Raw genomic sequence first — 72089 nt, 5'->3', positions numbered from 1 at the left:
CATCAACTCCATGGCATTTGCAGCCCACCTGTGCGATCATAGGAGATGGACTAAAGGAAGGACTTGAGAAACTACATGATATGATAATTAAAAGAAGAAAAATGTTGCGCCAACAGAAAAAGAAAAGATGAATGGTGACACCTTTTATATCTGTGTGGAGTAGGTTTTCTCTGGTCTGATTTTGACAAATGGAAGTGTCTACAGCCTGGTTTGCCTGCCTGCCCTCCTGGATGCTGTTTGTTTTGTTGAACAATCAGATGCCCAATTCTTTTGCTTTGTGGAAGATGAGTGAATGCTTCTTAAAGTGGTCTCTTCTCCCTACCCCACAAATCTTGGTACTAACATTTTGGGAAGCCAAGCAAGAATAGTAAATTGACAAGAAACCAGTTGTGGAAATTTGAACCTGAAGTTAGTGAAATAAAACTTTTTGAGGAGTGTCTGCCTAATGTTTTGTGCTTGTATCTTTTTGGGAGAAGCCTTTGCCAAGGATATTGCATACAAGGCTTTGTATGCTAAGAGAAAATAAAATGAATGGAAATACTAAGGTAGATTAACATACATACAATTATATTGATCACATTGGTCCAACAAGTAAGGGACAAGGAGGAAGTGTTTTTAAGTTTGACCAAATGAATTTTGACATTTTGTGGAATCATATTGTAATGCTATCTATATCTTAATTCTAGACAATGTTTAAGTTGGTCTTTCTCAAAATAAGGTATTTGGGGCATATTCAAGTGCATGGAATATTTTTCTCAACAAAGCATGTTTTGGTGTATAGTCTTTTCAGAAATAGCTATACATTCTTTCTACACAATCAGGTTTAAAACACTTGGGATTTAGGGCTGTTATTGTTTGTTGGAAGCACTTTGGAAGAACAACATAACTCCTATATAGTAGTACCTTTGGGTATGTAGATTAATCATAAATGCACATGCTGGGATTTATGTATGGATTTATGAAGAAAACAATTCAGTCAAGAGGATGTAACTGCAATATATGGTCTCTAAAGTATTCCAGTTATAAAATACTTGTTTTATTAATATTTGCTGGCTGAACACAGACGTGGTTTCATATAATTGTGTAGTGTTTTGGGAGGAGCAAAGGCTTTATAAACAACACCTGAAGCGCTGTGGAGTGAAAATGTACGAGATAACCCTGTATGTACTCTGAGCTTTAACTTTTTGTTTACAAACTAAACAGTGTTATACAGCCAATCCAGTTCTGATTATAAGATGATAAGAAATGGTACAGTACTACAGATAAGAATTCCAATTACAGAAAATGTAGGGGAAAGTAGCAAAGCTATGTTTCGTGAAAATTCACTTGGTGCTGTTTAACACTGGAATTTTTAAAAACCCTTAGGAGGAAAAACCATCTAATTCTTATCTATAGGCAAAGACTTACTTCCAGAGATCATATATTAGCAAATAAAATGTCTGTCTGTAAAGCAAATAGCTATTCTGAAGATAACCAAAAGAAATGCACTTTGGTAGCCAGGTTTTGTTTTTGTTTTTGTTTCTTTTAATGGCACCGCTGAGTTTTTGGAAACTTGATTCTTGTTACACACAAAATGAAGTAGCTTCCTGTGGAGCTTTCATATGTTAAATATACCTGCACTAGTGACAGTCACTTAGAATGTTTATATTTATAGAAATGTGGATAATAATTATCAATAAACTACTTGAGGCACTAGGAGAACAGTGTTTGAGTTTTAATGTATTTCCACTTTGGCTGAAGCTTTTAATTAGGTGAGTGATGATAACTTTGACAGCTGGGTTACATAGTTGTATAGTAGTATGGTTCTGTTTAAGTGTGACAGACACCAAAGACTGTTTTCTTGGAGAGTTTATATTTGCCCTTCACTATATGAAATCATGGTCTATAGTCCAAACATTACTAGATTCATGGTGGATTAATAAACCTTGCTGAAAAATAAATCTGTGAATCAATTTAGATTGTCAGCCCTCCTGTAATCTTTACATACTTGCTGTATAAAATAGTACTGTTTTAATTATTGAAAGTTGAAGTGTCTTGACCTTTATTTTTTAGCTTGAGAATTGGGGGAGCAAATCCATGTTATCTAGAGCATTTCATATTTAGTGAAGAACAACAAAAAACGAAATGGCATGAACACTGTACTAGCTTTTATTTATAAAATAGGCTTTCAACTACAAAACTCACAAGATTTTCCAGTTTGCTAAATGCAGATTTCCAATCCCCTATTCTAACTTGAAATACCGGTAGTAGGATAATGAGTCTCAAAGTAAACCCTGAAGAGTTTAGACAGTACTTTTGTATCTAGTTTTATTAAGGTACACTTTTTCTAAAGTATATTTCTAAGGTATTTTCTTACAGTTGAAGTTAATTTGGTTTAATGCCAAATATTAATCAAGGACAACTCTAATTTCAAATTACTATCAAAGAACAAACTTTAAAAAAGTTTTGATATTTAGAGACTTAAATGGATTATAAACATTTAGGAGAAAGTGTTGTATACTTCAGCAAGCATAGGTTCACTAAGAATTAATCATGGAAAAATGAATAATCATCGAAAATAAAAAAAGTAACTAGTACAAATATATGTAGGTAGAAAGATATGGATGTAGAAAGGTAATAGTCTGAGAAGAATAATGGTTTCTGAACAGAGGGAAAGCATAGACTTGGAATATTTTTGTTTATACAAGGCTCGGGATGCTTAAAGAGTGTTGGGTTAGTTGCTCATGTTGACTTGGAAAGAGGTTTTTTGTAGAGTGTTTCAAGGTTCTATTTAATACAACAATTTCATCAGTAATATAAACAATGGTTTCATCAGTGATAATGAAGACACAAAACATGTTTCTTTAAACTTTCCATGATGTAACACTTGACATTTAGCTAACACAACTTGTAATCTTGAATACAATCATTTGAGGTTGGAATTTTACATTTAAGGTTTGAATTTATCAGAACATTCTGTAAATGGATTGTGGGATGCTTGTGTAACATTGTGAGTATGCTTAGTGCCACTGACTCACACATCTAAAAATAGTTAAAAATAGTAAATTTTGTATTTTAACACAATAAAAACTTTAGCAAAATATTAAAAAATGTATGCTTAGTTAACAAAGAATCAACTAAGAGTAGAGTGGGGGCAAACTGATATAGAGACCATATTTAAATACAAATTTTATGGAAGACTGAGGTGTTTAACGCTCAATATGAGCCAGGATAGCATGCTAAGTAATCATAAACTTGACATGAAAACATATGACAATCAGAGATAATCTCAAGCCACAGCTGAAGTATGTGTCACTCTGCATACAAGTTAGAAATGTAGGAATACCTATAAGGGAGGCTAGTTTTAGGAAGATTTTATGTGTACTAGCTAAAAACAAAGAGTTTTGGAGTCCAGTTAGTTTTCAAATTCTGACTCTCCTGCTATTAACACTTGTGACCTCTTGGCAAGTTCTTGAAACTTAAGATGTGAATGCCATGCCCTCCTGGGAAACGAAAACTGTCACATAGAATTTGGAGAGGATTGAATGAAGTAATGTAAACTATTTAGCACATCACCAAGCATTTGATAGGAACTCAAATAGTAGTCATTATTATTAACCACATGAACATGTGTTGAGAGACAGTGTGGCATAGTTGATAATCGCCATGCGAGTTAAGATTTGAACCCTTAATCTGCCACTTACTAGTTTTATCTTGGACAATTTATTTAAATACTGTCAGCCTTAGTTTCTTCACTTTCAGTTTTGAATCATGTTTTTAATGTCTTCTGCTTATGTTTTGCTGGAGTTGAGATTATAATCCATATTAGGCACTGGGTTATAAACATGTTGAGTAGAAAAGTGTGGGTTATTAGTCACAATAAACCCTTTTTTTACTGGGCCCTCTCTTTCCTGGCTCTGCAATAAGGAGGAAGTGAAAGCAAGTGCCAAAACAGAAGTGTTACCTGAGCATCGGCCCTCATCCCTTCCTTTCCTAATGGAAGACTAACTCAGGAAATGGAGCTCATATACACATTGCATTAGTAGTTCTAAATGATCGGTTGGAACTGGTATTGGTTAACACAATGGTTCACAAAGTGTGGTCTATGGATCAGAAGCATCAGCATTACCAAGGAACTTGCTAGAAATGCAAATTCTCAGGCTGTACTCCAGACCTACAAATATGGAAGTTTGGGACTACCCTCACAAGCCTTCTAGTGGTTCTGATATTCATTAAAGTTAACCATTGAGTTAACAGAAAATCCAGTCATTTATCATACTAAAAAATAAAAATAATTGAACTAAGATAAATCATTTCAATACTATAAAATTCAGGCCTTTTTGAAAAGTGCTTTTTCAAAAGCACGGTTCTCTCTACAGTATGCATCCAGTAAAACCTTGCTGAATGAATTTTCCTTGACAATAGCAGAAACTATCTTCTAAGTGTCATATCTTATAAATTAATTTCTATACATACATATACACAAAAGAGAGCTTTGCTTGTGAATTATGTTAAGTATTGTAATGTGTAGTATTCTAAAATTGGGTGGTTGAAGAGAGATTGAAGTTGATTCGTTTCAGTGATACTCTAGCTTTAAATAAAAATCTTAGCCTTTTATTATGACAAATTTCAGACTTTCATAAAAGTAGAATAGCATAATGAACACCGAAGTCTCTCTTCTAGTTTCAGTTATTATCTAATCAAAGCCAATCCCATTTCCTATATTCTCGTACGTTTTCTTCTCTTCCACCTTTCCTGTCCCCGAACCCTTATATTATTTTGAAGTGAGTTATAAAAATCACATTTTATTTATAGATATTTCGGTCTGTGTCTGTAAGAGATAAGCAGTTTTAAAAAACAATCTCAATGTCATCACATGTATGAAAAGAAATCAATACTTCAAAATAATCTAATATCCATTCAGTGTTTAGATTTCCCCAATTACTTTTAAGTTTTTTAGAATCAAGATTAACCAATAACAATCCACACATTGTGATTGATATGTGTGGTTGACATATGTCTCCATAGGTTTCCCTTTTCCTCTGCATCCCATCTTCTCCCCAATCTCTCTGCCTTCCTCTCCTTCCTGTGCCTTTCCCCACCTTCCCCAAGCCTTCTCTCTCTCTGCTACTGAATTTGTTTTTGTACAGTTTCCCACACTCTGGGTCTTGTTGAATACATTTCCCTTGTGGTGCTTCACATGTTTCTTTGTACTCTCAAATTTATTTTTTTTCCCAAGGCTACTTCAGAGGTGGTAATGTCCTATAGTTCTATCCATCAGTACTAGATCTGGTTGTCTCTCTCTTTTGGATGTTACCAGCCATTGATGGTCATTGTCTTAATTAATGACATCTAATAAAACTGTCTGTGGTGATGGAAACATGCTATATCTACACTGTCCAATTTTGTAGCCATTAGCCATGTGTAGTTATTGAGCCATCAAATGTGGCTGGTGTGACTAAGGAATGGATGTGGCTACTGCATTGGACAGGGCTAACTAGATTCATTAATTCATTAAGAGCTGTAAAGTGGTGACATTTTATATTCTATTGTCTTCATTTGTAAGCTAGGGTTTTTCTATAATAAGAAACCCTCACCAATGATTTGGTTATTCTGAGTTTCAGTTCTTAAGGAAAGGCAAGATAAATGCTTCTCTTAATTTGTAAACTCTCAGAATGAGTTGATTCCTTAGAATCCTCCAAAGGTGACCAGTGAGGTTTGAGTGTCATTATAACCTTATACATTTAAACATAGTTGACATATTTCTATTCTTTGCAGTTTCTTATCCCCATTTATGCTCAAATTGTCCCATCTTTAGAGAACGAGGTCCTTTTAACATCACCCTGGTAATCTTTGATAGTTTCTTTGCTTTCTGGCTTGACAATAAATTCCTGCCTTACCTTGCATTTCTTTCCCAGACCTGTAGTTTTTCTAGGAGCCCAGGTTCCTTGTGATGGAAAATTATATGTGGAGTCCACACTTGTAGAGTACTGGATTTTTCATTATTTCTAGGCCCTTTCAGTGGATAAAACTAGGATTTTTTTTAAAAGATACATGATTAGTATACACTTGGTATTTCCAATTCAAAGCTTAAAATCTATCAGAATGGTAGTTTTTTTTTTTTTTACATAACCTTAGTGATGTTACTATTACCTCTTTTCACCTATGCCAAAAATCCTAATTGTCAACCACACACACTTAACTCTTTCACTTTATTCTACTCTAATCCTAATCTCACTCCAATGTCAAAATGGTGCACTACACACCACAGTATGATTACTGTAAATTGTTTAACAATAGTTGCAGTTTCTTTTCTCTTTAATTTATACCTCACTAGGATATACAAAGTTCCTGTGTGTGTGTGTGTGTGTGTGTGTTTTAATGTGTGATTATGCACTGACTAGTATGTGTTTAGGAACATTAATTCCATAAATCTTTTACTTTATGGAAATGTTGAGTGGTTTATTTAATACATGCAATTCTTCCAATATATTTAAAATATTCAACTTGGAATTAAAAACATTTACACACCATAATTTAAGTCTTACTTTTATAAACTGAGCAGCATGAATATTTTCCACAGTCAAGGAGAATTTTTTTCACTTTTAATTTGAGACCCAAACTAGTGGTAGAATTGTTTCATGAAAATTTAAGTTCATGTAGTTTGCATTGGGAGACATCTGATATAAAACAGGCTCTGATTGAAAAAGTACTCTTGCCTTCCTGTTGCAGATCTGTGTAATGTCCACAAAAATAGGAATAGTCATTTGTTTTCTTGCTTTTTCAAGTGATTAGAAACCATGGGCATCCAGTGAACCAATGTATTTTTTTTTATTAAAGTCTCATTGATATGCAATCTTATGATGGTTTCACATACACAACACAGTGGTTCAACATTCACCAATATAATCAAGACCTCACTACCTCCATTACGGTCACTGTCTATCAACATAGTAAGATGTTATAGAGTCATTAATTGTCTTCTCCATGCTTTACTACCATCCCAGTGACTTACCTATATTGTGATTGCAAATTATAGTGCCCCTTAATCCCCTTCTCCCTCCCCAACCCCTCCCCTTTGGTAACCACTAGTCCTTTCTCAGTGTCTGCAAATCTACTGCTTTTTCGTTCCTTCTGTTTTTCTTTGTTTTTATACTTGACAAATGAGTGAAATAGTTTGGTATTTGCTTTTTCTGCCTGACTTATTTCACTGAGTGTAATACCCTCTAGATCCATCCATGTTGCAAATGGGAGGATTTTTTAAATGGCTGAATAGTATTTCATTGTGTATATGTACCACATCTTCTTTATATATTCATCTGTTGATGGACATTTAGGTCGCTTCCATATCTTGGCTATTGTAAATAGTGCAATGATAAACATAGGGGTACATATGTCTTTTTGAATCAGGGATCTTGTTTTCTTTGGGTAAATTCCTAGAAGTGGAATTATTGGGTTAAGTGGTATTTTGTAGTTTTAGTTTTTTGAGTAACTTCCATATTGCTTTCCACAATGGTTGAACCAATTTACATTCCCACCAGCAGTGTAGGAGGGTTCCCCTTTCTCCACGTCCTCACCAGCATTTGTTGTTTCTTGTCTTTTGGACCATGGCCATTCTAACTGGTGTGAGGTGATAGCTCATTGTGGTTTTAACTTGCATTTCCCTGTTGATTAGCCATGTGGAGCATCTTTTCATGTGTCTTGAACAAATGTATTTTTTAAATATTAAAACAAGAAGGGATCATAAATAGAACTGGCTTAGTGAAAATTTAACTGGCTGTCTTAGATCCCTTTTCTTTTATATAGTGAGATTTTTTTTTCATTGGATTAATCTTAATCAAAATAAGCAAACTCAGAACATGGTCTGATTCAGGGATGCTCAGATCAGACAGCATAGGGGAAGTCTGAGAGAGCCCAGGAGAAAGGCAATATGGAATAGGCACTTGTCCTTCCAGGGGCTTTGTATACAATCTTATGCTAAGAGGTGCAAGTTGTCCTAGAACTTTATAGGTAGTCCTGCTCATCTCACATAAGATAGAGACCAATTAGAGTTAGAGTTAAAGTACTAGCTGGTGCCTACAGTGTTGCTTTTCTGTACTCATTTTGGGAATTTCCCTGGTCATGAGCATAACCAATAATTTTTTGGACTAACAGGTGATAAAGAAAAATCAAAGGTATATAACAGTAGCAATGCCTGAAGGAAATGGGTGTTGCCAAATGGCCTAGACTAAACCACTGTAATATTTGATTAATCAAATATTAAAACACTTTAAATCTTGCAATTTGGTATACAAAGATGGTCCTTGTTTGATCAATCTGTCAACAACTCACCATCCTAAAAACTGAGTTTGTTTTAAATTTTATACAGGAAGTTTAAATCATGGTCTTGATATATATTAGCCATGTGACTTATTGCAAGTTACTTAAGCTCTCTGAGCTGCAGCCCCATCACCTTGAAATGGTGGTGCTACCTCTCTTACAGGGTTATGTTGTGAAAGGTTTATAAGTCACCTGGCATGGATTCTAACATATATATCACATATTCACTCGGGTAGCATTTGAATGACTACCTCATGCTACCAGGTATTTGGGAAACATCAGTAAGCAAAACAGAGATTGGTAGTGTTTCTATTTCCCACTAGGGAGGTCCACCAGGAAAGGAAATTTATCCATTGTTATCCTTAGCTCTTAAAACATACATGGTGTGTGCACATGCTAAACATGCACATGGCACATAACAAAAAAAATTATGATGCTTAATTTTTATGGGGGAATCAGAAAAAAGTTAGTTTTGGCCTAGCAAAAAGTTAGACAAAAACAAAATAAATATAAAATGTGAAATGTGCTATGAAGGAAACAAAGGGTGGAGTTGTGGAAAACATAGTGATGACTTAACTTTCAACAAAATCTTTGGAGAAAATTTTTCCCATCTATCTAAAGAGTTATGGGAAGACTATAATGGAAAGCATTTCAGGCAAAGGGAACATTGTATGCAAAGACTCTGACATGGAAAATTATTTAATGGAATTGAGTACTGATAGTGAACTAGTATGGTCACAACTAGTGAGAAAAGGAGAGAATCGCAGAATGTGACGTTAAAAGATCAGGTAAAACATTTATCCAGTCTGACAGTTTTGTCTTCAATGATAATATTTAGTTTACTTTTATTTAGTCTTCATATATTTAATTACAAAACAATGCTGCTTGTGTTTAAATCTACCATATTATTTTTCCATTTGACCATTTCTGTTTCTTTTTAATGTCCCTTTTTCCTTATTTATTTATTAATTATATTGTTTTCTCCTCTATTGTTATAAATTCTTCTATTATTCTTTTTGTTGTTAACGTAATTACAACATACATCCTAGATTTATTGAAGCTAATATAAATTAATACTTTTGCTGCTTCCACTTTTTGCGTAATACAAAAACATAAGATACACTCAAGTGCATTTATCAACCTCGTGATATGTTATTATTGCATATTTTAGTTCACATTAAAGATCATTCAAAACATGATTACTCACTCATTTACTGCATATTTATCTTTTCTGCTTTCTACTTTTTCCTGAATCTCTTAAGGTATATGGGATCAGTGTCCCTCTGCTCGAAGAACTTCTTTTAGTTTTTTTCTCTAGTGTGATCTGCTGGCAACAAATCCTTCCACTTAGTACCCCAAAATACTTACTTTGCTTTTACATTTAAAGGATATTTTCACTGTGTATAGAATTGTAGCTTGCCGTGTTTTCTTGTTTTTTATTTTTATTTTATATTTTTAGCACTTGAGAGCATGTCATTCTCTTGTCTTCTTCCATTGCTGATGAGAGGTCAGCTGTTAGTATAATTTTTGTTCTTATGAGGGTGGCATGTCTTTTATTCTCTGGTTGCTTGTAAGATTTTTCTTTGTTTTTACTTCTTCCCATTTGACTTATGTTTAGGGGTGGTTTTCTTTGTATCTCTTTTGCTTGGGATTTGTAGCACTTCATTAGTTTATGCCTATCAGATAATACCAACCTCTGGTTATCTGTGGGTCCGTGTGTCTTTAATCAAATTTTGCTCTATTGTAATTGTGGTCTTCTTCTGACTAGCTACCATACACTTTAAATAAAATTTAGTGGTATTTGAGGTAGAATAAGATGTCATCATTCTCCAGTAAGAATTTACTTGTGTTTCTGGCAGCTAGCAAGGGTTAGGTTAGACCATCTCTCTGGGCTTCCTTTTTCTTTTGGGTCTTTTCCCCCAAATCCTCAAAGTCTTTGTAGCTCTCAAAGCTACAAAATCCTTTCAAATAGATTTTAAAATAAAGATTGCTTAGTGTTCCTGTTGTGCATTAGTTGGAAAGTTGGTCTGAAAGGGAATACAAAAAAATAAATTTTAGCCTAGAGCAGTAGCAAAGTATTAGAGTTTTAAGGATTGATATAACTTATTTCCCTTTTAGGATGTTGTCTCTTCCCTGAAAAATGTTGCCTTTCATCTCCATTTCCATTGTTGTCATCTTGGTCTAAACTCTATTGAGTTACTAGTGTGGATTATTGGTTTTATCTCAGTTTCTTTGTCCCAGAAGGCTGTCTAATGTCAGTGTTAAATTCTTTTTCCAAGATCGTGTTTATTTTATGTCTATATTTGTAACTTAAACATACCTATACTTAAGTAAATAGTTTTATTAGTCACATTTTATAGAAGAGCAAATCACCTTGAGATGGTTCAGGAACTTGCTCAGTTAGATGGAGCTACATGTTGTATCTAGGCTTCTTGAATTTCAGAAGGTAGATCCATTATTTTATGTTATGCAGATATATTCTATTCAGACTATATTCAGTATAAATGTAGGAGGATTTATATTCTGTTGCTTCTACAGGCAAAACTTAGTCAAAACCTAAATAATAAAATATTAAAATTTTTGTGGTTCTTGCTCATTGATTTCAAAATTGCTTGCATTGAACTGTTTTCAAAGATGTTGAGAGATGTTTTATTCCAGAAATGCTCAACACTGGCCTGTATGATTATTTATAATGCTTTAGAATATCGATCTTTTGTATTTATACATAACAGATTCAACATTATTTCATAAATACATACACACATGTATGAGAAGCTTAAAAGAGAATATAAGATTATATTTAGTGCTTTGTAATTCCTTATTATCCAATAAAAATTGTTTTAAAGAATCAGAAAAATTTGCTTCTTGGACTACTTCTATCTTTAATTTGATGTTTTTCAGGTACTATGGTATTCTCATTTTGGTGTGTTTTTAGATACACTGAGTGCTTAAATCACTTATTTCACCATATACTGGGATGCATGTTTGCTTACAAGCCAGGGATAGATCAGGGGGTATAGATAGGAAGAGCCTCTGTATTTTTAAAATGATTGCTATTGATGTTCTGCTCATTAATCTCTGCTGTAGTGCCTGCCATTTATAATTATTAAAGTTTCAGTTCTATCTCAAATACACCCTAAATTCTTGATATCATTTGAATCTAGCTAACTTATTTTGAACAGTTATTGGATTCTCTATTAATCTGAAATGCTATAATTTGAGATCTGATAGGGTAGAAAAACATAGGCTGAAATAGCGGTGGTGATGATTTGTAAAGCTCTCTAAGAGAGAGGTATGATATTGTTAAGAGCCTGGTTTCAAATGATGGTTTTACCATTCATCAGCTGTGAAAATTTATAGGTTTTCATATAGTTTGCATAATCTCTCTGGCCCACAATATTATCAACTCTAAAATGGGATAGTAATAATGTGCCCTATGGAGTTGTTTTGAGGATTACAAGAATCATTACATGTTAAGTATTTAGAATCTTTCCCCACCCTTAATAAGCATTAAATTTATTATAATTATTGTTTATTATTAGTTTACCAATAAAATGTTCTCTGAAGTGTCCCAGATATAATAGGGTATAGAAAAATCTCTGCAATTCTTGACACTCTGTTAATTCATGTAATTTACAGAGATTCTTCAGCAGTTGAATGAATTATGGCCCTCTCCAATAGGATTTTGTCTATATCTGCACCAATTCTATTTTTGGCAATCTATGGTCTGTATAATAATAAGCAAGTGTTTATTTAAAACTTAGTGTTGGAAGAGGGAAGAGTAGATTTATACATAAATAAACATGAGAGAATTAAGGAGATTTTTCGAGAAGCAGCAATAAAATGTTGCCTCCTAGCTGCACTGGCGTGTCCAGGGAGCTCTGGTTTGAAGGAGGCTCAGGAGCCGGTCACAGGTTCCCCCAGGTTCGTCCTTTACGGGGTTCCTCTGACACTGTTTATGACTGAAAGTCAGGTGGGCAGAGGGCTTTCACTGTCTCCTGGGAAGTCACCAATATTCCTAAGTAATAAGTGTTTCCACTTCAATTACACAGCCTTGCTGAAATGTTGATGGCCTGGGGTTTCAAGGAGAGTGTAGTACTAAACTGGCCATGACCACAAACAGGATGTCATTGTCATTCCATCCGAACTACAGAGCAGTGACTTGGTAATGTGTGAACACCTGAATTTCCACCTCCTTTAACCTGAAATAAAAGGGAAAGGAATAGCCTGAGTCTAGTTTTGTCTTCGTGAGATTAGACCCGTGGCTCTCTGTCTCTTTATGAGCCTTATATTTGGATATGTGCCTATGTATATGCAAGTTCTTGTATTTTAGAACAGCTTCTTGAGGAACCTTACTTTTGCTACATAATGTTCAGCAATGCGAGTCCTAGATGAGTGTTAAGTGCTAATAATAACAGTATTAGTAATTCACAGGTGAAATATTTGGCGAGTCACTACTTACTGTGTGTTCACTGCTTAAACTTGATTATGCAAATGTATTATTTCTTATATGAACTTGACTATTAGGATGTATTATTTCTTATATGAACTTGACTATTAGGATTTTCAAGCACTGGAGTCATAGTCAAGGAACAGCACTTAAATTTTTTTTTTCACTTTTAATTTTGGAAAAATTTAAAAATAGGGGAAAAGTTGCAATAATAGCACAAAAGTTTTTGGTATATCCTTCTACTGTAGACTTCATCCAAGAGTGGCCAGTTGTCTCAATAATGTCCTTTGTGTCAAGGATCAATTGTGGTACCTGGGTGTCTCATTTATTTGGTAACAGTCCCTCTTCCTTTCCTTGGTGTTATTGGCTTTGCCATTTTTGAAGATTACAGGCAATTTCTGGAGACTGCCCCTCAATCTGGGCTTGATGTTTTCTGAAAATTATACCCAGGTCACACACATTTGTGAACACAATCTCACAGAAGTGATACTTTGCTCTTTTCCTTGCATCACGTGGCACATGGTGATGTTAACTTTGATTGCTTAAATAAGGTGATGTCTCTGAGGTTTGTCTACTATAAAAGCACGATGTTTCTTGCATTTTGGAACTGGTAATGATTTTCTGAGGAGAAATTTTGAAACTGTAAAATCCTGTCCCTCAGCCCACATTCACTGATTAGTTTTAACATCAATTGCTGTTTCTTGCTGATTTATTATTATTTTGGTTGAGAAATGTTGGTTTTCCAATTCCTTCATTCTTTCTACATTATTTATTATTAAGCTATAAGGAAGAAATTGCTTTTCTCCCATTTTTTATTTATCTACACCTTAAGGACTCATGAATTTCATTTCATTCAATGAGCTTTAATTCATTATTATCATTATTTTGATGCTCAATTTGTGGCAGATTTGACCAGTAAGAGCCCTTTCAAGCTGGCTTCCGTGTCCTTTTGACATGTACCCACCATTCTTTGAGCACTTCCTTACCATCTAGCATAGTCGTAGTACCCAAGTTCAGCTTGTTCTTTCCTTGTACCAACCCTCGGATGAGCCATTTTGCCAAGAAGCCCTGTTTCTTATAGTACAGTAACATCTAGAAACTAAGCTCTGGGTGCAAGATGTGCTTGCTGCTGACATACTACTGCTTCTAGACGTCTCTAGTGGGAAAATAAAATTTATACCACCTCTACTTCTTTCTTTCTCTATGTGGTGTGGCTGTGTGTATATGTATGTATATTTGGAGTAAAATATATGTGTGTGTGTATATATATATACACACACACACACGTGTATTTGCATACATACACATATATGTACACATATAATTATTATTTATTTATTTATAACTGTGAGGGCACACCAATACCTCCAATTGTAATTCCCTATCACTATATAATTCATTATATAGATCTTCCTTGACTTACAATGGAGCTACATCCCAATAAACCCAACATAAATTGCAAATAAAGGCTATATATGACAAACCCACAGGTAACATCATACTCAGTGGTGAAAAGCTGGAAGCTTTTCCTTTAAGATCAGGAACAAGACAACTAAGTCCACTCTCACCACTTTTATTCAACAAATTACTGCAGGTCTTAGCTATGGCAATCAGACAATACAAAGAAATAAAAGGCATCCAGATTGGTAAGGAAGAAATTAAACTGTCACTATTTGCAGATGACATGATATTATACATAGAAAACCACAAAGACCCTGCCTAAAAACTATTAGAACTAATAACTAGATGCAGCAAAGTTGCAGGATTCAAAATTAATACACAGAAATCTATTGCATTTCTATATACTAACAACAAACTACCAGAAAGAGAAATCAGGAAAACAATTCCATTTACAATTGCATCAAAAAGAATAAAATGAAATACCTAGGAATAAACCTAACCAAGGAGGTGAAAGACTTTCACTCTAAAAACTATAAGACATTCATGACAGAAATTAAAGAAGACACCAATAAATGGAAATATATCCCATGCTCATGGATAGGAAGAATTAATATTGTCAAAATGGCCATCCTGCCCAGAGCAATTTACACATTCAATACAATCCCTATCAAAATACCAGAAGTATTCTTCAATGAACTAGAACAAATAGCTCTAAAATTCATATGGAACCACAAAAGACCCTGAATAGCCAAAACAATTCTGAGAAAGAAGAACAAAGCTAGGGGTATTATATTTCCTGACTTCAAGCTATTCTACAGAGCTACAGTAATCAAAACAATTTGGTACTGGCACAAGAACAGACCCATAGATCAATGAAACAGAAGAAAGAGCCCATATATAAACCCATGTATATATGGTAAATTAATATATGATAGAGGAGCCATGGATATACAAAGAGGTAAGGAGAGCCTTCAACAATGTGTTGGCACAACTGGACAGCTACATGTAAGAGAATGAAACTAGATTACTAACTCCATATACAAAAGTAAAGTCAAAATGTATCAAAGATCTAAATGTAAGACATGAAACCATAAAACTCTTAGAATAAACATAGGCAAAAATATCTTGAACATAAGCATGAGCAATTTTTTTCCTGAACATATCTCCTCAGGCAAAGGAAACAAAATAAAAATGAACAAGTGAATTACATCAAACTAAAAAGCTCCTGTACAGCAAAGGACACCATCAACAGAACAAAAATGCAACCTAAAATATTGGAGAATATATTTATAAACAATTTATCTGATAAGAGGTTAACACCTAAAATACACATAAAGAACTCACATGCCCCAATACCAAAAAAAAAACAACCCAATTAAAAAATGGGTGGAGGACCTGAACAGACATTTCTCCATAGCAGGAATTCAGATGGCCAACAGGCACATGAAAAGATGCTCCAATCACTAATCATCAGGGAAATGTAAATCAAAACCACAAAGAAATATCACCTCATGCTAGTTAGAATGGCCACTATCCAAAAGACAAGAAATAACAAGTTTTGGCAAGAATGTGGAGAAAAGGGAACCTCCTACACTGTTGGTGGGAATGTATATTGGTACAGCCACTGTGGAAAGCAGTATGGAGGTTCCTCAAAACACTAAAAATGGAAATACCATATGACCCAGTAATTCCACTTCTAGGAATTTATCCAAAGAAAACAAAAATCTTTGATGAGAAGGTACATGCACTCCTATGTTTATTGCCACATTATTTACAATAGCCAAAATAAGAAGCAACCAAAGTGTCTATCAATAGATGGCTGGATAAAGAAGATGTGGTATATAAACAATGAAATATTACTGAGCCATGAAAAAGAAAACAAATCCTGCCATTAGCAGCAACATGGATGGACCTAGAGGATATTATGCTAAGTGAAATAAGCCAGGCAGAGAAAGACAAAACTGTACGATTTCACTTATTGTGGAATATAAAACAAAACAAAATGAACAAAATAGTAGTAGACTCATAGACACTGAGAAGTGATTGGTGGTTATCATACAGGAGGGTTAGGGTGACTGGGTGAGGAGGGTGAAAGGGATAAAAGGGCACAAAAATTCTCAATTATAATATAAGTTGGTCACAGGGATGGTAGTACAGCATGGAGAACATTGACAATGATTCTGTAACATATTCATACATTGACATAGAAACTGCACTAGTGGGGGTGAGGACTTAATAATATGGGTAACTGTTGAAAGACAATAATATGGGTAACTGGCTGTATGCATAAAACCAATATAAGATTGAATATCAACTATACTTCAATTAAAAAAAAAGGAAAATAACCTGTCAAAAATGCATTTAATACACCTAACTTACTGAACATCATAGCCTAGCCTGGAATACCTTAAACGTGCTCAGAACACTTACATTAACCTGCAATTGGGCAAAATCTTCTAACAAAACCTTTCATAGTAAAGTATTGAATATCTCATGCAATTTATTGAATCCTTTACTTAATGTGAAAAACAGAAAGGTTTTATGGGTGCAGAAATGTCTGTAAGCATATCAGTTGTTTACCCTCATGATTGTGGGGCTGGTTGGGAACAGCCCAGCATCATGAGAATCATACCACATATCGCTGGACCAGAAAAAGATCAAAATTCAAAATTTGAACTATGGTTTCTACTGAATGTGTATTGCTTTTATACCATGGTAAATTTGAAAATCATAAGTGAACTATCATAAGCTGAGCCTCATCTATAGCTTCCTCCCTTTCCATTTGTACTTTCCTCAGACATTAAGAAATCTGGCTTCCATTGTCTCAATATATTATTTGCTGAATCCACCTTTATGTAGCCAGTCTTGCTGGCCTGCCTTCCTGCCCTCTTGAGCCTGCCTAACATACTTCGTACTGACTAGTAAATAAAGGACAGACAAAAGCATAAAGGGAAGGAGGAGGGAGAGAAGGAAAAAGAAAGAAAGGAGAGAGGGGAGGAAGGAAAGGAATAACACATCTAAAATTTTAAATTTCAATGTTGATTGTTTTTCTGAAGATCTTTGTGTGTATAGGATTGTAGAAGTAAAGTTCTAGTAATGAAGGTTATACATTTTTTTTCAGATCTTGAATATGTATTGTATTATTTTGTGTTAATATATTTATGCACAGCACTTAATGTAACAGGTATTAGGCATACATGGTCTACAAAGAACTCAGAATTTGATAAAGCAAGCAGACATTAACAATCCCTATGATGGTATGAAAAAGTTGATGGAAGAGGAATACAGAAGGTACCAGGAGCAGAGAGAAGAGACCAGTATATTTTGATGGAGGCAGCTGAATGATTTTCTTCTCCATTAAGAGTAAGAATTGACATGCTAAAAGGTTAATTTCTAGTTGGCCTTCTGAATTCTTTTTCTTAATCTCTTTCTTCTGTTATGGTCATTCCAGAGAAGGTGAGAGATGGTTGGACAGGACAAAGCCTCTCTCTGTGGTCAGTTAGGATAATTACTGAGCAGAATGAAACTCAACAGTTCCTTAAAGGTCTGGTTTCCTGTTCTCCCAGCCCTGAGGATGAGGATCTTCGGCATATCTTGAATATAACATTTGACTGCAATGGATCAGAATCTTATAATATTTAATGCCTTATAATTGTTTGAATACTGCATGTTTTTCAGTGATTTAAAAACCGCTATTATAAAATTATATAATCAAATAATGCTAATATTCTGGAATAGTTGTGCAAATCAGTTGCATCATAGTTAATGTGTCAATTATGTATAGTTACTGGACTTTATAGGCAAATCACTTCAATTTTTATTATCTTAGAGGGCTTTTCTATTGTATAAAGTGTCTTTAAACTATGCTAAGCCTCTCAACAATGTGGAAATCTGGGTTGTTATATCACTCTCTAATTAAAAGTTACTGCTCCATGGCTTCCAAGGAAGGAAGTTAAGGCATTGGGAGAAATTGGTCCAATTTTATGTGGTGCAAGTAAAATAAATAAATCCAGTTGAGTGAATCTCAAACTGTTTTCTGCCCCAAGTCATCTGAGAGATAAATATACTCCCTGTTTTAATCACTGAGCCTTAGATTCTAGCTCAGAAAGCCATTGTGCCTTCTCAGTTCTGGACTTCAAAGACTTGAGATACTAGATTTTCAAATAAAGTAAATTTATGGTGAAAAAATATTCTTTGAAATAAAAAATGCAATGGTAAAGTAGTAAGAAATCCATTAAAGCTACTTTTCTCCTTGCATTACATAAATTGACAACTCTTTAAGTATTATATATTATATAAAGTGTATTATATCCCCTATATTCTACATTTTACAGTACAAAGATATTCCTTAAACTAAGTACAACTGCAATTATCTGTCTATATCTGATACGGAGCATGGATACTAGGTCATATCTTGACAAAGATATCAGGCCTCTTGAAAGGTGGTTGAAACTCAAGGGTGGAGTCTGCATGAAAGTCCCATTATGACTATTTGGACACTGCACAGTGACACTTTCCTTATAACTTGTAAGCTCACAGAGTTCATAAGCAATTCATACAGACTCAAAGTATCAGAGTAGTCACATAAAAAACTGCATCTTGGGGCCACTGAGGTCTCAGTTTTCATCTCATCTCTATATATCTAGAAACTGCCACAGTTATCATCAGGGTTCATCTTGGTGTAGGTACAATTAATTTTCGTTACCTATTTTGGATTAGGATAATTTTAAAACCAGAAAGTGAAAAATTCTGGGGCAATCACCTTTTTCATCCTATTAGAGCTTTCTTCCTATCCCCTTTGGTTTCACTCATGACTGATAAAAAACACAAATGCCATGTGAGTAGATAAGAATTTTTGAACATTGTTTTTCAAAGCCATCAAAGGAAGATTCTCTGCTGAGATTTCCTTTCTTAGAAGAATATTTTCACAATTGAATATTTCACAATATTTTCTTAGTCAGATAGAATATTTTCACAATTGTTTTATCAAGCATTATTCAGCAAGTTATAATAGTAACTTGGTATAGGTAATAGGTATTATTTTGTGTTTAGTGATAGAAAATTAAGACTGACAATAACAAGTGATTTTAAATAATGATTAAATTCCAGCTAAGTTAGTCTTTTGACAAACATTTACTGAAAGTATTGAGAAAACAGCAGCAGTAATGATAGCAATAATAAAATATAGCAGGATAGATTTGACCTTTAGTGCCCATGACTTTTGTGCAATGTGTGTAAATCCATCGAAACCACAGGAAGAACATCATGTAAGGTGGTTTAAGAAGAACTTTGTCCCGAAATTTACCAGCTAATGATACTCTATAATGATCTGGTAAATCATTGAATTCTATTGCTTTAAAAATATTTGGGAGTGTACACAGACCCAAGAATGGACTAGCAGTTACCAAAAGGAAAGGGGTTGGGGAGGGTAGGTGGGAAGGAAGGTAATTAAGGGATATTATGATTAGCACACATAATATAGGGGGACACAGGAAAGGAAGTATAGCACAGAGAAGACAAGTAGTGACTCTATAGCATCTTACTATGCTGATGTACAGTGAGTGTAATGGGGTATGTGGTGGGGACTTGATAATGTCGGGTAATGTAGTAATCACAATGTTGCTCATGTAAAACCTGAGGATAAGATTGTATATCAATGATAACTTAATAAAATAAATAAATAAATAGTAAAAAGTATTTGGGAGTGTATAGCTAAAAATAATAAAAATTTGATAGAGAACTTGGAGCTGGTACCTTTTCTTTTAAACTCTTTGAAACACTATAACCTCCCCACTTCTGTGCAATGCCCACAGTTCTTTCAGCCAATGAAATGAAGTGCCCACAATAGACTTCTGTTTTGAAATCCAGCAGTTTCATAAGCCTATTGAAATTATGTTCATCATTACTAAACTCTACTGGTATAAATATTACATAACAAATAAAATGATGAGTTTGGTAAATCTACTCATTTAATCTTTGGTAACACAAAGATCACAAAACAATATATTCTACAGTCCTTTCTGCCAACAAATCTAAAGTAAATGTATCTTTAAATTAGAATATCTGCAATCATATAAATGTCATAGATGTTTAAAAACATAAAATTTGGGGGAATAAAAGTTACATGAGATGTACCAACTTACAATGGCAATAATATGACTGCTAAACTGAAATATGAAAGTCTGGCTAATGATTTGTTGAGAATAAGTTTGTAAAATGTTTTCAAGGAACAAAAGCATGTAAAGATGGATTAAAAGCATTTATTTTTAGTATTGTTTCAATTTAATTATAAAACAATAACAAGCCACTTTTAGTACCTTCCCCCTGAGATATTATTTACACATGGGCACATTTAAGGATGTTCCTAGCACAGAGACTCTCAAACCTTCTTAGTACATGACACTTTTAGTGTCTTAGTAATGTTTTCATGGTGACCCTAGAACAAAATAAATATCTAGTAGCTCCATTGATAAAGCAGTTAGAGCCAAATTTAATAGTAAGGTTGTAGTAGTAGTTGGGTTTGTCTAGCAACATTGCTGTGCTTCCCTCAACATTGAAAAATATTCCATGACATTCCTGTGTATTTACAGCAGCCAGTGTGGTTTGGGAACCATAAACCTAGTTGCATTAATAGCAAAATCCTGTTAATGATTTAAATACTCAGTAACTGGAAAGTGTTTAAATAATAGTGCATAAATAGGATGGAATACTATGTAGTAGTTAAAAAGAATGAAATAGATCTGTGTATACCATTTTACAAAGGTCTCCATTACATGTCATTGAGTGAAACTTGGAAATTTGTAGAGGAATAGCTATGATACCATTTAAAATGCATGCATATATATGGAAAACAAAACCATATATATTTTTATATATACACACACACACAGAATGTGTGTATATATATATATATATATATATATATATATTTTTTGTATGTACATCCATTTTGTGTGTTGTGGGCAGCACACACATTTTGTGCTGGTTCCTGAAACTCATTGCTCTCCTTAGGGTGTTCCCACCCCATGCTGGTGGCTGCTTTGAAGTCTGAAGTGGATAGCCCAAGTGGAATCTGAAGTGGTTTCCCCCTCAATAATCATTTCTCTTTTTCTGAAATTGCTGTCTGGCTCTGCATATTCCATTTCCTCCTGTCTCCTACTTTTTAAAAGAATTAAGACAATTTTAAAAAGAAGTTACATTGTAAAGCCAGTCAATTTAAAGTTTTGGCCTGTAGGAGTTTCTTGATGATAGAAGGAAATCAATTAAGACCTCAAAACCTTACCAAGGAAAGCTCCATCCCTAATTGTCATCCTGCTCTCAGGTTCACACAGTTCTCTCCAAGTACCCCCTCCTTCTAACCTTCCCTGTGAGCATCTCTTAATAAGTTACACAGGAAGCTCCAAACCCTGCCGAATCCCTAGCCTGATACACTATGGAATCTAACCTCCTCCACCGTCTGAAGTCCTATTCTTTCTTAGTACATTTCCTTTTTACTAGGTGCTTTGTACAAGGTGGGAAGGCTTCCTTAGGTCAATTCTGACCATCACAATTTCTCAGTGCTGTAATTTGCACCCATTATGCTTTAGGTTTCTGCTTTAGGGCTTGTGCTATAGCTTATTTCTGGCGTGCTGTCAACACCACATTCTCACAGAGGCCTTTCCCAACCTCCCAATTTAAGAAGTCTCTCCCAGCCATCAGGTAGGGTTGCCAGATAAAACACAGGAAACTGAGTTAAATTTAAATTTCAGAAAAGCAATGCATAATTTTTTTGTAAACGTATATCCCCAAAATTGCATGGGACATATTTTACTAAAAAAAATTATTCACTGCTTATCTGAAATTCAAATTTAACTTGGTCTCCTGTATTTTTACTTGCTAAGCCTAGCAGCTCTACTTCTAGTCATTTTCTAGTATAACACTCTGTTGTAATTTTCTCCATACACTTATGACCATGTGATATTATCTTGTTTCTTTGGTTGATTGTGTGTTTAATGCCTATCTTCCCCCACAGGAATGTAGGATCCATGAGAGCAGGAATCTTGTCTAGCTTAGTCCCCACTGTAGTCCAAGAACCTACGAACTGACTAATGTATAGTGGGTATTCAGTATATATATATACTCTCTGCAGGGTATATATATCTTCTGAAGACAAATGTTATTTCTCAGGGGTAGTACATTTTAAATGGAAATATTCCCTACCTGCCTTGTATTTTGCAAGGAAACTCACCTTTCATGGAGGTGTATTGTCACATAAATATAGACAGTGCAGTTTGCCCTTTACTGCTCCTGGTTGTGCCCTTCAGAACTTCTACACTAAGAAAGGAGTCGTGTAATCCAGTTGCAGAAAGAAAAGCTTTGAAAAGGCCCTTCAAAACAAACAAAAACCCCAACCCTAATACATTTAGTAATCTTGATGAAGGGAGGTCATGTATTTTACCAATTATATATGTTTTAACCATTTGCCCATTAAAGCTTTAAATGAAAGCTTTAACCATTACAACTTCAATGAAAACATTCATGAATGTATCAAATTTAATTCATAGGATACTGTCAACACATTAGGTTAACTTTAAATGGTTTTTGGCAAAAATCTCATAACAAAGCTTATCTTAACTATACATATTTTAAAACTTTATGTAAATGTAACATTACATGTAATTCATGATTTTTTTAAAAAAAATTAATTTGTTTTTAATCAGCATTCTGGTAGTTTAGGGAAAGACATATTAATAGTGTTTCTTGTTCATCCTAGTAAATGATTTTTTTTCTGAATACATGTTTCCTTGGAATGTAGGTTCCAAAGAACATTAATTTCACTGATACAATGTACAGTTCTATGTGGTCTTTTTCACAGAAAGTTCCCATATCTTTGGGTGAAATTGGCAAAGTGGTCTTGAGGAAAATGATCTGTGTAAAATTAAGAGTTGAGTGATTATGAGGGGAATCTAATCAATATGGACTGATTTTGTATAATTCAGACCTCTTTCTTAATTCCAAATATAGAGATCAGAGAGAGAATTTTAAATTATATAAGTTCTAAAATGCACTATTTATACAAGGTCTAAATTGTCAGTGGTAGTGGTGTATGTATGTAGAACCTAAAAAAGATATGTGATGGAAATCTTTGATAATTTTAACTTCTCCACTTATTTGTACACAACAAATGTGTGACATATCAATGTTTTGTTTTCAAAATGCAAATCTCTCTTGGACATTGGTAATCAAAACTACTATCATGACATTCAGAAGTACCCCCAGTATTAACTGGATGTTTGCTTCTGTAGCCTCTTTGAGAGAAGCTGCTAAAGGTGGTTCAACATAGAGGGCCTCTCATGCTCAGCTAGGTTTTGCTTGAATGAAAAAAAGGAAAAAGTAGAAGGCCTGTGAGAGTTTGTAAAGAGCAAGCAGTGGTCTCTACCAGTGTTCTCAGTGGGAGTATCTCTGCTTTGTGTGTGTGTGTGTGTACGCGCGCGCGTGCGCGCACGCGCATGCCCACTAGCTGATGAGACCCCTTCCTGTTGAACTGGGATGGAACTAAGTGCAGAGGGTGTAGCTTTGGAGGGCTCTGAAATCCAATACCCAGCTTCCTTTCCCACCACTTTCCGGTGAGTCAGTCCACTGCAGGGTGCTCTGGAAGCCTTTGTGTTTAGATTATTTTACTCTCTACGAAAGCCACACCCTTGTACTACACAAACAGAACACTTTGTCCTTCCAGGCCGTCCCTATTTGACCACAGCTCTGGGATTTCAAAGCTGCCTCACAACGGATTGCCTATTGTGATGTAAAGTGGTAGGCCGGTGAGTGTCTGGTATTCTGGTGCAGATTCTTACAACTGTGAGCTCAGGGGCTCACATGCCCGGGGAGGCTTTGAACTGTAACTGCTATATCACTTAAAACAGGCTCAAACATTCATTTTTACACACACACAAAAGAAAAAATACAGTGCCAGTGAGAAGGAAGTGGAATAATACATTTTGATTTAGAAAAATCCATACTTCATTTTTCAACAACATGTGTTCATGTATAGCAAATACCCATATATGTATGTGAAGATTGTAAATGACCCATTGGGCTACATAGGTAGTTGGAGGGAAGAAGGGGTGTAGGAAAGAAGTGGCAAGAGGGCTGAACTTGGAGACTGAGCTACAACTGGCAACCTAAATCTCCTGCTTCCCAGTACTGGAACAGTCATCTTCATGAGATTTTAATCGTATTCCTAGTCTCACACTCTGTTACAGGTTCAAATGCATCTACATACTACATTTGAATCCCAATATGATAATACAAAACTATCTTTCATTGAATGGTGATTGCAGGCACTGTGCTAAATACTATGTTCATTTTCTCATTTGATTCTCACATAACTTTATGGAGTAATTTCTGCCATCTTCTTTTCACTAATGAGGAAAGATATATTAAATCTCTAGACATGGTCACTCAGTTAATTGCGGGAAGAACTGGGGTTCTAACAAGGCCTGATAGACTCTAGAGCTCAAGATCTTACCCACTAAGGAATTCAGTCCATTAATTACACCAGCCTTTGCATTAAGGAGGGCTTGGGAAGGCAGTCTGGTCAAACTGGAGGGCTGGAACTTGCTTTGAACTGTTGACCCAGGAACCATGTTGTTTTTATTTAGACTGATTAGATGCTTGAGGTGGGTGGGTGGGGCATGTTGATGGGTATTACCAGACACCTAAGCACCTCCCCTGACTAGAGAAACACACTTTCTTCCCATTCCCTTTTACAGAATCACTGTGGCCTTTCCTATTGTTTTGTAGCCTTTATAAAACAGTTTGGAATATCATATTTGCTCTAGCTAAGTAGACTTTATTGAAGTCTTGCTTTTTACTATCAGACCCCCTCCCTGAAATAACATCACTAACATCTCGCAAAGTATGTCCTAACAGTTCTGCAAAGTGAATCTCACAAAAATTCATTATTGACATTTTTCTCACTCTCAGACTGATTCAAGTCTGACTTTAATGACTACCAATTTCAGTCATTACAAGAAATACTGTAAAACAACCCATTCCTGCCTTTATTTTCTCAACAAAACCCAGTTGTATCTGTCGGAGGCACTTTAAAAAATTTGGTTTATATATGCTTATGTTTTAATTTTCTTAGTTTGACCTGTGTCTTTAATATCAGCCAAATAACAAACAAATATCATTCATTTAGTGAGCCTTCAAACTGAATACGAATAAATTTTAGGAAGTGTTTATTTTTTCATTTTGTTTCATTTTTATTTTTTGGTAAGAGTAGCTGATTGGATCACTTTTCCTGGAAATACTATACTCATGGCTTCAGTGGCACCACAGTTGTCTGATTTTTTTCCTGCCTCATTTGCTATTCCTTCCTGCTCACTTTGCTAGTTTTTCTTCTCCTTTGCTGAATGATGGAGTGTCTGGGACTTGATTTCCATCTCTCTTATCCATCCACATTGGATCCCTTTGTGACCTCATCTGGGCCCACAAATTTAAAAACCATCTCTTTGCTGATGAGTTTAAAATTTCTATCTTCAGTGCTGATATTTCCCCTCTTTGCAGATGTCTAGTTCACATCTCCCTCCTATGTACAATTACATTTGCCACATGTACAAAGAAGGACTTTGAATTTTCTCTTAAAACTATTTCTTTCCCAGTCTTGTTCATCTTAGTCAATTAAACCTCTACCTACCCTGCTGTCAGGCTATTTGCTGGTCTCTTGTTTCTGTACCTTTCCACATCTTTCATTCTTTCATCTGTCTACAGACTCCCTTGTCTGCTGTTTACTACGTTATTTCCCAGTGCTGGCACCCAGGAGAGAGGGACTGAAGCTTCTGAATCCCAACTCCAGCCCTGGCTTGGGAGAGAGTTATTTGGATGAGCTCTTATTAGCTGTCCTCCCTGATCCACAACGGCCAGGTCGGACTAAGGTTATACATATTCTGTAATCAGGCCCCAGCCCTGGTATGGAAGCAGGGCAATTTTTAGAAAAGGGGGTTGGTTTGCCTAGATGGGACAGACATCCTAACAATACCTACTGTACATCCTTTTTTTTTTTTAATTAACTTCTTTTTTCTTTTTTCTTCGTTTTTGTTATAGTTTTTTTCCTTTTTTATTTTCTTACCTACTGTACAATTTTATCAGATATTCAATACTTTTTATATTCATGACCCTTTAACTTGAGCACTCATGGAAAGAATCAGAAGGAATCATGCTTTAATCAGTAATGACTGTAATCAAAAGACTTCTTTTTCTGCTCTATCATTTCTTCTTTTTACATACTGATTAAGAAGAACTTGGACTATATGACTTCCCAGTCCTCCTAGATGTAAGCTCTTCCTCTAAGTTCAGCCCAGCAAGTTTTGTTTCATTTTATTTCTTCACTGAACATGCATGCTCTTGCCAAGTAGGCCTTTTGGGGTAATTCCATGTGCAAAGAATCGTGGTGACTCAGTAGCCTTGAATTCAACTGGAGACTGTTTAATTGATTTAATTATAACCTTTATAATATCCTGAATAATTAGGGTACAGATGCACGGCAATAGGAATTCCCCAAAAGAAAAGAAATCTAGTGAGAGAAAAAAACATAGAGCCAAATAGTCTTAATCTTGACAATTCAGTGAAAGTCTGATGGGTAGTATTCACCTTTCCTTCAGCCAGGGTTTTGATCCATACTAAGTCAGTGTTCAACAGAGGGAAAAGCTGGAATTGTACACTACGATTTATTTTTCTGAAGAAAGTGGCGTCTCTGCCAGAATGTAGCATCTCTGCCAGAAATGGGGAGGAGCCTCCCTCTTTGTAAACTAGAATTACTCATCTTATTTCTTTCCTCAATACTCTCTCAATAGTAATTTTCAAACGGAAATACTGGGGTTTTTTTGCTGGGACGGGCCTTCCTTTCTAGCAATGCAGCTATTTCCATTTAATAATTACACAATTGTTATGGAAATTCCCTTTTAGAAGCAGTTACTTAAGAAAATTGTACAAGATATCTCCCCAGACTTCTTAAGGAATACATATGTCACATCAAGAACAAATGATGTGAAATTGTTTTTCAGGGATATTGTTGCTGTTACAGAGAAATTAAAGCAATATTTTAGAAGCCTGTTGTTTTGCAGATTAAACATCACCCTTGTTATTTTCATGAATTGATTTTTGTCTATTTGACAACAGAATTCTTCACATGATAGCTAAAATGTTTTGATTATGCAGAATGTCACAATATGAAAGGTGGTACAACTATAATTTCCTCCCCTTTCCTCCTTTATTTAGTCCAAATTATACACCGACACTGAGAAGAACAAGTCACTGCATAAAGGAGATATTCACAAACAAGTGAAAACTGGAGAATAAAGAAAAAAATGAGTCATAAAGTGTATTTTGTGTTAGATGAAACAAATTCATCCTCGTATAATATTTCCATCAGTTTTCAAGCAGACTGATAAGAAAATATTTGGTAGGATAGTAAAGACTGTGGAGGAGATTGAAATAGAGGTCCCTGCTCTGTCTTCTTCATTATCTTTTCCAATGGTTCTCCCATTTTGGAAAAAAAATGGGTAAGAGTCACTGATAAAGCTGGAAAATTTTCACAGGAGGGAACTATAAACTCTTCTTAGAAAACGTGGTTTAGATGAAGATTTTCGTAGTCAGATGAGTTTGAGGATCACTGCTCTGCACATAGTCTGTGATTTCAGCCATTGCCAGGCCTCTTTTCAAGTGCCAGCCCCAGGCAGCCGCCACCTTGCTAACTCCTAGAAATTCCACAGGCAATGCAAACTCCAAAACTGAACTCAGTGTTTACTCCATATTCGCTTTGCTCCATTCGTTTCCTGACAGCTGTCCCATTGACCAGTGAATACTACATGGGATGGTGTGCATCCATATACTTCTTTGTCTCCAGTCCCCTCTCCCCTCACTTTACCCGAAGCCATCCAGTGCCTTTTACTTCATGCCTTTCTGATCTCTCTGACACACTCATTCTCTGTTGTCAATCAGACCACTGTCCAGCCTTTTTGCTTTGCTTGGACTGCAGTCATTCTCCTCTTCAGCCAATTCATCCTCCACACTGCCACACAAATTTCCTACACAGATCTGCCCCAGTGGGTCACCTATTAAAATATTAAGTAGTTCCTTTCCACGATAAATTTCTTACACTCACTCTTTCCCTCACAGATGCTCTATCTCCTTTACATGAACCCTGTGTTTCAGAAGTTCCCTGAAGTTGATGTCTTTCTATTCACTGCTGACTGCTCATACTGTTTTGCTAAGACACCCTTTCCACCCTCGTGTGATTGGCCAATTCCTTCTCATTAAAGGAATGAGATGTGTATAACAACTCGTGTGTAAACTCCGCTAATCTAAGCTCTACCTTTCTGAATGGCCCCTCCTTCTAAACATCTAGTCCAGAACTCTGACACAATGCAATTCTGAATTTCTTTCATTACTTCAGTGCACCAATGCTCTCTTTTGCAGCCACGCTTGCACGTAGCTCTTTCTTGTCTGGCACGCAGTCCTGCCACTCACTAACTCCCAAGTACCTCAGCCTTCTGTGTTTAGGGACTCCTGCTCTTCTATCAGCTTTTATTTCTTCTATCAAGTTCTAGGGGGAAAAAAAAACAAAAATAAAAAAATCTTTCTTGAGATGGCTTCTTCCTTTGGATTCCATTTTTCCTTTTTGTAGCATTCTGTAATTCACAACTATAATTTCTTTCTTTGGCCAGTATTCCCATGCTCCCCTTTGGTGGGGGGCACACCTATCTTCTTCATGGTTGTATTCCCCAGTGCGTAGCATGTTGAAGGCATGCAATAATACTCATTAAGTTAATGAATCTAATGATCAAAGTACTGCTAACTTTCCATTTTCCCCTTGCATATTTCTTCTCTCTTAAGTCTTCAATCAACATTTTATTTTCTCTAGAGTCTCACTTTGGTTACTAGATCTGTATTAGTGTTCAGGAAAAACAACTGAGCAATGTCCTAAAAATCCTGATATTTCTCTCAGAAAAATATATCACATCTGCAAAATCTTCCATAGAAAATAAGTTCCCAGGAATTATTTATTTTTGACGTTCAGTAAATTATTCATTCAGTAAAATTGAGTATCTTGATTTTAAAAACATTCCTTAATCATGTATAGCATACTGCTCCTCTATTTAGCAATAGAATATTGTGTATCTATTTAATATGGCAAAATTGCTTTTAATCATAGTTTTATCCTCAAAAAGGAATATAGGTTTTATTTGGATAGGAGTAAATATTTTAGAAAATGTATTTTAATTGTGGCCTAACTTTTCTAGTTTTCAACATGGTATAGATATATATAAATATAGAATTATCAGTTAATAGTTATGAAAGCTAATGGAAAATTTGGGGTCCATTGTATTGAAGGTATCAAGACTTCTTAGCTTGTTTTATGTTTTTTTTTAAATAGCAAAGAGAATCTTTAGCATTTCTTCCTCCAGACTTGTAGCAGGTCATCACATTTGTCCACAGCTGCACCTTTCATCATTTTGTTGCTTACTCTACCCTTTTTTTATCCCCTCATTTGTCCCAAACAGCTAAAATAAATGGGAGAGTAACTCCTTAGAACCCATCCTTTTAATTAGTTACACTTTCTTACTGGCTTGGACTCTGAGCTCTCATGCCAGCATCCACATTGCCTTCAAGATTTATAGCCCAGGGTGGTAGCTATAAATAGCTCATTTCTATCTACACTTAAGTTTAAAAAAAATGGAGTAATACTGTAGATAAAATCAGAAGTAAGGTTTAGTGAAGAATGTAATTCTGGTAGGATGGAGAACCAGCTGCTAGATAGAAAATATTACAAGGAAAGAGAGTTTGAGCCCTGTGTCTCCTCTGTTTCTGCACTGTCATAAATCTTGATGCCTCTGGCTCTCATATCATTTATTTCACACTGTTCTTCTGTGCCGCAGATATTAGCTCTTCTCCCAGGATGTGTGTAGTGAATGGTAATTTACATAATGTCATCTTGAGTGTCTAATATATGCCATGGGCTGTATTATCTCTAATTCTCTAATCACGTGTTCTTTAAGTGAAGAAAGTGTGTATCAATGTGGTTAAGTAACGTAACACCGAGACCTTCCTGACTGTAAGGTGTGTTCACTTTCCATGGTAACTAACTGCTTATCATCATCATGCAGAGCAAGACAGCTGTGTATCCAAGTGACAGATTCCAAAAGTGGTTCTCTTATCACGTTTCATATCCATTGCAGCCCTCTGCCTGCTCTCCCCACCAGGTAGCACCCCTGGGCTCCTTGGCCAGCTTTCTCCACCAGTCACACCACCATCCACCTTTTGGGAGGTGGCCTTCCTTGAAGGCATTAAGTTAACACAGCACTGTTTCATTAAGGGCTAAGTCTACTTAGAATTGTCTCCCTTCATAATAAAATAATTGATTTATTGTACAATGTAAAAATGAGGGAAGGCTTCAGCCAAAACTATGTCCACAGGAATGCCATCAATAAGAATTTGTTCTTTTGAGTTTACAAGTGAATTAAAACTATGTAATTTTCCTGAGAGGATGAACACTTCTAGCCACCATTTAGTTTAAACTGGACGTTTTAATGAGTAGCTTTCCTTCTACCATTACACTGAGATCAACTTTCTTGAGTATGGGTATTAATGTGGGGTGAGGTGGGGTGGAGTTAGTAGGAAGGGGAAGGTGGGTGGAGGTGGGTGTTAAGGTATTCATGCAGTTCAGTTTTGTTGTAGAGCCCTTTCTAAGAGAGTGGTTCTGGAACAAATGCTATTGTAATTTGCCAGAGGCTGACAAAATCTGCACTTTGAGAGCACTTAACATGAGACACAAGGACCATGGCTTGGTCTCTTCAGTGTTGGAGTTAAGATATTTCCCAGTATGGGTCATGGCAATCCCTGAACTCTGGAAAAGTGATACTGGATTTTCAGTTTTCCCACTAGTTCTTCCCTAGCAAAAAGACTTCCTTCTGAGCACTTTGTTTCATTCTTTCTTAATCCTTTATGTCTTAGTGAGAAATTACTAGGTTGCATGCTATCCACTCAACCTAGGTTAAGAATTTTCTTGTAGTCATTTTAGCGACTCTCATCAGGAAACGTGCAGGATTTACAGCTGGCCTCAGTTGAACTGGACGTTTGCCGGGGACTGACTCTCTCTTTCTCATTCTTTCAAGGGCTGCATGGTCTATTGTACCAGCTTCTCTATGGGTGTCTGCTATGCTATTTGGTCTCTGGAGACTAATCTCCTGGAAACATTCAGAATTTCTATATAAGAAGAGTTAAAGATAAAAATTTGTGGTGGTTGTAGTGGGAATGTTATGGGACTTGTATAGAAGGTGTGATCAAACTTCAAAAATCTTAGACTGCCTATTAATTTAAGGATGAGGTTGTGTGTGTGTTGGGGTGTTTTGGGCACCCACTGGCTCACCATAACACATCCCTGCTCATTTGGCCTGTCTGTGAGTGTCCTGGTAGGTGACTCAGTGTGACCTTTCAGAGTCCTGATTCCAGATTCCTAGGCCAGAGACTACAGTTGCCTAGGCTTCAGTTTTCATCTGGTTAAAACACATCAGTGCTCAATCTGTTAATTCCTTCCTCTTCCTGCATGTGTTTCAGCCCAAATCAAGAAAGACTGGCACTAGGCTGCAAGTGAACAGCTTCCTGTTAGAGAAAACTCAGGACTTATACCGTCCTAGATGTGATCTTATTACTTTGGTATTTCTTTTTTGGACATGTGAAAACCTAGCATGTATCCTGACTTAGCATGAGAAGGAAAACAAAAGCACGCATTGGTAAAAGTCTGCCTCAAATCCCCTGAACCAGACATCTCCCATTTCCTTTGCTCAAGCTTATTTCCTGACGACCAGCCTTATGCCTTTGTGAACTCTTTTACTAAAAAACAAGTACTTCTGTGCATTGCCTTTTTGCTTGCTTACTATCATCTTTGTAAGGTAGTTTCTCAGACTATGTGAGTTCTTTGATGCCATTAAATTTTATACACATACACATATGCAAGTTTAAGAGTAACTTAGAGTAACTGTTCATTAATACTTTTAAGCCTAGAAATATAATTGCCAGCAAAATTATATGCTTTCTTATTTTCATATTTTTATGCTTAAACAACAACAAAAATAAAACTCCTGTCCACTTACCCTAAGGAAACTATTTTCTTTCCTCAGTAGCTTCTAGGAGGAAAGCAGACAAATTTGTTTTTTAATTTATGTCTATACATCAAGTTGGATAATTTTTGGTGACATTTCTGATAGTTTTTATTCTGGTAAGACTTGAGATGCTTGGGTCTTTTCTTTTTTCCTTTCTTCCTTTGCCATGCTTTTCTATTTTACTCATTTACCTAAACTTATTTCTTAAAACATTAGGCAACTTCATCCAGAACTCTCACTCCTGGGTTTTCTTTTCTTAATAAAATAAGAGCCACCCCTACCCCACTTCTGTCTGCAGTTTAGGCCAAAGATGTGTGTGATCATTAACAAGAAAACAAAACTAAACCACACACGCGCAGGCTGCAGCTCTGGCTGGGTTCCAGGATTCCATTAGCCAGACAATGGGCGGCCCCAGCAGCCAGGCAGGGGGTGGGAGGAAGCAGGTCTTGCCCTCTTTGGGCTGTCGGGCTCCGAGCAGGGTCAACAGCAGGCTGAGGTTGAGAATGGGGTAGACTGATTGTTTTGCAAATGATTGGTGATAAATATATGACATGGCCTGTTCTACTTATCCTTGCATTAAAAATCGATTAAATCTGGTAGTGTGTATTTAAAGAATCCATTTTGCAATTTCATTTTTTTCCCTCTTAGATCAGTTCAAATAAAATTGTGACTAGTTTTGGAATAATCACAACAGAGAGCAAGAAACAGTGGAAAGCTAAAAATAGATGTCTTCCTTTAGATTTTTTTTCTTGTTTATTTCCAAAAGACTTGCCAGTATACTTAGGATTATAGTCTGAAGACTAAATAGGTCATATAAAACAATGAAAAATGAGAGGATTAGCATTTTATTGCATAAAGAAGTAATTGTTGCTTTCTATCTTTGGATTCCTGAATTCTTACAGCCTCTTGGCAAATTTTGTATCAACCATTGCAAGAAATTGCCCAAAGTGAAGAGGACTAACACATGATAAATACAAGTCTAAAGTTTATATTTTTGAGGGGACATTTTAATTGAAAAAATAAGTAACACATGTAAAACTCAGTCTGTCATATGTTATTGCAGTTACTCCTTCAGATTGTTAGGGAAGAGTATAAAAGCTAATGTGATTTATTCCCACTAGGATGTTTAAACATTTTAACAGTAAAGTATTAACAAAGGGCCATGTGGTGGAAGCTGCTCAGGCTGAGAGTGGGGGTGGAGGAATTGATAAAGGCCTGGCAATACCTGTTTGTTTTTTAAACCTACCAATAATATTAAGACAAATGTAAAGGAAAGATATAACTGGCTTAGGTGATGTCCGGGAAAGAATGTGAACCCTGTAGTACTAAGCCAATGAGGAACCAGGGGAGGGACTCGCGCACTAGGAGATAAATTATTGGCGCCAAACTCCCCAGGTGTGCCTGCCCACCAGACACCGGTACTTGCAAGACCGTCATTAAAGCCTCGTTCTGCTGTTCTCTTTGTCTCCATGTCCACTTATTGAATTTGGACCAGTGAGTGTGTTTCTCACAATTTGGGGACTCGTCCGGGATCCTCTTGCCTGTGCGAGGTGGGGGCCCAAGCAGAGTGGAAAGACGCGTCCCGCCCGCCTTTGGGTGGCCTGCTGTGTCTGGGCATCTCACCTTCGCATGGAGGCTGAGGGGAGACCCGAGACTGTTGTGTGGAGATAGCGTGACTGACGCAGGGGAGAAAACGCAGGCACCGCGGCAACCAGGCAACCTCGTGCATGAGCCAAGGTGAGAAAATTGGGCTATAACTACTGCTGGTGGTTGGGCATTTTTCAGAAGTCGAGTGTATGTTGCTGAGATGTGTAATCTCGGGGTGTGTGCAAGAAACTTCCATTATGGGGAGTTGAGTACACAGGGATCTCAGACACAGGGACCTCTTGAAGGATAGGAAATATAAATTCTAGGCCTATGGAAGCAGAGAAAGGGAACCAGATGAGCTCCCTTGAAATTCCCCCCAGATAGCCTGCTGGGGTGAAGGTTGCGGTACTGGGGGGATGCCTCCTGTACCAGGTTAAGGACAAACAGAAGATGATCAAATTTTGCTGTTTTGTCTGGATTAAAGTTAGATCAGATGAAAACTGGCTTTGCCAGGTTTGAGTTATTTTTTGATAGTAATAAAGCATCCAGTTCACCTGAGGAATCTGTTGGTTACCAAGGGCACTTCCCCTATTTCCCCTAACACCAGGGAAGGGAAAGCTAGGGAGGAGGAACTACAAGAGGACCTCCCAGGACAAGCCCTGGTGTTGGGAAAGTGTTGTGTGATTTCCTCGGTCCCTTTCCCCGCTGTAGCTGCAGCGGAGAGTTGAGAGGCGGGGACACGGCGGTGAGGCCAAGTGAGAGTTTTGTTTCAAGTTACTCCTGGAGAAAGTGAGGCCGCCTTGGCAGGGAGGGGCACCCTGGGAGGTTGGAGAGAGAAAGTTTTAAGTTAAAAGGTTGTGCACTTTGAGGGTGCTGGTGGCCTCGGAGAGAGGAGCACCCCAGGGGTTGGGGGTTCGCTTTTTAAAGATTCTTTAGGAGTGTACCCGGCACCTGGAGGTGTAGACTTGTTAGGTGGTCTCAGGTATCTTTGATGAAACATTTCTTATCAGTCCTCTGGGTAATTCTGCAAAATTAGCTTAACACAAGAAATTTACTGCTTTTAGTCCCCTCCCAGGATGGCAGCTTCCTGGTTTGGGAGCATATCAGGACTAACTGCCCTTCTTCCAAGGGGGGCAGAGTTATTGTCTGTTTGCTAATGAGTAAGTTGAGAATCTTGCTTCTTGACCGCCTGGGTATTAAAATGCAATCTTTGGGATGAAATCCTTCCTGCCTTTTGCTATGTTGTTTACAGCTGCGCCTGCATACTAAATTGATTTCCTGGGTTGTAGACTATTTGGGGTCAGAAAGAAAAAAAATAGCATATAGGTAAAGAAAAAAAAAAAGAAAAGAAGAGGCTGGGCCTGTATGATTAACATAATAAAGACAGGCTATGCTGGGGTACCTTCTCCTTTATCTGAGAAATATTCAAACATTCCAGGCCAAGTTGCTCCTGTCTTTTTGAGCTTTAATTAATTAACTCTGAGTCTTTTTAGTAGACTTTCCTGGCCTTTTTCTCCTTCCACCCAACTCATAGCTCATATCAACCTGCGTTCAGAGGTGGAAAGAAATATGGCTTTAGTGCATTTGCATCTTCAGGGGTGGAGAGAAATTCATCTCCATATCAAAAAGTAATTACCTGGGCAAGGAGGGCTATTCCGTACCTGAGAGGTGAGGGGGAGGGCCGGTTTTTGGCTGATGCTGGAGCCTGAAAGAGAAATGGCCCCAGACCGCAGCTTGGGAGCAATAAATAGATTTTAAACTTTATTTCTCCCTTGGACTGATTGCAGTTTTTAGAAGTATTTTTCCCTAAGATTTCCTCTCCCTGGACTTAACAATGTAAGAAGGACTTAGTTTCCCCTTGCCTTCTGGGGAGTCCACCAGGAATCCCAAGGTGTTTCCATGGAGAGAGGTCCCACTAGGATAAGGGGAAATTTGTTAATGCTCCCCTCACGGGGACTGAGGTGAGAAGTTTTAAGCATTACTAGAAGATCCCTTTGGCCTAGTGGACCAACTAGATCAATTCCTGGAACCTAATATAGATACTTAAGTTGAACTGATGTCCATCATGAATATTCTAGTCCCTGGTGGTGAGAGGGGGGGTGATCAAGAGAGCTACTGTGTCCATTTGGAAACAAGAACACCCACCGGGCCAGGGTGTACAGTCAGTGGAACAAAAGTTCCCAAATGTAGATCCTAGATGGGATAATAATAATCTAGGGGATATAATTAAAATGCAGGATCTTCAAGAGCTAATTATAAAGGGAATTAGGGAATCGGCCCCAAGATCTCAAAATGTTTCTAAGGTGTTTGAAGTCCAATAGGAAAAGGAAGAAACCCCAACTGCATTTTCATAGAGACTCAGGGACCAGATGAGAAAGTATTCAGGACTTGAACCAGAAGCTCAGGTAGGACAGGATCTTTTAGAAGTCAATTTTGTAACCAAAAAATGGCCAGATTTATCTAAGAAATTACAGAATTCAGATAAATGGAATGAAAAACCTAGAGAAGAATTACTGAGAGAAGCTCAAAAAGTGTTAGAAGAGAGGCTACAAGCTTGTATTTCAAATTGTTAGAGGGAGAGCTAGACCCTCTCCAATGGACCCAGCGGAACTGCAAATTCTAGAAGAATTGAAAGCAATCTTTAGTCACCACCCCAGTCCTGGCACTCCCATCTTTACAGAAGCCATTTCACTGGTTTATTACTGTTGAACAAGGTTCTCTGTAAGGTTTTGACCCAATCCTGGAGAGGAAAGAAACAACCAGTGGCCTTTATGTCTTAACTATTGGACCCTGTCTCTTGAGGATGAACTGAATGCGTTCAGGCCATCACAGCCATGGCCTTACTGGTGGAAGAGAGCAGGAAATTAACTCAGAGGAACCCTCACGGTCAGTACACCTCACCAGATTCGGGTCATGCTTACTTAATCAGTGGGCTGGGCACTGGCTAATAGATTCTCAAATTTTAAAATATGAAATAAGTTTACTTGAAAAAGATGAAATTATGTGCTGGCCATGTCTTCTAACATACCTTCCCTCAAGCTGAAAGGACTCCTCACCCAGACTCCCCCACTTGAGTTCTTCGCTCACTGATTCCAGCCTAGAGACCTGGTGTTAGTAAAATCCTGGAAAGATGGACTCCAGCCCAGCTGGGAAGGCCCCGCCCAAGTGCTCCTGATCACGGAGACGGCAGTGAGGACGGCTGGAAAGGGTGGGACTCATTACACCAGAGTAAAGAAACTGACTGGGGGATCTGGGGACAAAACAGAATTGGCAGGTGTCCCAGGTGGCTAACCAACCTGTAAGGCTGAAACTAAAAAGAACCTAAAAATGTTAACTTTTATCCTTCTAACTCAGTATTTCACAGGCAAGTCGCAGGAAGCCCTATAATGGGAAGGAACTCCTGGTTATCCTGTCAAACTGGTCATCAATATTACTAAAACATCAAGCCCCCAAACCATTAGGTTTGATGCTTGTCAAGTTCTCTTGTGGTGACCTAAATGACCAAAGACAGCTTTCTGGAGATAATAAGTATCTCTGTCCTGAATGGATAAAACTTAACAGAATAAAAAAAGACAAGTAGGTCCCATGTCCAAGGTGGAGCAGTGTTTAGTAGACTACCCAGTTTCAAGGGTGGACAGTCCCTCATGCAGTAGAAAAATCTTTAAAAAGAAAACTCCACTTAGCTAAAGGAATTACTCCTGACAATTGCCAGGATAGACAGTGTAACCCCCTTTTATTAACTATACATAAACCTCCAGATGGACTCGGTGCAGATGTCATTGGAGTAGATCCTGTGGGAAGGTTTAGTCTTAATTTAATCAAAGGCAAGACTTCACCCATAGTGGCCACCCCCAATCCTGAGGGAAATATTGAGCCAGAGCTTCCCAAAAATGACCCTAGACTGGTTACTGTAACAGATAAAATATCTAAAACAGACTCTTGAAATAGAAATAGGTTATAGAGACACCAATGCCTGGGTAGAGTGGGTTAAATTTTCAGTACTCACTTTGAATAAAAGCGATTGTTATGCATGTGCTGCTGGACGGCCACAGGTGCAGGTGGTCCTGTTTCCTCTCTGCTGGGACACAGACCCCACTGGGATGAACTGCATGTTGGCCCTGTACCAGGACAAGGACTCTTGGGGAAGTGAGACTTGCAAGGGCTTGTCTTTACTCTTTCATGCACTAAAGAAGTCAGATCCGAGGGCAATCCCCTCTTTTTCTATAGAGAAGATGAATCACTCCTCATGCCTCTCTAGGCAAGGGAAAGGTTTCAGAACTCCTGTAGGGAACTTACTGACTTGTACCCGTGTCCTAAATGTCTCTAAAGAGGGCAACTCCTTGAAATTACGCATCCCCCGAGTGGATGTTGGGTGGTGCTGTAGAAAGGGGAACCTGTGCTACTCGTTGCCACCCACCTGGACTAGGACTTGTGCTTTAGTCCAATTGGCCATTCCATTTACCCTGGCATTTTTCTCCACACCCAATGAAAAAAAAATGTTCATAGAAGTCAAATGTATACATTGACTCAATAGGAGTGCCCAAGGGAGTCCCTGATGAATTTAAAGCTATAAATCAAATAGCTACAAGATTTGAGTCAGCACTATTTTAGTGGTCCACCATCAACAACAAGATGGCCTGAGAAAACAGAATAGCATATGTTAGCAGAAAAAAGTCTGTGTTATGTTAAGAGGAAAATATTGTACTTTTATCCCAAATAATACTGCCCCTGATGGTACTATTACTAAAGCCCTACAGGGACTCACCACTTTAGCTAATGAATTAGCTGAAAACTGGCATCAGTGACCCTTTTACAGACTGGTTGGAAAGATAGTTTAAAAAAAATAGAAAGGTATGGTTGCCTCTGTTTTAACATCCCTTGTTATAGTTGCGAGAGTTTTATGCTGTATCATCCCTTGTGTGAGAGGCTTGACTCAAAAGCTTATAGAGGCAGCCATAAACAAGATTAGAGAAATTTGAGAAAGGACCAAGTGTAAATTAAAATACATTACTGGGAATAAAATCAGAAATTCTTAAATAAAAAGGGGGGAACTGTTAGGGAAGAGTATAAAACCTAAATGGGATTTATTCCCACTAGGATGTTTAAACATTTTAACAGTAAAGTATTAACAAAGGGCCACGTGGTGGAAGCTGCTCAGGCTGAGAGTGGGGGTGGGGGAATTGATAAAGGCCTGGCTATACCTGTTTTTTAAACGTACCAATAATAAGACAAATGTAAAGAAAAGATACAACCAGTTTAGGTGACGTCCAGGAAAGAATGTGAACCCTGTAGTACTCAGCCAATGAGGAACCAGGTGAGGGCACTAAGAGAAATTATTGGCGCCAAGCTCCCCAGGCGTGCCTGCCCACCAGACACCTGATCTTGCAAGACTGTCATTAAAGCCTCGCTCCGTTGTTCTCTTTGTCTCCATGTCCACTTACTGAATTTGGACCAGTGAGTGTGTTTCTCACAAGATAAATCCCAGAGTTCTTAAAATGTACAATCCATGAAGGTGGGGATCTTGGTTTACTTATCATGGCATCCACAGACCACTGGAGAAAGCTGGATTCCCAGCAGTCATAATGGAAACCCTTAAGAGAAGGCAGCAGAAATTACCTACTCTTTGAAACAGTGCAGGCTTTACCTACCTCCTTCCACCTCATAACAGAGCTTCCTGTCCCACCCTCCACCCCTCCCCACTCCCCACCCGCGCCCGTACCCAAGAGTTTGGAATTTCTATTACATTTTACTGATGAGTAAACTGAGACTCAGGTAAGACCTACCTTTCTTATCAAACTGTTTTTTTCCTTTTTATTCTAAGCCACAACATACAAAAACTGTATGCCTTAAGTTGCACAGCTTCTAATTGACAGATCTAGGACATCTGTCCCACATGTTATGTCCCCAAGTAAGTCCTCTTTTCCTGAATGTCACCTGTTCACTGTATTTTTTTTTAACCTCCCCATTTGCAAACACTGAAGAGTAAGGAGACATTGTAAGACCGGGCTGGAATAGCTAGAATTTAGGTTTTTCCTTGGGAGGATTGGTGAGGGTCCAGAAAGAACCTCAGTAAGATTAGAAAGGGCAGGAAAACAGTTCAAAGTCCCCAGACTGGCACAGCTAGCAGCAACGTGGGAAAACCAGGATCCAATCTTTTAGGTTTTTGCTTGTGCCTCTCATTGAGTTTTCCCTATTGGGGAAATACTCATTGTTTTAGATTTATTCCTTTGTCAGCCTCCTTTCTCTTCTCACCCTTTAAAGAGTAGCATCTACCCCAGTCTTTTAAAGAAAAGCATGACCTGCTGGCTTGAGCTGAAGGGTGAGCATCTCGGGAGGATGATTTATGGGTCTCTGCATCAACAATTTGTGTTGACTTGGACAATTTAAGTTTCATGTTAAGGGTGTCTTGGTAACTTTGCAAAAAAATCCCTTCTAGGTCATCCTGAGTCAGGCAGGGGAAAGGCAGTGCTGATACACTGGGAGAAAAGCACCAGGCATGGGGTAAGGCAGACTATGTCGTCTGTAAGTAAACTGGTATGGGTGACCTGAGAACAAAAACAGCGCAAGTTTTAGTCACAGCTTTCATTAGGCTTTACGCTTACAGAGTGGTGTTTGACTTGTAAGAGGAGCAAAAAGCAATACTCTAGTTTTCTTCTGTATAATTGTTTCTAAAGGAAGTAGATTGAAAAAAAAATCTCTAAATCCTTATTATGTGCCCATTTTTCATTTTTATTTTGATTTTTCACTCTTTCATAGGTTAACATGTTTCATTCTCAATACAGATCTAAGATTTTGCTAATTCTGGATTTTCTGTTTTGAATTTTAAGAGAAACTAATACTAGCTAGATTCAGTGATTTTTTTTTCTTTTTAATAAACATGGGAATGACTGAAAACACGGAGTTTTTTTGGCCCTTACGTTTTTTTTTTTTATCAAGGGATGACAGGTTCTCCAGCCACACCCAGGAAGTCTCTTAAAAATATTGATAAAGCTGTCACTGCAGACACATTCTTAGGTAAAGGAAAATCAACACATGACAAGTGTTAGAAATTTGTACTTTATAGAAAAAGTATTTTCTGATACCTCAAATATTATAAAATGTGTACATGTGATTTTGTTGATATAAACTTTTTAAAAATTTCCCTAACACTTTAGCTTCTGTTTTTCTCAACTTACTTGAACTTCTTGAAGACATTTTGACTTCCACCAGTTGATTAACTGGGTGGACAAGTTTATAGGCCTCTTTTTGATAAAGTAAAAAAGTTGTAAAAGCTTTTATAATTATTCAAAAGTCAAGAATTCTGAAGCATCTACTATGACTAGATTAGATTATACAGCAAGAGCAGATTAAAAACAAATGTGCCTCTAAGTTCATCTGCAGCTGCCATGGCAAAGGAAGTTTGAAGACAAGGTTTGAATTCAGTGGAAAAAAACTGGTTAGCAGCTAGTTATTAACTAATTATCTTTTATTTTAACATAAAAGGAGTACATGATCCAGCCTGCATACTTTCCAGTTAGTTTATAGGTCTACTTACACTCTTAGATTGCTTCAGTCAAATACTTTTTAACTTACTTAGTGTATCATTAAGAGTTCCCCAGGGAAACAGAACAAATAGGATGCGTGTGTATCTATCTATTGTGGGGAGGGAAAAATAATTTTCCCCCTATCCTCCTAGGTTCCTGACAAAGAGCCCCATTTGAAAAGACAGATTAACAGGAGAAAAACAGAACTTTGATAACATGTACACCTCCTGTATACATTGGAGAGACCCAGGAAAACTGAGTGACTCCCTGAAATGGCCCAAACCACCGCCTAAAATACCATCTCCAGCTAAAGACAAAAGATGATGTTGGGAAAGGGGGAGGCCAGTAATGGGAGTTGACCAGAAAAAGCACTGTCAGCAACAGTATGGTTATGCAGACAGTGGTGCCCTGTCATAGGTTTTCTAAAGATTTGGAAATCCTCCTCTTCCTGTTGTCCCAAGGGAGACACCCTTACTAATGGAGATTTCCCTTACAAATGTAAACGTCTCTTACAAAAGGGTAACTTGGTTTTCGAGTTTCTCTTTTGTCTGCAGTTTCTTAAAAATAGGGTTTTAGTGGTAATCCTTATTCCAAGAGACTTATTTTGGCAAAATTCTGTTCCCGTGTAGTATCAATCTATCATCTTTCTATATCTAGCAAGATATTTATTTTAAGAAACTCGTTTAAGGATTGTAGAGACTGGCAAGTCCAAAATCTGCAGGATAGGGCTGCAGGCTGGAGATCCAGGGGACAAACTGAAGTTGCCGCTTGAATCTGAAGGCCATGTTGAGGTAGGTTTCCCTCCTTGGAGGGCCTCAGGCTGCTCTTAAGGTCTTCAACTAATTGGGTAAAGCCCAGCCGCATTATGGAGAGTAATATGCTTTACTCAAAGGCTACTGGTTTAAATGTTAATATCACCTAATATACATTCATAGCAGCATTCAGACTGATATTTTACCAAATATCTAGGTACAATGGCCTAGATATTGAAACATTAAATTAACCATTACAGTTGGCAATTATGAAACCATATATTTAGTCTCTGAAGTTAGATACTCAAGTTAGATTCTCTGAAGAGAGAGTAGATCAACATTATAAAGGAGAACACAGAAATTCTCCATGGGCTCTGTGGTAAATAATTATCAGCTGCTGTTCAGTAGTTAATTTTCTCTTAGAGTTGCCAGATTAGCAAATAAAAATATAGGCTGCCTAGTTAAGTTTGAATTTCAGGTAAACTGAATAATTTTTAAATATAAATGTCTCCTATTTTGTATGGAGCTGACCTAAATTAAAAATGTATCCACATTCATCTGAAATTCAAATTTAACTGTATGTTCTGTTTTTCCCCCTAATCACATATTTAAAGATTTTTTTAAGACCTTGTATTTTTAGAGAAGGTTACAATAAAATTGAGAGTAAGGCACACAGATTTCCTGTATGCCCCCTGCCCCCCACACATGCACAGCCTTCCCTACTAGTACCACTCACTAGAATGGTACATTTTTTTTACCAAGGATGAACTTATATTAGCACATCATAATCACCCAAAGTCCAAAGTTTACCTTAGGGTTAGTTTTTGGTTTTGTACATTCTGTGGGTGTGGACAAAAGTAAAATGATATGTATCCACGATTATAATGTCACGCAGAATATTTTCACTGCCCCCAAAACCCCCTCTGCTCTGCCTATTCCCACCTTCCCCTGAACTGCCTGCTTTCCCCTGAATTCCCCAACAGCAAGCACTGATCTTTTTATTTTCTCCATTTTTTCCTTTTCCAGAAGCTGTCCTGAATTTTATCTTGCAAACTTACCCCTTCTTATTACCAAATCTTTCTTTGGAGAGTGGGTGTATCTTACCCAACCTAAAATAATGTCCGAGCCCCTAGCTAGGCTGGTTGTTGGATACACAGTTGTGCCAATGAAATATAATTAGAAGCCAAATGATTGACTTTTTCATTTTTGCTATTTGATCTTTGCACTGTTTTACGTCCTTATATCCAAACTAAAATACAGTGTCTAGAGGATGTGAGGCCATCTTGGGACCAAGAGAATGAGAGAAACATTAAAAATGGCAGAGAAGGACAGAAGAAGGAGCCTGGCTTCTTGACAAAATCCTTGAGTTGATGCATCAGACCTAAATTGCCCAAATTCTTTAAAATTTCCAATTATGTAAAAACAGAGTTCTATTTGCTTAAGCCATTGCTATGTTTCTGTGACATAGAACAACCTAGCAGACCCAAAATTGTAGATTTATATGAGTCCTTTGGCATCAAACAGGTAATACCTTGGTTTGTCTCCAAGATAAATCTCCTTTTCCCTTCTTGTCTATGAAAAGTAATCTTTTCTGCTTCCTGATTTGTGAATGAATTTGGGGATAGAATTGTCTCCAGGATAGTTTGAGGAAATACATTTTTTCTGTTTTTGTTTGTTTCTGTATTCTGTGTACTTTTATATATACATAGATGGTGTAACACAGTTAATTTTATCAATTACCAAAATAAAAGGATGATTTTTATACTTAAACAACCATGGATACATACACAAGGATTCCCTTTATATCTGGCCCAAATTATATCTTTAAATTCTGTTCCAAATGGTGGTGTTCTTTGTTAGACAAAGTAAATTTAAGAAAGAATACAGTCAGTTACTTTTCCAAGAGATATTGTGTAAAAGTAGGCATTATCTAATTCAGTAGGAATTAGTAGGTCATGAGGCTGCATTTGGAACAAATGGGAAAAAGAAGTATTGTTAATTATTTCTACTAAATCAAGTAATAGCCATAAGTAAATTGGTGCTTGAGTGGCATGGATAAACGTGGAAAACATAAATCCATGTATTTCTGTATCTAAAAATATAATGCAGCTCTCTCATGAGTGCCTGTGGAGTTTATGTTTATCAAGCACAAAATAAATTTAGTGTACCTTCAAAGGTACATAAAACATAATCCCTTCCAAAGTCTTTATTATCCACATACCCTGGCCCTCCTGTTAACTTCAAAGGAATCTGAGTTGCAAGAGTTATTTGAGACAAGTAGATTATGTCTGCTCCTCTGAAAAAAATATACAGATAGAGGACTGTTTGATTTTTGTTACCCAATAAACAAAGCTGGAAATCACTTAGGTCTTTGTTTTTATTATAACCAAGCCATCCAACCTTACTGAGCCCTAATTTATGAAGATAAAAAATGAAAATGGTTATAAATATACCCATTTTTGAGGGACATAGAGATAATTAACAATAAAAAAATTAATATGCTTTATACAAGAAAACATGTTCTATGATAAGATTTTTTCATACTGTTTTTCAGGGTTTTCATATTATATATATATCTCTTTAGTGAATAAAATCATATATGACAATAGTAAGTATATGAGTTCCATCCTTGAAAGGAAATGAAAAAACAAACTGCTTAAGAGCAATTTGTTTTTCAGACAGTGTATATTGACCGTTATTTTACTTCAACTTATGCTGTTATTACACATTTATTAGAGAAGTTACCTAACTGATTACCCTACTCCCTTATTGCCCACCTACAATCAATTTTTCATATGGCAAATTTTAATCTATTTAAAAATGTAAATCTAATCATTTCAGTCTCCTTATTAGTGCTTTCCAAAAACTTCCTGTCATATTCGGGGCAAAGGCGAAGGTGTTTTCAATGACCTGCAAGACCATACATGGACAAGCCCTGGCCTAGTGTCCTACTACTTGCCCTGGCCCACTTGGCTTCAGCCTACAATGGATTTCTTATTGCCTTACACAGGTCAAGGTTTGATTGTATCTAGAGCTTTACAGTGCTGTTCTCATGGCCTGGGTTACCCTTTTCCAAAGCCTTTTCATGTCTATCTCCTTCACAGCATTCAGTTTGCTTCTCACTTATTGAAACGTTTTTTCCTCTACAACTTTGTTTCCTTCTACCCTGCTGAAATTATATGATTCTTTAAAAATATTATATTGCCACTGGCCATTTTATGATTTATTTGTTAAATAAGAGTGGCACTGAATTTATCTTTTTCATATCTTATATTGGCAGCACCTGGGACAAAATTAACACTTAATGAGAGTTTGTTGAATGAACAAATGGATCTGCTAACACTGTTGTGATTTTTAATGCATGAAATTGGTAAGAATCTCTTCTCATAATGTTACATTGCAGATATTTTGAAATTATTCAACTTGCATATTTCTTTATTGTTCATAAATGTAATGTGGATTTATTCATGAGCTTTGTTAAAAGGTGAGACCCAGGCCACATCCTTGCATTCTTGCTTTGGTCAGGCTTATTTACGTTTCTAAAAATCTGTTCTCACTTTGCATTTTAGAATCAGGAGTAGTGCTTCCTGCCTTGTTGAGATTAAAATACAGAGAGATAATTAACTTAAAGGTATCACAGAAGACCACCCATGGTAAATTCTCAATACATGGTGGCATTCCTTCCGTTGTCCTATGCCATGCACAACCTTCACACACACTGTAAGGAATAAATTTGGGCTTGTGATTGGTATATGATTAAGTACAAATACTCTCTAGGTCGGGAGTCTGAAGACCTAGCCTTCAGGCCTAGCTCTGTCACTTACTAGCTTTACTAAGAAGTTAGGAGCATATTTATCTCTTATCCGTAGAATTTTCATATATGAAATAGGAGGCATGGAGGGTGAAGAACTGTATTAATTTCAGATTTCCTAGGTCTCATCATACTCTTAAGTTCTATGATTCTGTGTGTATTGAAAACTTTTCCAGTCTCAGAAGAAATTATTGAGAGTTTCTTTGGCAAATTTCAAATATTTCAAAATGAACATTTCTCAGTGACATTTGTGTTTCTTCATCATTTGTGGGGTGACTGATATAAGAGCCTGGGATCGGATCCACAGGTGAAAGAAATTGATGATTTGGTAGTATTACATGCACACAATCTGGCTCTAATTATAGTTTATCCAAGATGTTAACTATAAATAAGTATTAAAGCAAATATGATTTACCAGCCCTGTAGGTCGTGATTTTGGAAAAGAAGGCCAAATGTGATTTTGATACATTAAGTCAATCATTTTGGTCACTAGTTATGTGTTAACAGATAAGTCAAATTAATTTAAGTCTTTTTCATATGGTGTTAACCAAGTCTGTTGAGGTATTTTGCACAATTTATTTGGACTCTGATATTCTCCTAGAATCACATTTGCTGCACAGAATAATGAACCCCACCCCCCCTACAAGTTGTCTGTGTCCTAATCCTTGGAATCTGTGCATATGTTACCTCAAAGGGCAAAAGGTTCTTTGCAGGTGTGATTAAGGATCTTGAGATGGGGATATTACCCTAGTTTACCTTGGGGGCCTGATGTAATCACAGGGTCCTTATAACAGGCAAGCAGGGAGAGAGGAGAAAAGGTGCTTGAAAGTGGAGGAAGAAGTCACAAACCAAGGAGGATCGGCTGCCTCTAGAAGCCAGAAAAGGCTGGGTAACAGATAATTTCCTAAAGCCTCCAGAAGGAGGTCCTACTTTACACTTCTGATTTCTAGGACTGTAAAATAAAAGAGGATTGTGTTTTTAGGTCATTAAGTTTGTGGCAATTCATAATAGCAATACAGAATTAATACATTTGTCCTGTAAAAATAGCTGCATGATGGAATTGTCTTTAGAAAAAATCTTTCTACTAAGTTTATAACTGATAGGTCAAGTTAATAACTTTAAGAATTTTCAAACATTTTATCGCCTTGAAGTGTTAACATATGTAGTAGCATTTATCTATAGCCATGTTGAAGTACAGGGAAACCACCTAAAGTAACTTGTTATTGTGAATCATCCACTTTTTCTTTTTTAATTAATTAATTAATGGCTTTCATTGTGGTAAGAGCACATAACCTGAGATCTACAGATTTTTAAGTGTACAGTACAGTATTGTTAACTATAAGCACAGTGTTGTACAACAGATCCCTAGAACTTACTCATTTTGTATAATGAAACTTTGAACAGCAATTCTCCTTCTCCCTCTAGCCCCTGGTAGTCACCACTCTGCTTTCTGCTTCTGTGATTTGAACTCTTCTTTCGTTAGTCATATAAGTGGAATCATGTAGTTATTATCTTCCTGTGACAGACTTATTTCATTTTGTCATAACGTCCTCGAGGTTCATCCACATTGTTGCATATGGCAGGATTTTCTTCTTTACGGCTGAGTAATTCATCTACTTTTTTGAGGGCTGATAATTTTTTGATGGAGATTATAGATATTGTGTATGAGATTGCTGAGATAGATATCCTTCACATGGAATTCCCCTCTGTGATGGTTTAAAAATATTTGAACAAATTCAAAGGTTGAACCTAAGAGTCCTCCCCCCTGGGTTCGACTGTCTTCTATCAATGAGAATATGGCAGAAATTATGGTATGTGTCTTTGAAGACTTGGTCATAAAGGCATTGCCCACACCTGTGTTCTTATTCTAGGGGAAATTAGCTTCCATGTCATGAGAACAAGCAACCCTGTGGAGAGGCCAATGTGGTGAGGAGCTGAGTCCTCCTGCCAACAGCCATGTGAATGAGCTGTCTTGGAAATGGATTTCTCAGCCCCAGTGGAGGCTTGAGATGACTACAGCCATGATCTAGGCCTTGACTGCAACTGCCTAAGAGACCCTGAGCCAGAACCATTCAGGTATGCCACCTCCATCCTGACTCTCAGAAAATGGGTGAGGTAATAAGTGTTTATTTTTCTGAGTTGTTAACATTTGGGATAATTTGTTATGCACTAACAGTAAATGAATACACTCTTTCATGGCATTTTCCCTGAACTAAATGTTATACAGTGTAAATAAAAAACTTTCCTAATTGTCTTGCCAATTGGTTTCAGCCCTGGAAAAGTTAGCTATGGATTCAATGTGACCAAAGAAATTGACAGCAAAACGTTCTTTGCGGTGAAAAGGTTTATTACCCGGCTTGTTCTCCTGGCGGTAGGTCGAGCACTAGCATCTCTGCCTCCACCCAGAGCTCTGGGCCCAGCTCTATATAGCACAACAGTAGCTTATTGCCTAAAGGTGTGAAAGTGGTAGCCTAGCAACAGGCCAATTACATCATCAGGTGGTTTAAGTTCAGTGAGGATCCTGGCCGTAGGAACCCCAGCTTCCCCACACTAATGTTTTTGAGAATGTTACTTTTTTTTTAAGCAACAGGGAGAATAGGAATGGTCCAGCATGGCTTATGCTTACTACTTAGAGAAGGGAAAAGGGAGAAATCACATACTTTGGAAATTCCATTTTAGAGACAAACTATTCACAGGAAAGTGACTAATGGGGAATGAAAGAGTGAGGGGAAAAAAGGCTTTTATCCCCAGTCTTTCCTATTAATTGATATCATTTATTTACATTTACAGTTCACAATCAGATCATATAATTAGGGAAGGATTAAGCTCTTCTCTCTTGGAGTGGATGTTTAATTCAGGTGTTTGGAAACTGCTTGAAGAAAACCATGGAACAGCCCTGAGGGATGGAGTCTACATACCATGTAAAAAGTGAATAAATGTGACCAAGAGCAGAATGATAATTCCACCTCAGTACCAGATTGTCTAGAAATTAAATTGTGGCAGAAAATATTTGTTATTTCTGAGTTTGTGTGAGCCTATAATGCTGCCTTTCATAGCTGAAGTGTGTGAATGTTTTACCATTCTTTGTCAGGACATTGTAATTTATTCAAATAAAATGATTCGAGTTAACATGACTGAATTATTTAGGTTGTTTCTTGCTTAGATGTTCTCATCCTCTTTGTATTGGTTATTGATCATCTATGTGTATACCATCACCAGGTTCCTAACCATTTCTCTCTTGGCACGTAGACTGCTTGAAATTTTTACATGGAAAGAAGTAACAGCAATAGGCTACCAGCCCCGAAACACACTCAGTTGTCCTCAGCATCACTGAATGGAACATGAGAACACTGTACCTCATCCTCCATGTAGGTATCTAGCTGCAGGAGCAGATAGTCTTCAAAATCTTCTTGGTTGCTATGTTGAATCCAAGTCCTGAAGTAAACAGAAAGGTCTTACAATAAAAGAACAGTATCTATGATAAAAGTTGTATGTCTGATCAGAGGTCAGACTTTAACAGAATAGTTATTACTCATTGTCCTTCATCTGGAACAGTGTGGTTCAGTTAACAGGGACAGGTGATGGTGTTGAATACAGCTGTGGTCTAATCATGCTAAAGCTCACTTCTTTCCCATTCTGCCTGAGTGTAGGCACACAGGACCCGAGTTTCCAGTGAGAAGAACTCACCCCCTAAAGGCTGTCCAGCCCTTGCAAGTTAGTTTACAGCACTGTTTGCAAGGGAATCTTTGCCGGACCTTTCTTCAACCCCAGATCTGTCCCTGGGCCTCTACAGTCATTTCATGATAGATAACAGCTTTAGTTGCAGTGTGAAAGAAGAAGCAGATGGGAGGCCCCTTTTGGTGTCACCACCTCAAGCAGCCACAATTGCTATACTTCCAAGTGGAGTAACAGGTCTGGGAGGAGCCTGAAAAGCTAGGGGAACATTACTAGCACAGAAAATGCATGAGTAACAAAGAAATCTGGCTGACCACAGAGACACTGTGAATGCCAGGTCACATGGAATCCTGCATCGTTTTATTGAGAGGTGTTAGAAGTCAGCTGTTTCCTCTAATTCACTCGCTGTGGCTGGGACCTTAGGTCAGATCTTACCACTTCACTCCCTTCACCCAAACTTGTCTGATATCCCATCCCCTCTGAGTGTATTCCAACTGTGGAGGAAAATAAACCTCATTTTACGGAGAGCACAACAGATTCATTCACTGCTACTTATCCATCTTTCTATTTATTTTTACTTTATCAGTAGATGAATGGATAAACAAGATGTGGTACATATACACAATGGAATATTACTCAGCCATAAGAAAAAAACAGATCCTACCATTTGCAACATGGATGGAGCTAGAGGGTATTATGCTCAGTGAAATAAGCCAGGCGGAAAAGACAAGTACAAAATGATTTCACTCACATGTGGAGTATAAGAACAAAGGAAGACTGAAGGAACAAAACAGCAGCAGAATCACAGAACCCAAGAATGGACTAACAGTTACCAAAGGGAAAGGGACTTGGGAGGATGGATGGGAAGGGAGGGATAAGGGCAGGGAAAAAGAAAGGGGGCCTTATGATTAGCATGTATAATGTTGGGGGGGTGCATAGGGAGGGATGTGCAACACAGAAGAGACAAGTAGTGAGTCTACAGCATCTTATTATGCTGATGGACAGTCACTGTAATGGGGTTTGTGGTGGGGGAACTTGGTGAAGGGGGGATTCTAGTAACCATAATGTTATTCATGTAATTGTGGATTAATGATAATAAAATGAATAAAAAAAATGACTGCAGTAATGACCATCATTTTTCCTTGGAAATAAAATGAAAAGAAATGTGTTTTAATCTTTGCTGGAATTTATACAGTGATAGTATCTCATCAAAATATGAAGAACTAAATGCATATTTTTATCAAACTTACATGTACTTTGCTAATGTCATCCATGGGAATTTTCTACTTAAAAATTCTTTGATTTTCTCCATCTTTTGTTAAAAAAAATTTCCTTTTAAATTTGACCCACCTACTACCATTGGTTCCTATGTAGAGGACACAGATTGAAATCTATTTGAAGGAGAAAATAAAGAAGAGATGTCAGAGTTGGGTCAAGATGTTAGAAGTATCCTGTGTGACATCAGTGTGGATAAAGTGAAGATTCCTATGGCCAGGATTCTCACCTGGCCCTGGTCAGCTAGCTCAGTACACATGTGTGGGCAATACATTGTTGATTCTATATAATATAAAGAGCTCTGCCCAGTGCTCTGGGAGACATGTTGGCATGGCTGCTGCATGGCTGCATGGCTGTAGGGCTGTGAGGCTGCAGGAGAGCAGAAACGAGTGGTGGCAGTGCAGAGGACAAAGACTAAGACGGCTGTGGGGGCAGAGGCCCAGAGGCAGAGACTGGCTTGCTGCATGCAGACTCGCTCTGAGTGGACGGGATTCTAGTGATTTACCTGCCACTGTGGGAATAAAGTTGGGTATAAACCCTTTCACCCCAGGAACATTCCATTGTCATTCCTTAATCTCATTGTATCCATAGTGAACTTGCTCAGGGCTGAAACCCTTTGGCAAGACAATGAGAATAACTGAGCATATACAAATATTTTAATTTAAGAATAAAAGAATAAAAACCAATAGATTCTTTTGTTTTTTTACTGCTCTGACCAAATTCATTCAGAATAATTGAGTTGGGCTCTGTGGCCAATATTGATATTATAGAAAACAAGTTAACCTTTTATGAGAATATTTCACCTGCTATGAGAATTTTATTTGTCTCAGAAAACATAGCCCGATTATTAAACAGCTTTCTTAACATTTTTCCATGGGTAATGCTTAACACAAATAACTTGCATGGTTCACTATTAATACTACCCTCTTATAGACAGCATCAGTGGTTTTGTCACTGTTTCTCAGCTGCATTGATGTGGGCCTATTTGAACAATAAAGGATAGCAAGAATAGCCAAGAAGCTGCTAAGATGGGGTGAATGCAAGTAGAGCTGGCAGAAGAAGTGAAGCACTACAGCCACTTCAGCATATTTTGTTTGAGCTAGGACAGCTGCGCAAATTAAAAATGGTTGTGATTGACTGTTGTTAATAAATGGGCATTCTCATTTTGGTCAAATGCATCAGAAGTCAACAGGGTAAGCAGAGTGTGGTCATAATGTAGTTCTTTGAAGGCAGTTTCAGTAAAAACTTAAGCACTATATTTTATATAAAGATGTTTGCTTATTTACATGCTTGACCTTTTTGGCTGACTTGATCCACAGAACGTGTTATTCCCTCAGCTCGGTGTCACTGTTGGGTTGTCTGGGCTGCAGCTGCTGGAGTGGGCTTCAGCATGTGGGGTATTTCAGAGGGAGTGTCTTGGGATCAGTACAGGAGAAAAGAGGAAGGAACAGGACCAGGTAGAGGGAGAGACTGAATTGCTCTGTAGATCTGAACAACAGTCTCCATTGGCCCTGTGAGGAGCTTTGAAATTAAAATGGCCTTTCAGAGTTGACTTGATTTAGAACAAAATAGTCTGGTCCTTTTTTTTTCTTTGTCAATTGTTGGATATGGGACACCCTGGGAATGGTGAGACTTCATCTGAGGTATGAGGTGGCTCTGCAGCAGAGGCAGTCCCTGAAGGGACTGACAGCTGAAGATGTCTGATGACACCACTTTCCACAGCTGGGCAACAACCCTTCCCTAAAGCAACATCTGGGTGGCCGGTCTGTGTCCATTAGAGCAGTGAGTGACTTTCAAAGATTTTTTTACTATGATCCACAAGAAGAAATACCTCTTACATCACTACCCAGGCATATGCACACATGGGTGCACACACATACACATACACTACACACATTTAAAAAATTTTCACAAAATAATATTAATATTTGTCACCATTGAATATGGTGCACTCTGATATTTTCTATTTCAATTTGTTTTGTTTCAGTCTATTCCATATTATTCTATTCTCCTTTACTTTTTAAAGTGCTGCTTATAACTCACTAATTTGACTTTAAGATCCACTATTAGATCACATCGTGCAATTATTGAAAAATATGGAGTTATTGATTGTGGAAATTAACTAGTTAATGTTAAGCAAATACTCCAGTATAAGTAGAATGGGTTAATGTTCCCCAGTGTGTTGGAGAAACCAGCAAAGTGCTACAGTAGAGCTTTCAAGATATGTGGGCCCCAAAGAGAGGGTGTGGTTCATCACAAATCTCTAAATCCATGAGTGCCTTTTTCCAGGTGGAGTGTCATTTGTGTTACTTGTTCTAACAGTAGGAGCTCCAGGCAAGATTTTTCAAAGAAGGATGTTAATTACTAGGGGAGGAAATTACTAGGGGAGGAAAACTGTAAGAACCATGATTTCCATTTACTTGCACAGTTTGAGGATGCGGCCAGGTATACACACCTAGTTTTTGCAGACAGTGGATGCTGTGATTTGTTTTGTTCTGCAATTTTCAAATGAGAGAAATTACTGGAAAAGAGAATTGATGTCATGCTATAGAATATTGAGTTTTGATATATATAGAGTAAATGCCTGAAGCAGATACTATGGCTCTAAGCTAAAGATAAGAAAAAAGACTACATTTTTAGACAAAGATATGAAAAAGATCATGAACATGGTGTGATAAAATTCAGGAAGATGACAAATCAATAAATGTTGTTTTCTCTGTTCCAACAGCAATTAACTAAACGTTTAACTTTTATGGTTGAAACTGAAGCAGTGAGTTTAGAGTCCTTACTTGTACAAGATTTAAACTGGAACAGAATAGAAATTTACGTGTATTTAAAATATAAGAAGTAGAAGCAAAATAAATATAGAGAAATGTAAAAACAAAGTTGTAGTAAGAAAGAAAAAGATATTCACTATTTGCCATGTTCTATGCTAAGAAATCTACAATTTGTTACCATATTTAATCCTTAGCAACCTTTCAGGTGGCCTTAATGGTTACCATTTTTGTAAATGAAGAAACTGAGGATAATATGTAAATGACTTAGCCAGGTTAGTGGAGTCAGGGCTGGTATTTAGAACTGGCTCCATCCTTTTTACTACATCAAAGTCATGTTTATGTTTAAATTTCTAACTTAACAATCTGCAAAATAAATAAAGTAAAACCAGGTATATGTTTATTCCTATGTCAAAATATAAACTGAAAGCTGTTTTATCAATTCTCTACTACATTTCCATCTTAGTGTTGCTTGTGTGGTGAGTATTATATACTTTAAAAGTCATTTATTACTGCTCTAGGTCTTTGAACATTTCTTCTCACATGATTGCATTCGCATCATATTTCAGTTAGCTGTTAAGAAATCCAGAAGACAAGTTTTATCAACTCAAATTAATAAGTAGGCATATACATTGAAGAAGAGTTGAGGTTGAAGTCAACCAAAGATCTGAAAATCACTGGAAATAAAATATTTTATAGATATATTCCACATCAAATATATGTAAAAAATATATGTAAAAAAAAATATTATAATCTTCACTTTTACATATATTTGATGTGGAATATATCTATAAAATATTTTATAAATATATTTTAAGCATTATTACTTCTAAAAAGAGCTTTTTAACTAGAATATCAGACTATCTTTGATATCTTCAAATGTTGCTGGTGTATTACAAATAATAGTTTTACAAAAGGGGAAAAGAAAGTACTAAAGGGCAGACTTTAAAAAGTCATTATTAGCCCAGTTACCTCAAAATAGTACATGAAATTAAGTGATTGACCTCATTAAATAGCTCACCTCACATCATTTTATTCTCCGGAAATTAGCTCTGAGAACAGTGTTGAGGACAAATTCAACTTCAACACTAAGATGAAAAATGAAACAGAAAATGTATTCAGAAGCTGATGAAGACAAGACAATAGAAAAAGGTAAAACATAACTATGTTTTCTAACTTTACATTATTCATACAAGTGAAATTTCAGAATTTAAGTTTGTTGTACAATGGCATTTCTATTTCTCTGACCTTGCTTGTACAGTGGCTTTTATCTCTCTGAAGTTGGTCAGGTGATCATACTTCTGCATCTTACCTTTCATTACCTATAAAATGGGCCAGCATTTTAAAATGTATGATCTGCAGTATACCATTACTTTTCTCAGATATATTGTTTATTTATCTTTGAAGTAATTACAAAAAACTATGTGTAGATTTTCAGATTCTTGTACTTGAGGAACAAGAGAGAGCAGTGTTTTTATTTGGATTCTGGTGGGGTTTATCTGTGTGATCTTGAACACTCTATGGTCTGATATCTAAGCAATAAAATGGAGATTCTAATTTGCACTCCTCATTTCTCACTGGCATCTACTTAGAATAGACGACCTGGAAGAAATTTAAGGTATGACCCATCACAAATATAAGGTATTACTTTAACAACCTATCATTATTATTGAAAAAGAACCAGTTCTATTAGTGAGTCAATGAGTTACTACTTTCGTATATGAACACAATTTCAACTCTTAATTTACCTAAGACATTTGTGGAATAATGATACATGGAGCATTTATTTTAACGTCTTTTGAGATGAGTGTTTAGTGATGCTTGACTTAATGGAAATCAAAAGTATGTCTTCTGGGGGAAAGATGTATCAGATATTTTAGAATGTGTGTATTTCAAAATAATTCTGGAAAATAAAAACTTTTCAAAAAAATTTTTTTTAAATTTTGATACTAACTTAAAATAATATTTAAATTTTGATACTAACTTAAAATGGTATTTGTGATTTTTTGAAATGTGTCTCCTATGCTCTGTATGAATGCTTCACTCAGAATATTCACATCTGGCCTTCACAAATTTGTAAGTTTCAGAAAAAACGTTTTAACATTCTATCATATTTTCTTTGGTAGTTGAAGTGTTCAGGTTAAATGAACTGCCAGTGAGAGAGTGCAGAAGAAGTAAAACCTGGGGCTTGGGACTGTGCTGCAGTGTAGACTATGTTTAACCAAAGTATAGCTAAAAACAAAACCCATGAAAGAAGTGGAAAAGTGGTATTCAGACAGGGAGGAGAAAAAATGAAACAGGGCTGTATGGTTCTAGAAATTATGGGAAGAGAGAATTTCCACAACTAAGGCTTGGTTGACATAGGACAGAGGAAATTGGAAATGGCTGGGATCCAGGAACCTGATAAATAAAGTCAAAGAATGAATCAGGGAATTCACAGAAAAATGAATGAAAGTACAGCATGAGGCCTGGCCATAGGTGCTTGGCAACAGGTATTAGAGACCCAAATGTGAGCACTTTTCCTTAGAGAAATGGTTCCAGTTTCTGGATCCCTTGGTGGGAATAAGTAAGACTCAGTCCAGGGGAACTTGACAGGAAGCCAAAGGAAAGACTCAGGTATGTTTGGGAAGGCATAGCTGGATGCAAAGCTGAACTTGGGGCCAGGCCAATGGAATTTGACCAAATATCAATTGCTGGAAAGAGGGAATATTGTCATAACTAACAAATCAAATGGGTTTGATGCTTACTTACAGACCTCTACAGGGGATATTTATATTTCACATGTTTAGGTGCCTGATTAATCCCCGAGGTTGGAATGAGACTTAAACTAACAAGTGGGAGTTAAATGCTTAGTACATACTAGATGTTCAATAAATATTTGTTGAACAAATAAATGACTAATAAATCTTAGCTCTGGAAAATGGAAGATTTCCATTCTCAGCCAAATATAATTCCAAAGGTATCAGTTTACAATAGTGTTTTCTAAATGTGTTCCATGAAAAACTAATTTTCCAGGATATAAGTTTTATGATCAAAATGTGCTTTGACCAAGTAAGTTAAGGAATTTCCAAGTTAAATGAAATTATATATATTGCAAGACTTCTCAGAGACTTAATTTAAATATTCTCATGAATCTCAGAAGGGTAGGTAGTGCGTAGACTTTTCCATGTTTATTAGATCATAGGACTGTTTCTTCAACAACCACCTTTATTTCCCTAAGTATCGTCCTGATTAGTGTAATGAACAACTTGGATTAGGAAGTGTTGGGATACAGAGTCACATGAAAATCAATAGGTGATCCCATTAGCAGAACAAAAAGGCAGCCTACAATATGGGAGAATATATTTGCAAATGATTTATCCTGTAAGGGGTTAAGATCCAAAATGTATAAAGAACTCATACACTTCAACACCAAAAAACCCAAAAAACCCCATTAAAAAATAGGCAGAGGACCTGAACAGACATTTCTCCAAAGAAGAAAATAGATGGCCAATAGGCACATAAAAAGATGCTCCACAATGCTAATCATCAAAACCACAATGAGATATCACCTCATACCAGTTACAATGGTCACTATCCAAAAGACAAGAAATAACAAGGGTTAGCAAGGATGTGAAGAAATGGGAACCCTCCTATACTGTTGGTGGGATGTAAATTGGTACAACTGCTGTGGAAAGCATTATGGAGGTTCCTCAAAAAACTGAAAAATAGAAATATCATTTGACCCAGTAATTCCACTCCTAGGAATTAACCTAAAGAAAACAAAATCCCTGATTTGAAAATATATATGCACCCCTATGTTTATCATTTCATTGTTTACAATAGCCAAGATGTTAAAACAAACAATGAAAAAATTAGAGTATCCTTACTGTACTCCTAACGCTAATCTTGAGAGACCAGGAGTCAAGAGTCTTTGCTAACTTCTGGTTCACAGTTAGAGGGTGGGCTGGAAAAATTTGGAGAATATGGGACATTTCCAGAAAAGATATATGGGGTGAGGGATACTATGAGTCACAGGCAGCTAGTCATTGCATTGTCTATGCATTATTAAAGCTTTGTGTAATTTTTTGTACTTGAATTCCTATGGGGAATAAGAATTTTTGTCTGTGTGTAGGGAGGGGAGTTGGGACTGGAGGTCTGGTGATCTCTCATACTAGGAGATAGAATTGCTAGGTCTGTTCCTCTCCACTTAAAGGCAAGGTGTGCACCTTGATTCATTTTTGTATCGTTTGCATCTCTTACCACATGTGGCATATAGTAGGTGCTTTGCGAATATTTGAACTGAACTAAGAAGATCGGAGAAAATGAGTCAGGCTTGTGCTCTGACAGTGCTCATTTTTACCCCCTCCTCCTCCTTGGCAGATAATTTAGGGTAATGAAAGCACTCATTCTTGAGGATGATATTTTGTTGACATTGTCATATGTTGTTTTCAGGGTGCTTTGTATCATGTGTCACCAGAGTGGGTACCAAAATGTATCCTAAAAACAAAAGCCCATAGGCTGCTTTTTATTGTTCACAGTGGGACATAGAGAGAGGCCTTCTCTAAGATTACAGAGTTTACAGTTCTGGAAAAAGAGGAGAAAACAGGCAGAAAAACTATGCAAGAAATTATAAAAGCCTTTATTTCCAAGAAATTAGGAGGTTTAGGAATAATATAGAGGGACTGATTCTCCATCCCTTCCTGTAGCTCTTCATGCAGGAGAAAGTTTGACTAATTCTAAATAAGCTCTCAGAATAATGTCATCACAACAGTAGCTATAAGCTGCATATAGAAATAGGACTCCTGGAAGAAAAAGTCAAAATAAGTTGATAATGTGAATCTTTTATGTGAACTTTGAATCTGGTAGAACAATATCTACTAAAAAGTATTATCAGATATTAGAAAGAGAGCATTTTAACTTGTTTATTTTATTTAACAGTTGAATAACTACAGTGATGAAGTAGTATACTTGTTACTATAGTACAAAGATAAGTAAGAAATTTAACTTCAAAGCAGTTTACAATTGAGTTAGAGTAACAGGCATATAGCAGGATAATAAAGTGAGTGAGAGGGGACAGTGTGGTCAGATCTGAATGAGGGCTGAGTGTGGAGCCTTGTAGATTCCAAACTTACATGTTAGTGTAGTATTGTAAACATGTGGACTTCCCACCCCAGCCATTTGGTTGACTTTGAGAATCCTTGTGGAGGAGGTGTCTGTCTGTAGGTAGGCAAGTTCATAAATATTTAAATGAGAATCGTTATGATAGAATGGTGAGTTCCAAAGGATTTCTTAAAAGAGAATCCCTCAATGCTTATTAAGAAAATAATTCAGAGATCTAGACATCACACAAATTATAGCCTTTCCTGACAACTGTATTTCATCTCTCTCTAATACTCAACTCCAGCATTTAGAATAAAATTGAGACAACCACTTTACAAAATCATGTGACAGGAACAAGACCATGAACGCTGACAGACACTGGCTCAAATCCTGGAGCCATTATTCAGGTGCTAACAGACTTTGGGGAAATTTCTTACTGTCTCAATGCCTCTGTCAGCTCCTGTGAAATAGTTACAGCATCTAACTCAAGGATTATTGTGAGGAAGGTAACATCTGTAAAGTCAGGTTCTTTGCTTACATCCTATCATGGAACCCTGGGCTTCTCTTTTGTAGCACATTTTGCAGTTTGTAATTCCGTGATTGTAAAATTAGCTCTTCTGTGCCTGTCCCCTCTGCCTTCTGCTGATAGATAGGCTTCCCAAAGAATGAACCACATCTCTTCTTGTTACCATTATGTCCCAGGTGTCTCTCACATCCCTGAGCAAACGCTGACTGGAAGAAATCAGAGCAGTGTGTGGCATGAATTACCCTGCTAGTAAGTGCTGCTTCCCTTCTTTCACATGACCAGAAAGCTGCCAGTTTTCCTTTCCTTGTTCTATTACTCTGTGAGTTTTTGGAATTTCTCTGCTTCTCTGAAAATACATATTTTTGGCATATCACTTGCTTGTAACACTTCCCAGGTGCTACTCTTATGTAGTATGGACCTTCTTATCATGAAACATTTTCTGAACTAAAAGCATGACCTCTACTACTTTTACTTCTCCTTAAAATGGGGTTTTCCCCAATTGGTTTGTTAATAAAAAGGTGATTTCTGGGTCTCCTTACATTACTTTGAAAAATTTGTTTTCATTCTGCTTAAGTTTATAGGTTGAGGTAAAAATTAGGCCCATTTTTTGGTTACTGACTCACAATCACTGCTATTGATCTGATCGTTATTTCATGCACTAAGTAAGAAACCTAAAACCCTAAATATCCCTACATTTTATTTACCCAAAGGCAGAAGGAAAATGAAAGGTATCATCCAACCTATTTTTTGCTCATTATACTCTTTCTCATGTTGACTGGCTTCCTTATGAATATAACAATTATTCCTTGATTTTACCAACTTATAGTGGCACTAAAATACATGACAGCTTCAGTTTGTCTTTTGCTTGCATTCGCAATGAGGGCTCTGAAAAAATGGCACATTTCCAGGAGAGGAGTTTCCATGGAAACCCGGACAAAGGCAAAGCAAAATAATTCTTCAAAGCCCACAGGAAAAAAATCCCACCTTTTTGTTTGCAGTTTTCTGTCCCCTGCACAGTTCAGCTGGCTGGCACTGTCCTTGCTCTCTAGGAATCCCTGTTTGAAATTTATACATAGCACTAAGCATCTCTCAAATCTGCAAAATTGGATTTGGAAAGTATAACTAAAAAATTATTTCTCAGGAGAGCTCTAACCCAGAGGTATTTTACAATAAGGTTTAAAACAAAATAAAGCATATATTTAAAGTAGCTACTGAATTTATGAACACGGTGCTGCTTTTTATGGTCTTTGCGTTAGGTCTTAAAGAAGAGAGTTTTACAAATAAATGGAATCAATGATTACAATCAATTTGGTATTTCAAGACAATTTGTCAGTTGAAAATAAAGACCAGATGATGAATTTGTGGGTCATGTATCTTGAGTAAAAGGAGGTCATGGGGTTCATACGAATTCCTTTGGAAAATGATGTCTCTTCCATTGGCTTACAAGGTTTCAAAGCAGGCTGACTCTCTTATTTATATATCTTCCATTGTACTAAGCACAGGACTTTGAAGCTATTTTAGGAACTGCACCAGTGCAGTGAAGAGCGCCCACCGCGCTCTCCCACAGAGGGTTCTTTAGTGCCACAATCAGAAACAGAATACTCTGTGCTTCTGTGGCACAACTATTGACGCTATTTAATGAATTCATGGCACAATTCATACTGCACTTTCTTTTCTCTATTGAATTTAATTGCAATCATGTTCAAAAGTATATTCACCCTTCATTTATTTTAACAAATAACTTCTGAATTATTATTGCACACCAGGGACTGTGCTAGGACATGCCTCCTCAGGGAGTCCATCAAGGATGGCCAGATAGTTTAAAAATGGAATAACACAAAAGAAAAACACAAAAACAACACAATATGACAATTACTAGTCTACAGTGCCATGATATTGAGGCTTGCCCTGGATTTTATGGCAAACAAGTGCAGGAGCATGTCTCAGCTTAGTGGTGGTGCTAACGTAGGGGTTAGTTCAGGTAAGGCCTTGCAAGGGAGACGACATTTGTTCTGAGTCCTGAAGGACAGTTAGATGTGAATCAGGCAGACAAGTTGGAGATAAGCATTGAGAGGAAACAAATATAAAAACACAGAGATGTGGAAGAGGGCTGATGTTTTAGGCACTGAGCATAGGTCCTAAGGCAGGGAGTAAGTGAGCATGGAGAAGAAAGTGGAACCTAGTTCCTCTAGGGGTTTGCAGAGCTGAGGAGTGTGAATTTTATCCTGAAGAAGGGAAAGCCTCTGAGCGATTTCAACAGAAGTTTTGAATGTGTACAGCCATCCTGGTGCAAGTGTTGAGGATAGAGGAAGTCGCTGAAGTGGGGAGCCTAATTAGGAGGCAAAGGGCAGTGTGGATGAGAGAGGTGAGGGTCACAACTAAAGCTGTGTAGCAGGAGGGAGAGGAGACCTAGACCTGGAGGATGCATGGACTTGGCAACCAATTGTTTGGGTGGCTTGTAAAAGAAAGGAAGACTGGAGCAGACCAGATTTCTTAGTGCAGGGGCTGGGAAGACAAGAATACTGCTAAGTGAAATTAGTATATGGGAAGCAAACAGTCCATGAAGATTAAGAGTTTGGCTTTAATCCTTATGCTGCATGCTGCCTGACTGCTAGAGTGACCTGAGGCATGATTCTTCATCTATTTGAGTGTCACTTCTTTTGAAACGTTCACATGGGATTGTTTAGAAGATTAAATGAGATAATACCTGTAAAACATTAATACATTAATCTATATTTTTTGGGCATTTATTATGTACCAGGTTATAGGATTCAGAGGTACATAGGACAAAGTTTCTGCTCCTCCTTGAAATTCTACCAGATGAGTGGGAAAATAGACATAAGCAAGTTAATAAATTAATTAGTAAATCAATCATAGATTTGGAAGAGTGCTTTGAAAGAATAAACAGGTTGATGTGACAGAGAGAGGACTGAGAGCTCTCCTTTTTGATTTGTTGTTAGGAAAAGCTAAAGGGATCCAGAAGTAGCTGTTCAGTTGGGGAAAAGCTTTCTAGGCTGAGGGAACAACCAATTCAAAGACTGAAGTGGTAAAGAATTTTGAAGGATAGTACATACTTAGTAGTTCCTCAGATATAGTAAGCAGATAGTAAATAATATGTATCTAGAAATGAGGAGACATCTATTTGATTATATACCATGGAAAACTAGTTTAACAGAATACCCCTTTCATTTATTACACATAGTAGTCAGAACAATATTTGAAATTGCCGCCCTTCCAAATCTATTTCACACTTAAGAATGTAAGTCAGGTTATTAGTGGGAAAGTGGAGGAAAAGTTCTTTAAAGCAGTGTTGAGGTTTTGGGGTCAGGAATTTGCACTGGGCACTCTAGGATTAATATTCTTAGTAATTCTAGGAATATATTTTTCTTTTCTTTATTTCTTATTTTTTTCATGTGCTTTAACCTTATTCAACTTTAATGCCAGTTGATCCTTCAGAGATGGGAAACTTAACTAACTTTTTGAAGTCTGAAATTTATACAACCATATATACAAAACTCTACATCAACCTTCATGCTTTTAGTAGAAAACTCTGTTATTACTTCTGCATTTTTTTCTGTGCAATAAAAGACATACTATTTAGATGATCAAAATATGATTACTGCATATTGATTTAGTGTTACATCTTTTTTAAAAATTGCAAATGGAGAATGTTCTATAGGGACATTATTAAGGACTATACCATCCTATTGTTTTAGCATTGTATCTGAGAGTTTACTGTTATTTCATGCCATGAAATATTATAAACAACTTGGGTACAACAACAAAGGTGTCTGAATTTGATACAAATTCTATTTAAGAGATATTCCTACCATTTATTCTGCTTGTTTCCTTAAATGAGAATGTATAGTAAAAATGCAGTAGTTATAAATTTAAGACTGAAAATGTAGAAACATAAAATTTAGATCAAGATTAATGCATGGTATGTGTTAAAATGTGTTGATACTGTTAATTAAAATTATAAACATCAAACTAATGACTGAAGAAGAAATAGTTAATCACTCACCAGAACCACATAAAACAGGGAGGGGTAGGGCTGCTCTAGAATTCAGTGAATGACAGCCTTCACGTCTGTTCAGAGTGAATTCTAACAAAGAGCTAATGAAGATGAGCAGTCTGTTTTAGTGCTGTTGGAAAATTCCCCTTCAGCCAGCATCTGGCATGACTGTTGTCATTCAAAGGGCATAAGTAAATGTCACATAATTGAGTCATTCAGAAACTGAGATGACAATGAGCTACATTCTCATTAACACTTTTAAAAATTTTTTCCCTGGGCGATTGAATAGATGATGTTTAATAGTGATATTAAGCTGAAGAAAAAATACAAGAAGTCAAAGTTTAAATAGGCCTTAGCTCTTCAATCAGAGGTTCCTAGGGAAGTTGACTCTAGCTCCTGCATACCAGGTGGAGTGTGTTTCTATGAAATGGCACTCATAGGATTCTGAATCACCATCTTTTATGGATATAAGAAATACGAACTTCAGGTGAGACAATGTGGTGCTTCAATCAAGTACAAAGACGGACATATTCTCACATAGACAGCTTCTACATACTCTTTCTGACTCTGCAAAACTTAGGAAGAGTGTCCTTACATTTTTAAAGGAGCCCTAGGCTAGCATGGTGCTCTTTGCCAGAATTAACTTGGATATGCTCCTTATCCCCCCATTTCCTGCTTCCTCACTTACCTCTGGCTTTCATCCACTGCTGTTAATTAAGGTACTTATTCATTCATTAGTTGGCGTCTTCTAGCCTGACACTGTACTTGACCTTGGCTTTGCTCCTTGATTCTGTCTTTTTCTCTTGGCTCCAACTGAACCCTGTGTCTTTGGACCTAACTACGCATATTCTCCTGGTTTTAGACTTGCTACCCCCTGCCCTGTGGCTAGGTTATTATAGGCATACCCAGTAATATCATTCTAGGGAGAAGAATTTTTAATAATAGAGGTTTTAATGCCAAATCCCACACATATTTTAGTGATGAGCAGAAATAGATCATTTCTACTTCCTCCAAGGTCAAAATGTTCATAGCAAAGTTTCAGGATCTTAATTGCTACTCAGATATGAGCTAGTGACATAAACTGTCTTGCTAATCTGTATGAAACAAGATTACATTATTAAACCTGGAACTATAGTAAGACTACCAAATAGGTTGTTCTGTATATACTCTGAATATTTATATAGTGTTCATTAATATGTCCATTAATTAAGAACTAGAAAAAGTAAGATTGATTTATAAAGATCACAGTAAATTACATTTGGTTGATGTGTTAATAGAAACCACTAAAATGTAAGTTATTTAAAATTTCTCTGATAATTCATGAAATGATTCTTATTTTAGATAAAAATATTGTCGAGGTTGAGGTATCACCTCACACCAGTAAGGATGGCCAGCATCAAAAAGACTAAGAACAACAAATGCTGGCGAGGATGTGGAGAAAGGGGAACCCTCCTACACTGCTGGTGGGAATGTAAGCTAGTTCAACCATTGTGGAAAGCAATATGGAGGTTCCTCAGAAAACTAAAAATAGAAATACCATTTGACCCGGGAATCCCACTCCTTGGAGTTTACTCAAAGAATACAACTTCTCAGATTCAAAAAGACATATGCACTCCTATGTTTATTGCAGCACTTTTTACAATAGCCAAGATATGGAAGCAACCTAAGTGTCCATCAGTAGATGAATGGATAAAGAAGATGTGGTACATATACACAATGGAATACTATTCAGCCATAAGAAAGAAACAAATTCTACCATTTGCAACCACATGGATGGAGGATGGAGCTGGAGGACATTATGCTCAGTGAAATAAGCCAGGTGGAGAAAGACAAATGCCAAATGATTTCCCTCATTTGTGGAGTATAACAATGAAGCAAAACTGAAGGAACAAAATGGCAGCAGATTCAGAGACTCCAAAAATGAACTAGTGGTTACCAAAGGGGAGGGGTGTGGGAGGGCAGGTGGGGAGGGAGGGAGAAGGGGACTGAGGGGTGTTATGTTAGTACACATGGTGTGGGAGATCACGGGGAAAACAGTGTATCACAGAGAAGGCACACAGTGAATCTGTGGCATCTTGCTGCACTGATGGACAGTGACTGCAATGGGGTATGGGTGGGGACTTGATAATATGGGTAAATGTAGTAACCACATTGTTTTTTCATGTGAAACCTTCATAAGAGTATATATCAATCATATATTAATAAAAAATTTAAAAAGTACATATAGTCTAGGTTATCTTATATGTATGAACCGTGGTTGTGACAGGAGGCATCTGATTCCACAGCCCACCTGGTAACAGCAGCCTCCCTGTCTTCATCATGTATTAGGCATGTCCAGGAGTGGATGTCGTTGCTGCCCTCCTGGGTCACCCTGGACCCCTTTACTTAGTCTGAGAACCCATTCTCCAGCTTCTTTGCTTACATTTTTGTCTCTAACAGCTATCACCTGCAGTCTTCTTACAGGGATTATCTTTGCCCAGCAGCCAGAAGATGAGATTGCTGGGAGGGTCTGTGAGTTCACACATTCCAGGGTGGACCAGGCCAAGGACTGACTGTGCGTAAGTACAAAGTCCAGTTCCAAGGTGCGACAAACTGAAGATTACTACCACAAACACAATTCTGAAATGATTCTAAAAGCTTACTTTTCACATTTTACAAGTTTGAGTTGGGAAGCACCTTAAAAATTGATTTGTCGTACTTTAATTGGCAATGTGTTTGTTCTTAGTACATACAGTAAGGATATATCTAATGGTTGATTTGAATCAAACTCAGTGAAGCTAAGGACAGGAAAAGAGTAAACAGAAACTTCTGTTTCAACACAGTCAAGAAAGGAATTGGGGAAGAGCTAACATCTAAACTGGTAGCATGGGGAAGTGCCAGACAGTTTGTCCTATTGCTTTAAAAGATACACTGTCTGGAAGTTAAGGCCAGTCATAGTTTAGGTAAGAAATTCAAGGGAGGAGCCACTTTTATCTTGGTTACTAGGATGTGTAGAGTACAAATACAAAGGTCACCTTCTTTGAGTAACTGTTTCTTATAATAACCTGTGGGGCCATGAGGTAACATAATCAGAAACAAACTCTCAGCTGAAGACAGGAATTCTGGCCCAAGCTCACATTTGGGAATCACTACGTCCATCGGCATCAAGATGGTTTTACAAGCATCTATTTTTGATGACTTCAATTCTCCCGGCAGCTTAGACCTCTGTTCTACAGGAAAGCCACCAGCTTTGGAGCACAAAGAGTGGGTCAAGTCCAGGCTCTCTGCTGCATGGTGTTGAACAATTTACTACAGTTTAAAACTAATTTGAGAAGAATTATACATACCCCTAATAGCCTATAGTATAATATTTGCACACATGCATAATAAATACTAGTTCATCTCCCATTCCCTCTACTCCCATCTTTTCATTGTGAAATATGTTTCCTTAAATAACAACGAGGCAACATAGGTCAGGAAAACAAACCCAGGGATTTTGTTTTGGGAGTGGTAGTCAAGTTTAGTGGCCAGGTTTTGCCCCAGGTCACAAGGATATTCTCATGCAGTCATTGAGAAGCCAGTGGTCAGAGGGGACTGTACCTGATATGAAGTGGGAGAGAACCCACAGTCCAGAAGGAGAGTTAGAGAAATGCAGCAATGCAGAGTCAGGCAGACCACCTCCAGCATCTTTAGTCTGCTAGTCACATAATAATTTATTCTTTTCATGAACTGCAGTATTTCAAAGATTCTTTGCTATCAAATAGCATTTAATCCTAATTTATGTTCCCATTTTTATTTATATATCTTTCAAATGGAGCTACTGAGCAGTATAAAATAGCCAGAGTTGCCACTTCGAGTTAATATAATTCATCCATCCTTCCCACAGGTATCTCCTGTTCCCTGTCTGTGCCCCAGCAGCACATGGGTGGAGGGAATACAGTGTGGGCATTGCGGCTTTCTGGCCTTGAGGCGGCTGCCCTTCAGTGAAGGCAGAGAACAGCAGCAGAGTGTCTTGATCTAAGAATGAAATGGGGCACTGCGGGAACTTTAAGGAGGGACTCCCTCAACCTCTTTTGTGACCTGAGAAAGGTCTGGGAAGAAAATTTTATATGCATGAACACAATGCATAGCATTACAAAAGAAACAGATTATAATGAAATAAAATTTTACTCACAGAGGCCTTGAGCATCCATGGTTTCAGTTTAAGAATCCCTGGGAGGAAGTTTGTTGTGAGCTGAGGGGATAAATCAGGAAGAATAGCCAAATGATGTTAAGGAGGGAGCAAAGAGTGTCCTAAGCAAGCAAAACATCATATGGAAAGAGCCAGCAGTAAGAGGGCAAGGTGCACAGTTTGTTTTTCAAGCTCATAAGTTAAGGTTGGTATAGGTCCAGCTGCAAGCCAAGGGTTTTGTTGTTTTGACTTAGTCTGTGCGGCTACAATATGGGCATATGTACTATTTCTATTAGGCTTTGTAATATAAACAGTACACAAAAATGTTCTTTTAATAAATGTATTATTCATGATTATATACTAGTGAGAAAAATTATATATTATATATCAAGCTACAAATATGGCTATGCCAGCTTTCGAAATGGAAGTGATTTAAATAGATGAGGTATACTGATCCAAATCTCTCTTTAGGTAAATTACTAAATAGGGAATCAAGTCACAGCTGGGATCTAAAAATATATTTATAAGAGATTCGCTCTTCTGATGCTGGAATTTTCACTTTGAAACACATTTGAAAGAAAAACAAAGCACATAACAGTAGGTTTCTGCTTTTTTTTCCCTTAATATGTTTTTGGAAATTAATACTGTATGCAGATTTAAAAAATGTCTTATGTGTATCAGATGTATGCTCATCACTTGGGCAGTAAATACTTATCAATGGGGACAAGTACTTTTCATCAACTAGTAAAAAAATAGCAATGCAATAAAAATATGTAACAGTTTAGTTGCTGTATAAAGTCATAGAAAGGACCACTTAATCTTTAATATCAGAAAAAAGTTTTGAACTGTGACCCCATTGTTTACTCACTTGTGTGGCTGAAAACCCTTAGACTCAGTTCCTGTATGGGTAAAATAGTGATGTTAATACTTACACGTTGGGATTAAATGAAATCATGTACATACAGCACTTAATACAATGCTGTGGGGAAGTTGGGGTTCCTATGGCCAGGATCCTCACTGAACTTAAACCACCTGATGATGTAACCGGCCTGTTGCTGGGCTGTAGGCAATAAGCTATTATTGCGCTATACAGAGGGCTCGGTTCAGTGCTCTGGGCGGAGGCAGAGACGCTAGTGCTCGACTTACCGCCAGAGAACAAGCCGGGTAATAAACCCTTTCACCCCAAGAATGTTTTGCTGTCGATTTTTTTGGTCACAGTGAATCCATAGCAAACCTGCCCGGGCCTGAAACCCATTGGCAAGACAATTGGAGAAAGTCAGCAGGGTTCACTGTTGACCAAGGAAAAAGACAGGCTGCCCTTATGGGAGGGGTGCTTCAGCGGGCTGCCCCTGTGAATAGGGAGACAGTGGATTGTCCCCCAATGGGTATGTGGTCTGAGGTGGCTTGCCTCCTAGAGGACTGGGCCCCACCCCAGGACTGGAGGCAAGTGGAGGTGACACCTTGGTATAGTAAGCAGATCCTTTGAGAAGCAGAGTGCCTGGGAAGCAGCGGGGACTGTGGGTTGGCTGCTTCTCACAGTCTTAAAAAGGTCTACAGAGGAGACCCAAGAAATGGCAGTGCAAGAACGCAAGCTGAAAACTTCAGTAGATTCCCTGAGGAGGGAACTGGCATTGTTGCAAGAGGCGGCATGAGAATGCGAGCTGCAAACCTCTGTGGATTCCCTGAGGAAGGAGATGGCCTGGATGTGGGAGGAGGCAGCATGGGAGCACCGGCAGCAAGGAGCCATTGGAGATGAGACAGCAGCACTGCCAGGTGCTCTCAAGGAGGAAGAGGCCATCAAGGAAAAGGAAGAGCCCCTGAGGGAAGCACAGGTGGAGGTGGCACGAGAACATCAGCTGCGAAGCATTGAGGTGAAGGTAAGAGACCTTCTGAAGACTGAGCTAGCATTGCTTTGAGGCACAGTAGAAAAGGTAAAGGTTGAAGCAGAGGAGGCACTCGGGGGAGGGGAGAGAAAGGTGCCATCAGCTCCAGAAATGAAGGAGCTGGGGAAGGATGAAGGGGTGGTGCCGGAGGCACCGGCCCCTCCTGTATTGAAAGCATGCCCAGTGGATGTAAAGAAAATAAAGACTCAGCAGCTGAAAGTTCCCCAAGGAGAGGAGCAGCTCCTTCCCCAGGGCATGGAGCACTCTATGGTCCGTCCCTCTACTCAGGCTGAACTGGTGGATTTGGGCTCCCGGTTTAGGCAGAAGCCCTTGGAGTCAGTATCAGCTTGGCTCCTGCATCTGTGGGACTTAGGGGTGGATGGGATTGTTCTGTCGGGATCAGAGGTGGGAAAGCTGTCTTCCCTGACAGTGCAGTTCGCCTTGAGGCAGCGATTGCAAAATGCACATCAGACCCCAGGGAGTCACCCCCTCCTCAATTGGCTTTTGGCCACACTTTGTGCTCTGTGGCCCAATCCAGGTGATCTACTATCCTCTCCTGTTAGATGGCAGACATATGCTGAGCTCTAACAGGTGCTACGAGAGCTAGGCATAAGAAATGGCATCTATAGTCCAGACAATTATAACCCAGATGAAGAGATTTTCACTACTGGGATGAGAAATACTGTACTTCAAATAGCTCCCACATCCCTCTTTGGGTCTCTAGTGGCCATTCTTTCCCCTCACTTAGGGCAGCCCATAAGAGGTGACACGTGCAGTAGCAGACTTAGGAGAGGCAGAAGCAACAAGAATCCAGAAAGAAATAAGACCTGTTACTCACGAGAGGAACTTACAGGGCCCTATGAAGGTTACGAGGACCCAGATGTGGGTTGATTTAATAACAGGCAGGAGCAGATGCAAGGAAATTAGATGGGAAGTCAAATAGGACCTTACTAGAGCTATGGCAACAGCTGAAACCAGAGCAGCAGTTCCAGCATTAAGACCAAAGAGGCAGAGGTCAGAGACAGAGCCATGAGTCCAGCCTGTGTGTTTGCAAGACTTCCTGCTGGAGAATGAGCCAACTTCACTTGAGCCCACACAGGAAGGTGATTGGGGAACATGGTTTGACTGAGGGAAAGGTCAAGGTATCTGCCATGAGGGACTTGGGGGGGACTGGAGGCCACATGTTGAAATAGCTATCCATTGGTCCCCAGTGAACATACAATGTGTCCTGGCTCTGGCGGACACAGGGCCTGAATGTTCACTGATTCATGGTAACCCTGAGCTGTTCCCTGGGACCCCCACTATCATAGATGGATATGGGGGAAGGCTATCAGGGTGAAAAAAGCCCAGATCCCTTTGGGAATAGGGAGTCTACCCTCAAAAGAGTATACTGTGTATATATCTCCTATTCCTGAGTATATTTTGGGGATTGATATCCTGCAGGGTCTATAGTTGCAGACCACTGCAGGTGAGTTCAGACTGAGAGTATGTGTGGTGAAGGCAGTTCTGAGGGGACGTGCTAGGCACCTGCTCATGGCTTTGCCTGTGCCTCGGTGGGTGACTAATACCAAACAATACAAACTGCCTGGAGGGTATAAAGAGATTGGAGAAACTCTCCATGAGCTGGAAAAGTTGGGTATTATAAAGTCCACCCATAGTCCTTTCAATTTCTCAGTGTGGCCAGTAAAAAAGCCAGATGGCTCCTGGTGAATGACTGTGGATTATAGAGAACTGAATGAAGTCATAACCTTATGCATGCTGCTGTCCCCTCTATTGAAGGCTTGATGGATACCCTAAGCCATGAACTAGGAACATACCACTATGTGGTAGACCTTGCTAATGCTTTCTTTTCCATTGACATTGAACAGGAAAGTCAGGAACAGTTTGCCTTCACATGGGAAGGACGGCAACGGACTTTCACCATCCTTCCACAGGGATACCTCCACAGCCCCACCACCTGTCATGGACTTGTAGCCCAGGACTTGGCAGCATGGGAGAAACTGCCAACAGTGCGGCTGTACCATTACATTGATGATGTCATGCTCATGTCCGATTCTCTTTCAGATCTAGAAGGTGCAACACCTAGACTGCTGCAATATTTACAGGAGAAAGGATGGGCTGTGAATAGCACCAAGGTTTAGGGACCTGGTTTGTCTGTTAAAATCTTTGGGGTCGTCTGGTCAGGTAAGACCAAAGTTATACCAGAAGCAGTTATAAACAAAGTCCAGGCCTTTCCTACCCCCACAACTGTAACATTGCTACAGGAATTTCTGGGTCTTGTAGGCTACTGGAGAGTGTTTATATCACACTTGGTGCAAATTCTGAAGCCCTTATACTGGTTGGTATGAAAGGGCGTCAGATGGGACTGGGATGAGACATGTGCATCTGCCTTTACTACAGCAAAACGGGCAGTCAAGGCCGTGCAGGCCTTGAGTGTGATAGACCCATCAAGGCCCTGTGAGCTGGATGTTCATGTCACTGAAGATGGTTATGGCTGGGGTCTCTGGCAGCGGCTTGGACAAACTCACCAACCCGTTGTATTCTGGTCACAACTCTGGAAGGGGGCAGAGGTACGATACACTTTGATAGAAAACAACTGGCTGCTGTGTATCATGCCTTGCTGGCTACAGAACCCATCACTGGAATGGCCCCAATAAAGGTAATAATCACCTATCCCATCTTGAGGTGGGTACGAGACTGGACCCAAAAGCCAAGGAGTGGTATGGCAGAAACACCCACACTAGCCA

The 72089-nt window shown here is 37.7% G+C and overlaps 1 protein-coding gene and 1 long non-coding RNA gene across 8 annotated transcripts in view; both read left to right on the top strand.

The window, feature by feature from the left end:
- Positions 1-439, top strand: part of ARL4A (ARF like GTPase 4A) — a 2752-nt gene extending 2313 nt beyond the window's left edge. For all 4 annotated transcript variants that reach the window (XM_017649530.3, XM_017649531.3, XM_017649529.3 and 1 more), the window contains exon 2: positions 1-439. This exon is cut by the window's left edge. In XM_017649530.3, coding sequence (XP_017505019.1) covers positions 1-131 — 131 coding nt within the window. In that variant the 3' untranslated portion in view covers positions 132-439.
- Positions 440-33700: 33261 nt separating this feature from the next.
- On the top strand, positions 33701-50695 carry LOC118972660 (uncharacterized). 4 transcript variants are annotated; one of them, XR_012132271.1, is made up of 4 exons: positions 33701-34026; positions 45432-45521; positions 47834-49330; positions 50224-50695. It is a non-coding gene; the product is annotated as an uncharacterized lncRNA (long non-coding RNA). The 4 variants fall into 4 exon arrangements; XR_012132272.1 differs by lacking the exon at positions 45432-45521 and having other exon boundaries at positions 47834-48333; positions 49212-49330; positions 50224-50693; XR_005061718.2 differs by lacking the exon at positions 45432-45521 and having other exon boundaries at positions 47834-48038; positions 49212-49330; positions 50224-50690.
- The last annotated feature ends 21394 nt before the right edge of the window (positions 50696-72089 follow it).

The sequence above is a fragment of the Manis javanica genome, chromosome 6 (genome assembly GCF_040802235.1).
Source record: "Manis javanica isolate MJ-LG chromosome 6, MJ_LKY, whole genome shotgun sequence".
Classification (NCBI taxonomy): domain Eukaryota; kingdom Metazoa; phylum Chordata; class Mammalia; order Pholidota; family Manidae; genus Manis; species Manis javanica.
This window is presented reverse-complemented; position numbering and strand designations above follow the sequence as displayed.